Source organism: Lactuca serriola, chromosome 1 (assembly GCF_051521515.1).
Source record: "Lactuca serriola cultivar US96UC23 chromosome 1, Lser_US96UC23_V15, whole genome shotgun sequence".
Lineage (NCBI taxonomy): Eukaryota > Viridiplantae > Streptophyta > Magnoliopsida > Asterales > Asteraceae > Lactuca > Lactuca serriola.
In genome coordinates, this window is record NC_136408.1 from 13,586,548 (window position 1) to 13,658,636 (window position 72,089).

Genomic DNA, 72,089 nt, shown 5'->3' on the forward strand with positions numbered 1-72,089 from the left:
AAGTAAATGCAATGGGAGAGTGATTTCGGAATTGAGATTAGAGAACTACAATGAACCTGATATCGGAATGAAGACTAATGTATTTGCAGATTGTGTTTCGCATTTTGTCTTTGACTAGCAATCGCGACACCGCGTTCGTAGTTGATGTTCACTCACATGTTGATTGCAATGGTCTCGCAAGTGTTATATTGGTCTCGCATCTGTCTTGTGGTCAAAATTAGATTTTGGAATTATGATGTTGGCCGGAATAATTCGGAACAAGCACCATTTTCAGAATTGCTATGTAGACTGCTCGGAATCGGAATTGAACATGTTGCTCATAACCGAAAGGTTGATCGGAACCAATTTGTATTCGGAACTTGTTTAATTTCGTAATCGGAATTCATGTTTCACGTTGTTGTCGTTGTTGTTCATTTAATCATATCAATTGGGGAAGAAGACTACAAAGTTTCATTTTTGACCCCTGCCTCTTCAGCAGTTTGACACTTTTGGTCCCTGTTGTTATCACAGTTTGGTATTTTTGGACCATTTCCAGATTTTATTACAAATAAAGGGGAATATGGCGCAGAATTATTAATTTTTCTCCTGAATTTCTAAAAAGTGACAATTTCAGCCTATTTTTCGAAAAGTTTACAAATTTGAGGGTTGGTGAACAGTTTTGAATTCTTTAATGCACATATTTTTTCGTGAACAGAAAAATAAAGATTCCATCAAGTCTTGGCGGTTCGGAAAGTCGTTTTTCGTGATAACGAAAATTTTTCACGACTTTTTCGGATTTTATACTTCATTATATATATCATCTTGTCGCGGGGTAGCATAGTAATTTTTATCCATTCAAGATCATTCTCATGACCATAAGAAGGCTTTCTAATCACGTTTTCGATTATAAATCAGGGGAGAATTTGGTATGGTCATTCGAAATTGGATTTGTGATTTTTCAAAGTTGAAGACTTTTGATAAAGCTTGTGGTAGAATTATGAAGGTAGCTTTTACAGTGGAAGTTCTTCATCGAGCTCTGCTAAAGCTTTTACAGAGAAGTATCCTTTACAGCGGAAGTTCATCATCGAGCTCTGCTAAGGACTTGTTATATCTCCGACTTCTAGTATTTTCTCGATCAAGTGGCATTACGAATATTAAAGTTTGGGTTGTTACATGATATTTTTTGATGGCTTATACCATTAGCGTATTTGAAGATCATTGTGACTTGGAGGGGGAGCTCTTCAAAGACAAGAAGTGATTCGGTTTCTTTGTTCTGAAATGGGTTTTTATGGCGGCCTTGGTTTTCATGAAGATTTTTTTTGGGATTACATTCGAAAAGAAGTTTAAAGACATTAATTCAGTGCTTGATTTATATATCCTAGAGCCTGTGTTTGAAGACTATTGAAGAATCAAGATTCGTGGATTGTTTCATCTATTCCTCGTTGCAAGATCTTTTTATTCGCTACATGCTTGTTTTGGAAGTTAAAGCATTGTCATTCATTCCATACTTTGAGGGGGAGATTGTAGGGTTTCAAAGTACTCCATGGATGATGGCAATGGGCCCCTTGATGAAGTGTAGGTTAAAAGCTCAAGACTTTTCTTTTCCCTATAAATAGTCATGTATTATTCATTATTAGGGTTAAGAGTGAGGCAAAATATAGCCGCCACGTGAGGTTTCTTATGTAGTGTTAGATTCTTTAGTCTATGCTGAAAGTGTAATTTATTCCTCCTGTTCTCAATAAATCGAGTGATCATTCGACCTAATCTTCATATTTGTGTTTGTTCTTATTTTCCGCATCTTGTTCATCAAATCTCAATTAGGGTTTTATTTTATATATATATATATATATATATATATATATATATATATATATGTATATATATATATATATATAGGGTTAGGTTCATGTGAGACGGCCTAATTTTGTAAGACCGTGAGACGCAATCCTAGCCACTCATTTAGTAGATAAAAAAAACATTTTTAAAATGCAAAATAATTGAAAATTTTTGAAAAAAAATTCAAATATTATTTTCGGAATTTATATTTTCCAAAAAAAATAATAAGATACCAAAAAAAAATACATTTTTTACATATTCTAGTAGAATATTATAATATTCTACATATCTGAAAAATCTTGTAGAATATTCTAATATTCTAAAAATCACATTAAAATATTTACAATGTAATATTATATTAGAATATTTCACGTATTTTAACAAAAACGGTAATTTAGTTTTAGGTAATTAAAGTTCCAAAAATAATAATTAAAAAAAAATTGGATTTTTCATTTTATTTTGCATTTTAAAATTATTTTTATATTTGGTCTCATGGTCTCACAAAATTAACATGATCTCAAATGAACCTGAATGTGTGTGTGTGTGTGTGTGTGTGTGTGTATATATATATATATATATATAAGCTTAGGTTATTTTGTTTTTACTAACTATTGTATGCCAGAATGCACAGATCTGGACCATCGGATGGAATATAATCAAAGGTCTATGATATTAGAATAGGATAACATGTACCATATAATCACACAAATTTCAGCATAAGGGCATTTTAGTCAATTAACCTATATTAAAAAAGAAAATTTTCGAATTTTTAGGGATAACTAATTTCTTTAAAAATCTGAATATTTTAAATCAATTCAAATTTAAAAATCCGGTTTTATTCTGTTAGAATGATAGAATGCTAACCATAAACTAGTAAATATATTTTTCGATTTTATTCTGTCAAAATGACAGAATGTCAACCATAAACTAGTAAATATATTCTGAAAGAATACACAAAATCAAGTCTTGAACTAATAATATACCAAATAATTACATTATATGATTGTGATTCATTGAATAATAACTACATTTTGAAAGAAAAAAAAAACATCAAAATCTAACAAAAACACTAATCTATTTTGAAAGAATATTATTTTTAAGTAACACTTTATACATTGTAGCATAACCAGTGTTCTAAAAAGGCGCGCCATGGTGTGAGGCGTGGCTCCGCCGTTACGAAAAGCCTCATAACGTTGCTGTTAGGCGTGGCGCGTGGCAAGGTGTGATATGGCGCGCCATGACGCGTTATGGCGCCTGTTTTTTTGTTTGAGACACGGTTTTTTGTTCTTTGTTATGTCTTTTCTAATAAGATATACAAGTATTGTGGTTTTTGTTAAATTTTTGTTACTAGTTATTGATCTAACACTTCTAAAAAGTAGTTATATTTAATATAAATTTATATTTATGTGGTAATATAATTTTAAATTAATACAAAATCGCCGTCTTACATCACGCCTTGAAAAATGTCATGGCTCACCATGGCTCGTTAAGCTTGAGGCTTGACCTTGTCGCCACGCTACGCCTCACGCCATTTAGAACCTTGAGCTTAAAACATTCTGGTATAATACACTCTCGTTCTCTATGTTTTCTTCCTTCTCCACATCAATGTTAGCCTCTTCTAAACCTGAATCCACAAAGAAAACATAATCAAGTATCAAAAATTAAAAAATTTAATGCATTCTAATGATGGGTTATTGCCATAAGAACATCATATGTGCTCATACAAACCCTAATGCTTGGATCTAGGTTTCTCTATTGTACATGCAATTCATCCAAGACTTTAAACCCTAGATCTAGCATATGATAATCAATATTAACATAAGAATGGGTTTAAGATATTACCTTGATTGTTATGTAGCAATAACAATCTCAAATCCTCCTTGTAATTTTTTTACAAAGCTTAGAGTCACAAATGTCATTCCTCTAATGGCTCACAAACACCAAGAGCAAGAGGATGAAGAAGAGAAGAGAAGGAGGCTGCCCAAAACGTGTGGAAACCCTAAGGATCTTGTTCACCACGTTTTTGGGGCTTAAGGGTCTTATATATACATGTAGGCTATTAGGGTTTTGAACTAGGAAACCCTAAACTGACTGCTTAAGCCCTAAGCAGCCCATGGACCCTTCTTTAATAATCCTTGGACGATTTCTAATGGGTTTCCCCATAGAATTCGTCCAACCTTATATTATAAGGTAATCCATAGCCCAATTGCAATTATCTTATAATTACTATTCCAGTCCCTTAAGTTTAATTAATCTCTTTTAGCCACAAACTTAATTCTTATTAATTCTTGACTAATATTAATTAAACAATATGATTTCTCCTTTAATATATTATTCTCATAATATATTAATAAATCATAACTAATCCTTTCTCTCCATAATTCATCCTATCAAGTTGCTTTGGTGAAGGCAACCCAAAAGGACCATGCACCATCGGGTCAAGTACATACCAAAATAGTTATGGGCTTAGACACTAATCCAACAGTCTCCCACTTGGATAAGTCTAACAACTATTATGTGTATGACTTCAGATCCTGATATGCAATCGTAGCTTTCTAAAGTCGCTGTCAACTCTGATCTTATCAAATACGCGTGTCCTTTAGATAAGGGATCATATATTCCTCCATTCTAGATATCGTATAGATATGAGACATGAAATATAATCATTCTCTCTATACTGTTTCCCGATTTCCGATTTATGACGACTGACAACAGACTACAATTGAACACATCAATTTAGTCCCGGCTTGGCCAAGCGCTTAGGTGCCATCACTAAATCATTGAGGGGCCCACAGATATCGCTTTTATCCTACTTTGGATAAAAGGAACGGATAAACTTTGATTCAATGCTCGCTTGCACTTACTCACCGAATCACACACAATAATATGTTTTATGACACCAAGTTACTGGTGCGTTTACATATTATCAATGTGCAACCGACTCGCAAGATACAACTCACACATCTCGGTTTCAAAAATATAAAATGTTATCGTCTCACCAATCACTTGTGATTAAATCCAAGAAGTGATCCAAGTGAGCGTGGGTTTAATCCAATGCTCAAATCATATTCATAAGCACTCATGAACGTTGCAGCAAACATTTGCTTATGTCTAATACACCTTAGACAATCCACACACCAATTCATGACAGTCTTCATTCATACCTACTTCCAACATATGAACGACTGTGGCCCGTTCGAATAATTTGACTGTTCTAAACCAATTAAATTATTCAGGAAGTCAAAACATGCAAAGTGAAACACAAGAATAATACTAATCCTATATGGTCCCAAACCCTTGAGCATAAATAAAACACCTTTTATTTATCACCATATTGATTACTCATTATTTGTTGTTTCAGGTAATCAACTTCTTACTTGAATTATTACAACACTTGTCTCATGCTCTTAGCATGCACACAATTTTTACCTATGGTTCTTACTTTGTGAAATAGATCAAATGAACACATTTCCAATCATACCCATTTCACAAATCCTAATCCTTTTCACAAGTGAAAGAATTATCAATTCTTGCCACTTATAGAATATGCTAGATTCTAACATTTTTATGCAATGATCCTTTCGTAATGTCATAGCACAAAAGTCACAATGACTATTGCCAATGAAATTACAAAGCTCTCTATCGGAAATTGTTACAAGACAATTCCATAGATGTGATGTCTTTCACTCAAAGTACATTCCTTTGAACATCCTTTTGCATAAAAGTTTCTAATCTAGATTCTCAATATCCAACTCCCAATATGGAAACATTTCCATATTTTTTTTCATATGACAACTCATTCTTAATAGAATCTTATCTATTCATAATAATATCGATATGGTCCATCCAATATCATACTTCCAACTACTCACAAGCAACCAATCCTCAGCGAGCTTTGGATCGTCCTTTGATAGTTGTTTCATTATCTTAGTCAAAGCCGATTCTTGTCCTTTTTCCTTCTAAATGCGCTAGACATTTGGAAAATTTTAGAATGGTCAAATATTATAGCATTTGCAATCGATCCTATACCCGAAGCGTATGGGACACGATGCATAATGTCTTACATAAAGATTTGATACCGGACCATAGGAAGACGAACACGAGGACGTCAGAGCATACCTCCGTCCACGTACCTGCAATCGCCAGGAGTGATTCCCTCCTCTGCCTCTTCCTCATCAAAAGACATCGCCAAACACAGACCATCACAAACACCACCGGATTCCCTCCCTGTTCGCTCCTCGCTTCTCACTCGCGTTCATGGACCCCATAGCAGCGCCACTGCTCCTCTGCATCCCCTTCTTCAGACTCATTGAACTCCAGAGTCCATCATCGATTGCGAGACGAGAGTATATCATCCCTTTTGGATCCATCGACTATAGAAGAAGATGCAAAAGCTGTGGATCAGATTTAGGGCTAATGTTCTAAATTCATCATTGTCCATTGCGTGATATCAGGAATATTAATTATCTACCATAATTAATTATACAAATATTACTATAATACCCTTTTTATTATATTAGTTATTTAATTATTTGCTAAATTGTGATTGGTGCATTTAGGAACATAATAGTTGCTAGAAACATTTGAACACAAACGCACACACACACACACACACACACACATATATATATATATATATATATATATATATATATATATATATATATATATACCCATGTCAAATCTAAAAATCTTAATCCTTGTGATTAGCTGATTAATAGTTTTTTTGCCATTAAATTAAAAGAATGAATGATTAAGGTGGACAATGACATGACGACAACTAATAAAAATAATTAATGAGTTAGACAATAGTTAAGGGTGAATACGGTAAATTGTACGTTTTGTTTAACAACTAATGAGGCAAATGGTAGATATTTAAATTTACGTCCTTTTCTTTATTTTTTAAGACTTCGATTCATTTATTATTGAATGACATTTTTATTTATTGTTTAAGAGTTTGATTCATTTATTCTTTACGTGGAAGCAAGAAGGATATGAAATAAAATATAATCCTCCATAATAAATGAAAATAATCATGTTACTCTTTTATTAACTTAGACACATGTCATTTTTGGTATTTTTGAATAAATGTTTTTTTCAATTTTCATTCTCATTTTTTTATCATTTCTTAATTAACACATCATATTTACATCTCAATTAATAATTGTCTTAATTTAAAATAACCAATAAATTACAATATTAGTACTCATATAGTATTTAATATGTTTCCGTTAAAATTCAAATTTTAAATTTTAAATTTCAAATCTAAAATTTCAAATTTAAATAAAAAAAATTTTAAACTTTCATATTTAATCTTTTGTTTTATGAAACCCGTATAACATACGGGTCTCACACTTAGTAATAAGCAAACAAAAATCCATTCTCACATACAGCTAATATATATATATATATATATATATATATATATATATATATATATATATATATATATATATATGTGCTTGAAAGAATTACGATAAACAAAAAACATGAATTCATTTCTTAAAGAAATAATAAAAGATGTAGCTGTTAGTTGGGCACCACATCAACTCAAGGAAAATGATTAATGTGGTTATGTAAACGACGATTTTATCGATTTAGTCACTCTTAATGTTTTTATTTTTTAAACGGCTAATTCTATATGTATCTTTAATTATTGGGAAAATGACTCTTGAGGGTAATTAACTTTTGCGTTTGTACTCATTTGGTCCCTTTCCTTTTTTTGTATTCAATATACCATCGAACTTGTTGTTTGTGTTCACCATAACCCTTTTGACCGACTTTTGACATGTGATAGTCGGTCAAAGGGTTATGGTGAACACAAACAACAAGTTCGATAGTATATTGAGTACAAAAAAAAAAGGAAATGGGCCAAATGAGAACAAACTCAACAGTTGGTTACCCTCCTGAGTCGTTTTCCCTTTACTCATTTACAGCAAATCTAACGTCATCTCCTACTGATATTAATGATTTTATGAGATTCATTATTGCTTCTCTTCAAAACATAACCCACGAAAGAACACTATTCATACATGTATAACTTTGTAATGCACTTGAATATTTATTAGGAGAATCTTGAGTAAGCATGTGCATTTCATGACTACATATACATTTCCAATCGAATGATTTATCGTATCATGGATTCTAGACAAGTCTACAAACGAGTGGAATCACAAGTGCTGTGATTTTTGAGTTTACTTAGCTTTAAGATCTAATTCATGGGATGAGATACAACATCAATATGTACAATATTATGTTGCTTTTGCAGACACATCACCATAATATACCTTGAGGTAAACGTTTATGTTGATAAATATACCTCTCATACACAATCATATCCTTTTGAAGAGAGGTGTTGACAGCTAACCACAGTAAGCATAGCATAGACCATGTTTTAACGAAGTTACCCCTCTGAAACGCTCTTCATATACGTTATAACCAAAGAAGGTTGCAGTCTTTTATAATTTTGCAACTTTGATTTCATTTAACTTTTCGGGGAAAATGACTCAGGAGGGTAACCAACTGTTGAGTTTGTTCTCATTTGGTCCCTTTCCTTTTTTTGTACTCAATATACCATCGAACTTGTTGTTTATGTTCACCATAACCCTTTGACCGGGTATCACCGGTCAAAAGGGTTATGGTGAACACAAACAACAAGTTCAATGGTATATTGAATACAAAAAAAGGAAAGGGACCAAATGAATACAAACGCAAAAGTTAATTACCCTCAAGAGTCATTTTCCCTTAATTGTTTTGTGTACCCTCTTGTATGAGTGGGTAAGTGTGTGTATCCAATGATTTCAATATATATGTGCGTAAGAGAGATACATAGTAAGAATATTTTTAAACCCAAAGCCAAATTTAGGAGCGTTCAATTTGATTCTATCATGGCCCATTTGTTCATTTGGATTACGCATAGGACGTGTTTGGCACGAAGTGTTTGAGAGCTTCTAGTTTCTAGCATTTGACAAAACGCTCCGTTTTGAATTGAAAGTTTTGTTTTACACTACAAGCTTCTAGCATTTAATTTAAACAAAACTCTCTAAATTCAAATATTATTTCATGTAGCGTTTAACAAAACACTACAAGCTAAAAGTTATAAGCTACCTGCTACCAGCTAATTTTGTTGAACACGTCCATAGCCACGTAGGTGTCATAGAAAAGATCTTTTAATTGGACCGGATGGCTTAATAATAGTTGTATAAACTTTTATTACTTGTAATTTCGTAGCACCTTGTTACTTTGTTTTTTTTATTAAAGAATTCTTGTGCAACAAGCTTTGAATGAATCGTAATTCGTGTTTTTCTTCTTGGTTAATACAAAAGATGATGTCTTAATTTTATTTAAGCATATTTGAAATTGCTAGGTCAATCTCTAATTTCCAAACTACAATACTCGAAGAATGAATTCATATCATGAAGAATGAGAGTGTATTCCAGCAGAATGAGAGTGTATTCTAGTAGAATACACTATCGTTCTTCATATTCCATGCAACTTTGTTGTATTTTAAGTGAGTGAGTCCTGAAACAAAATACGAATTCATATATAAAAACCTAGATGCGAATTCATTCTGAAAGAATGTTATTGCTGACACTAATGACGAATTTAATTAGTTTTCATAAAAAGAGAATTATAATTGTGGATATCATTTAATATACATATAATTATGGAAATAATTTAATATCTATATTTATTTAATTAAATAACTATTTAATTTACTAAATTTCTATTGGTGCATTTTAACACACAATAAATGTAAGAAACAAAATAACCTAGCCCTATATATATATATATATATATATATATATATATATATATATATATATATATATATATATATATATGTGTGTGTGTGTGTGTGTGTGTGTGTTTTGCAACTTGATGTTCTTTTACTAGATTATTTTGTATTTGATATGATTAGTAAAATCCTAATGGTACTAAATGGATTTAGGTGTTGTTCGATATTCTTCTTGGTGGCTTAGGTAAGATGTTTCAACCGGTTAGATTCAGACCATTTGATACACACTATTTGATACCATAATTAGAAGTTTTGCAGTCTCTTATCGGGCCTGACTCAATCAGAATTTGGCTAAATCAAATCTGATTAAATCAATAACTTCAAGTAAGCTCAATTTTATAAAAAGTTACCAACTTTTTTTTATCTCATTGAGAATGACAATGACATAACACGATGGTACACACATATTTGTGATATGCAAAATGCTTTCTTATCCTTCTCGTCATAATAATTGAAAATCTATCAATAAATGTATGATATGAATTTTCCACTCATTAATGTGATCTTTAATGCCTTTTGTGAAAAGATAAATGTGTAGAAGTTAAGTTTCAAAAACAAAGATGTTTTTATACTAAGAGAATCAAATGCGTTTCAATGTAAAGTATATACATTATACTATAGGGGGTCAACACAGAAAATGTATAGTTGTCAGTTAATCCAGAGTATCAGCACAAGGACAATACCGTCATACAAGGACAATACCGTCAATTTACTCGAACTCGGTGCGATTGGTTGGCTAGTATATAATAGTCCAAGCCAAATCGATTCTCACCCAAATCCTTCCCTAAATTCTTCTTTTGGCGCCATATTCTAATCTTAATGTTCCATGAGAGGAGCATCAATGGTGGCCTCAACAAATGGTTCTACTTCTTCTGGTTTATGGACCCAGTGCAACGCTTTGTTCAGAAAGAATTTGACCTTTCAGGTTTGATTTATATGTTTATGCATTAATCTTGATCTCATGTCGTTAATGAAAACTAGTTGTTTATTCCCTGTTTTTGTTCAAATTAAGCAGAAAAGGAATATAAGGACAAATATGAGGCTCATATTATTCCCAGTCTTCCTCTGTTTGTTACTTGTATTACTACAAGAAAAAGTCAACATGGAACTAAATAAATCCTCCTTAAAATGTGGTTGCATTTGTATTGATCAAGATGGGAATGGTGAATGCGAGAAAGTGTGTGGAATTGAGTACTCAGATATGGAGCAAGTGGGTACCTGTTCCATTCCTAGTCCACCTGAATGGCCTCCATTATTACAAGTACCAGCTCCACAGTATCGAGCAGTGAGAACTGATCGTTTGCTTTCATTTGGAGATTTGCCTAATGACTCCTGCATAAGTACATGTTCATGTCCTATCACTGTACTTATGACCGGGAATAACCAATCTTTTGGAGAGAGTATGTATCTCTTTCGTACCCTTATTTATGTCAATGTTCAATATATACATCCTGATCAACATATATAATTTTCTGCTTGATGTATGTATATTTGACAGGTTTGGCTAGAAATATTTTCTCAAGTTCATTCAATTATAACTCATCCAATGGCCTGGCTGATGTTGTATTGGTTAGTTACTACCTATCTATCATCAGATGATCATGCAAATATACATGTGTATGATGAAAATTAAATATATATTTTTTTGGTTTTCTGGCATGATTCAGGGGACAACTGCTCACACTAAGAAATCAAGCTTTCTTGAGCCATCTTTCTTCTCGGGTCTTCCGGTCTACTATCTTCAATCTCAGTGCCGAGCCAACTCCACTTTTTCTATTTCGGTCCCACTAGCATCCACGACAGTGGAGAAAGGTAAGTTTTTGATTTTTGCTCTCCTTACTTTTATTTATATTCTAGTGTTCAATTTGGTTTTATGGAACCGAAATTGATCCTTTGTGATCACTTAATTTAATTATAAAAGAGATGATTAGTTCTTCTCTATGTACAACAATTTGTGTTTTAAAATATTATATTGAACTATATAAAACATAAATTGTTATATATGAAGATTGTTGTTAACGAATCACTTCGTATACAAAATGATATAGAAGCAAAAATTGTCAATGATGGCCTCATGGAATTAAATTTGCAATTTAACCCAATAATGCATAAATTTAATTGCTAACCTTGAAAATCAAGGCATGTGATGATCAACATATATGGAAGAAGCTATTAGCCAAGGGTATCTTCTTAGTTTATATATGGATATGTAAATATTTAAAATAGAGATAGATTTTATAGATTAATTTAATTGCTCTCCGGTGCTTATCATTAGAGGTATATTAATATATTTGTTAGTAACAATAAGTCCCACGTGCTTTCCACTTTAGACCTTTACTTTAGGGTTATCGACCTAGCCTAGTAACGAACTTTGGTCTTAGTCTACATTTAGGTAAATATATTTTTTTTTGCACACATTTGACCATTAAACTTGTTTGACTTGTTTAAATAGGGTAATATGACGGGTAATTACCGGTGATATTACCTTATTTTGAACATGTCAAACAAGTTTTTACTAGTCAAATGTGTACCAAAAAAAATATGATTACCTAAATGTGGAAAAGTTCCTTACCTATTTTCTTAATATTGAGTTCATTATGATAAATGCAAATAGTCATAAGACACACTGATGTGACATGGAATTGAGCCATCGGGTCTTGGTGTCAAATCTGGATTGTAGATCTAAAGTAGATGTTGTTAGTGAGTTTCCGACTTTATTCCTAGTTGCCATCGGAGAACAAAACAATTAGACCGCGACTATAACCCGGGAGCATGCTCTGACGATCAAGTTGGATCGATGTGTATAAGGAGATGGTCAAGTCTTGGGTCAACCCACTTTAGGCCCAGCTAGCCAGGGGATGGGCTATATGCGTTTTAGAGACCTGGCAGCACAACCTAGCCCACCACTAGTTGGGTCTAAACTGGACTGGCCTAAGCCTAATCTAATTGTCCATTGACCTAGATCTATAAATAGAACACCTCCTCCTCCACGAGGAGGATCTCTCATTTTCAAACATGAGCCTCCACTGTATATATATATATATATATATATATATATATATATATATATATATATATATATACACTCTTCCCACCAATATGGTTTTCCATCCATGAGAAACCATATCCTCATACACATCTATCTAACTTGACTGTCAGAGCGTTCTCCTAGGGCACAGTCCCTCAGACAGTTCTAACGGTTTTGTTCTTAGATGGCAGCTAGGAATCAAGTCAGGAACCCGCTGACGACACCTACTCGAGATCTAACACCAAGACCCGATGGTCCGATTCTATGTCACATCAGTGTATCTAATGTCTATTTGCACTTAGCAGTTAGCATAAAGAATTCAATATTACGAAAACAGATAAGGAACTTTAGTTTTTGTCCATATTTAGGTAACCATGTATGTTTTTTTCGTACATATTTGGCAAGTAAATTTGTTTGACTTGTTCATAATAAGGTAATATCACCGATAATCACCATTCATATTACCCTATTTTGAAAAGGTCAACCAAGTTTAATAGTCAAATATGTACGAAAAAACACATGGTTACCTAAATGTGGACAGAGACCAAAGTTCGTTACCCTTCTATGCCATTAACCCTTTAATTTATAATCACCTTACAATTTGACCCCTTTAATCTTCAAGATATACAGATTACTCCTTTCAAAGTTAGGATTGGCTTAGTAAAATTAACTTATCTATCTATTTATATCTATATCCATCTACATTATATTATCAAAGAAACATTTTTCTTTTTTACCACATGTTGAAACCCTTAACCTTCAACTTTCCATCTAATATATTTAATTTGTTAATTTAAATATAATGTTAAACTGAAACCTAAGTCAAATAAAAATAATTTTTTTTAAAATATTTAAAGATTGTATTTTTTTTAAATGAAAATATACTATAAAATCTCTATATTTTGACCTCATATCCAGTTAAGTCCCTATATTTTTTTCTGGTTATGTCTCGAATACCGTTAATTGTATTCATTTTTGACCCTTTTTACCCGGTCATCAAGTCATCCACTTTCAAATTTTACACATTTTGCCTAGATTTTAAATATTATTAGAAATTTGGTCCAAAATCTATACTTTTGGTCCAGATTTCAAAACTTTCTTACGAAATCATCCTAAATTTAGTATATTTACATTTGATTTCAAAATTTAATTTTGAATATTTTTTTTATTGTTTTATAAAATCATATTTATACAAAAAAATATTTTCACATAATTTTTTTTCTATATAAACATAAAAGCCTTTTTTTTAAAACATGTTTGTTAAAAAAAATGGTTTTTATATGTGAAAAATGTGGTAAAATATTAAAAAGGAAATATAAGTCGCATACTATTTTATTAACATCATTATATTTGTTGATATTTTCGCCAAAACTTATAAAAATCATAACTTTTTCATACAAACTCAATTTCAACGTTTTTTATATATACGTGTTCGTAATGATGACTACTACAACTTTCATGTTGATCATTTGAGCCAAAAAACAATATATTTTCACTTTTGTTTTTATAAACAAAGGTTTATATTTATTAACTTTTATAAGTGAAAATGGGTGTTACAATTTATTGGTTATATTAAAATAAAAAAAAAATAGAAAATCTTGGTTGAACAATAAGAAAAAATGTTGAAGTTGATTATGTTTACTAGAATTTGCTTAAAAACTAAAAAACATATTTCCGAATAAAAAACCAAGATAAAATAAAAACATATGTTCACGTAAAAACCGAAGATACACACACACACAAAAAAAAAAAAAAAACATGTTATTGTTTTTGGAATTATATATGTCTCCATCTAACCTTCTAACGAATGTCTCGGAGTATAAATACTATACGGTCATAATTCACAATTTCACATGTAGGTGCATCCGCTCAATTCAAATCCGAAACCTTTGAAAAATCCAACTAATTCTATAAATATGTTCATATTCGATTTGATAGATCCAGACTCTAAAATTACCATATTATCCTAAAATATATCAAAATTTTCATTAATTATTTCTATTTCTTGAGTATAAAACTTAAAGTATATATATCCTTATTAATAACTTTATTAAAAAAATAATAACTTTTTAATAACTTTATTAAAAAAGAGGCCACCTCTATCATAGTCTAGATTTGTTTCTTTTCAATTGCTATTCGTGAATTTTAAAAAGAAAAAATTAAAGAAAAGTTAAGATTGGATGCGGAATAGATGATCATCACTCATCACCAATGAGAATGAGATATAAGTGTATGGAAAGGGAGCTTGCATTTAAAAAGTAATATAAAAAATTTGTGAGGATAAAATATTACCAGAGGACGAGGTGACGTGTAATAAACAAAGAAAAATCACAATGACGAAAGTGGAAGAAAACAGAACTAGATTTGAATCTTCAATATTTGATTGGCATTTCATAGTGTGTAAAATGCAGCACCTTTACATTTAAACTAGAATAAACAGTGATGATTGACCAAAACAATTTGGAGACGTTTAAGGCTTAATCTCATTTATACAGGAGTCGTTATGGTTTCCATCCGGTCATTTGTTGTCCACATCGTAACGACAGCTAAAATCAGCCAACCAAGCCTTTGGTTTGCGTCCTTAGTTTAGGACTAGAAAGTGTTTCATTTTAAATTTTATATTAAACGTTTTAACAAAGAATAACCGGAACAAGTTTACGCACACACTTTCATGGAACGATTTTCTTGCTATTGCATGTCTAATTGAATTGTATTCTAATATAGAAATTGGATGCATTCAATGTCGACATTTATGGCGCAATAGCTCTTCTGATATTAACAATGAGCTATATGCGGGATACAAGAAGGGAAACTCTGTGAAGAAAATAAATGAAATATTAGCAGGTTGGTTGATCTAAACATAATTTGATTGAGTTTTTCACACACACACATTTATATATATATATATATATATATATATATATATATATATATATATATATATATAAGCTTTGATTTTACATTTTTATATTAACATTTCCACAGGTTATGATTTCTTGAATTCAAATATCAGTAATTATAATGTGACGATATTGTACAACTCTACATACAAGAAAGATGCAGGAAATGGTCCTATTAGACTGGTCCGGGTTCCTCGGTCAATAAATTTGGTACACATAATATATTTGAGGCATGCATATACTTCGTGAATTACACATGAACTTTTGCATCTTGAAAGTCATGATTCTAATGTGTTTATCTTTATAGAGTTTAATAGATTGTAATATCATCATTCTACTTTTCATACAACTTTACCATTTTTTTTCTGCAATGCATTTAACTCTATGAAAAAGTTAGGGACAACTTATTGGATTTCAATGCCCGATGCGAGATACTAAATTAATGCCCTTATATATAGAAATTTTTATATAGCAAAAGTGAATAAAATTTTATAATTAAACTAATCAAAGATTATACAAACAAAAACATACAAAAGTTCATTTAAAACAATGTTTTTATGCATTTTTAAAGCAAAAACATCTCTTATTTTATGATAAGACTTGGCCCACAAAATACCCCCCCCCCCCCCCCCCCAAATCCGGGTTGCTGGCCCGGGACATCAAGTACTTGGAACACCCATGTGGCCTTCTATTATGATTGAATTTTATCCATTGAATGCGAACTAATCATTCCACCTCATTCACTATTCATTTAACTATGCAATATGGGTTTTATTAGTGTTTATCCAGTAATATCTTTTAGTAAGCCTGTATTTACAACTAAACCTTATTCTAGATCAAAGAGAAATTTACTTTTACTTTTCCGTGGAACGTAAACCATAATGCAAATTATAACAATTCCAACTCATATGCATATACAGGTCTCAAATGCTTTTCTACAACTTTTAGTTGGGCCAACCACACAAATGTTGTTTGATTTCATAAAAGAGATGCCCAAACCTGAAACTGAACGCAAGCTGGACTTTTCTTCTCTCCTTGGGCCATTATTCTTTACATGGGTCATTTTGCAACTATTCCCTGTAAGTTAAATTTCAAAAATTTTAAAAGGTTTATATTTAGTTAATTGTATGTAGTAGTGTCTACTGATACTTCTATGTTCTATAATAGTAGGATGGGTTTCCTATTCAATTTTTCAAAATTTGGTCGATGAAGCTTATTTTTTGCTTTTATATTATATTATATCACAATTTTCTTTTCTAGCCTACCTGATTAATTTGCGACCCATCCACCTACACAGACCTCTTAAACTGTGTTTGGTTCACAAGACTAGAGTGGACTAGACAAGCTTTCTATTTTTTATGATATAGATGAGGAGGGTATTCACATTTTTTGTATATTTTTTGCACGGACAAAATATTGACAGCTGGGTACCAGACTTTTCTTTTGGGTAGGACAAAAGTTATTGACATCAGCCCAATGCACAACAAAGGCAGTATATAACCTGACATGTCCAGTCCTGTCTTTTCATGTGTAGGACACAAGTTGTAAGAATAAATTACCATACTTGTTTCAGATTGTACTAACAGCTCTGGTGTATGAGAAGCAACAAAACTTAAGGATCATGATGAAAATGCATGGGCTTGGAGATGGCCCATATTGGATGATTTCTTATACATACTTCCTTGCCATATCTTTGGTTTACATGTTATGTTTTGTGGTCTTTGGCTCATTTGTAGGTACAAATCAGCAAAAAAAAGTTGAATTGTACTTTTTATATGACTATTTTAATCTGTTTACCTAATTCACTTCGATTCATTTTACATCATTACAGGGTTAAAGTTTTTCACATTGAATGACTACAGCATCCAGTTTGTGTTCTATTTCATCTACATAAACTTACAAATTTCTCTGGCGTTTCTAGTAGCTGCTTTTTTCTCTAATGTGAAGACTGTTGCAGGTTTGTTTTCCATGTCTGTTGGAGGAGTTGCTTAGGATGTGTTTGTTACACGGAATAACACTCGACTGGACTGGACACACGGCGTATGCAAATACAAGTGTGTGTGTGTGTGTGTGAGAGAGAGAGAGAGTCCATGTCCCACATTTGTTCCACCTTTTTGCATAGGACAAAAATTTATATTTTCCATTAACATCAATCGACCAAGTTTAATTCAAGCCAACGCAGTACAACGTATCACATCTTGCATAACAAATGAGGCCTTAATGTTCCTTGTAAGAATGATAGAGATATATGTGGATTATGACTTTTATGGATATGATTATGACAGTTGTAGGGTACATTACTGTCTTTGCAACTGGTATCTTAGGAGGATTCTTTTTCCAGTTCTTCCTTCAAGATACATCACTCCCAAGTAAGTATATATAGATAATGCAGTCCTCATCAGATCATGACATCATGTTGCACATATGTTTCTGCAAAAAGGGTTATTTTTCAAAAAACCCTGAGTTGGCCCACAGATTATGTTCCAAAAATTAATGTTATTGAAAGTATATATATATATATATATATATATATATATATATATATATAATGGCATTGAAATTTGAACTGTTTAGTGGTATGTATAATATGTTATTGTCTTTATTTTTTTACATTTTTGTAGGAGTTTGGATTGTGGTGATGGAGTTATATCCAGGGTTTTCTCTATATGGTGGATTATACGAGTTTTCACAATACGCATTTACTGGAAACTATATGGGGACTCATGGAATGCGTTGGGGAGATTTAAGTGACAACAATAATGGGATGGGTCATGTCCTAATAATTATGATAGTGGAATGGGTGGTGGTTTTCTTAATTGCCTACTATATTGACCAGGTTTTAACATCGGGAAGTGGTGCCCGAAAAAGTCCACTTTTTTTCTTGCATAACCTCAAAAGTAATCCCTCAAAATCATTCAGAAATCCCTTGTCATCATTTAGGCTACCAAGTTTACAAATGAAGGGCTCAAAAGTATATGTAGAGCTGGAGAAACCTGATATTGTCCAAGAGGCAAGTAGTACTTCTTTACTCGGTTATAATTAGTGCCCATAGTTGGTTTAGGGTTGTATCTTTGTAAAAAAGAAGGCTACAGTTTCTGTAGCAGTAATGGTGACTTTTCGTTCCAATGTGGATTGTGTTCCTTCTGGGCACTAGGCTCTTATTTACATCTCATGTGATCTTCCCGAGGCAGCACGATGTGGGCCCGATTAGGGGGTTGGTGGAAGAAAAACTTTTTTTGCAGAAAATAGTGCCCATAGTATATGATATGGTATATTTTGTTAATTGGACTAGTTGTATATTACACCAGTTCGGTATTATAAAATTATAGGTATAGATTTTTCAACAAACCTTCTATCTAGTTTTTTAAATGGTTAACTTCTGTCTAATCTCCTAGATTATTGTATTCTCTAACTTTTAGTAATACCAGTTGTCTCCATTCCCACCTTCTATCAGAAAGAAAGGGTCGAGTTGTCACTACTTAAACAAGACAAAAGCCATGCTATTGTATGTGATAACCTCAAAAAGGTGTATCCTGGAAGGGATGGAAACCCTGAGAAGATTGCAGTTAGAGGGTTGTCACTTGCATTATCTACAGGAGAGTGCTTTGGTATGCTTGGTCCAAATGGTGCTGGCAAAACTTCCTTCATAAATATGGTTAGTGTAAACGCATCTTTTATTCTTAATTCACAGTTTGTTCTTGTTTATTTGTATATATACAAAATAGAAAGGTGCATACTCTGTTATTAGGGAGTCATGCATGCTTGCCTTAGCAATAATAAGAATGTGGGAATCTGTAAATGAGATCTTGGGATAGGATAAGCCTGAGCAGAACCTTTTTGCTCTAACATTCATAGACATTTTTACACCTGTTCCCGAGTTCAATTTAACGAGAGAAAAAAAAATGGGTGGAAATGAGAAGAAAATAAAAAAATGGTGTTTCCAAATTTCATTAAAGAAAGGAAGTGGAAGGAAAGGGAATGATCAATTTCCCTCCTAACTTTCCTTCCGATTTGGAAGGATTTTCAGAGAAAGAAGAAAATGTTTAATTTTTCTTCCACTTCTCTCCAACTCGGGAACACAAAAGACAAATTTCTTTTCATTTCCTTTCTCTTCTCTTCTCTCTTAACTTTCTTTTCTCTTCTTTTCCTTATGGAATGTGCTATTTTGGTTTGATCTCTTTCCTGAAATATCTTAAACTAATAAAAGTGAGGTGGTACTCACAGATGATTGGACTTGTTAAGCCAAGCTCTGGCACAGCATATGTTCATGGTCTGGATATAAGAAGTGACATGGATGGGATTTATGCCAACATGGGTGTATGCCCTCAGCATGAGTAAGGACTTGTTTCTTTTTTTTCTTTTTTCCTTGATAAATGATCTTTAAAATATATTTGCGAAAATGACCACTTACTTGAGGAAATGGAAGGAAAATATAAAAAGTTAGGGTTAAATTAATGGGGAAAACCTCCTTTTCATGAGTTTCGTAAGTAGTTCTTTATGCACTATTTCAAAAATAAACACCCATATATCAAAAACCTTCTAGAAGTAACATCAGAAGTTGTTGGTTTTACTAATTACGTTGGTTAGATAAATTTGTATGCTTTCTTAATACCAAGTCTGTTATACAGCCTGTTGTGGGAAACCCTAACAGGGAGGGAGCATCTTCTTTTTTATGGAAGGCTTAAGAACCTTAAATGTACCGTCTTGACACAAGTAAGTTGTCATTAACTTTGTTTATGTTTGTTACAATTAAGGACACCATGAGAGTAGGTTGACCAAGCTTTCTAAGAATATTTTTAATACAAGGATGAGGAGGTCATTCACACATCTGTTACAAAGAAAAGAGATAAAGAACAAGTCTTTAACCTACCTCCCTCCACCTTTTTGGGTGGGATAAAAAAAATTGCAATTTGTCCTATCGACTCCAGCCCAATTCAATGCATGTCAAAGGAACACCCGTCATGTTTTGCGTAACAGATGGGACCTTTAAGACAACTTTCTTGCTGAGACTTGAAACTTATTTTGTAAATGGTGTTGTTTCAGGCGGTTGAAGAATCTCTTAGAAGCGTGAATTTATTGAATGGTGGGATTGCAGACAAGCAAGTCAGGAAGTATAGTGGAGGCATGAAGAGGAGGCTCAGTGTTGCCATTTCATTGATTGGAGATCCAAAGGTTGTGTACATGGATGAGCCCAGTACTGGGCTCGACCCAGCTTCAAGAAAAAATCTATGGAATATGGTGAAACGGGCTAAACAAAATTGCGCAATTATTCTCACCAGTAATCCTCTGATATTGTTTTGTCGTGTCCAATGTTGCATAACAAACATGACCTTAGTACTTTTGTCCTAAAAATAATTCATTTACACTAACATACGACTTTCCCTTATGTTTTTTCCTGAAACAAAAGATGCACTATTTGAACTTGTTTTATTGCAATTAAGGTAAAGATAATTGAAACGTAATTGATATGGACTAAAATGTTTCAGCGCATTCTATGGAGGAAGCGGAGAATCTATGTGACCGCTTAGGGATTTTTGTAGATGGCAGGTTGCAGTGTGTCGGAAACCCTAAAGAGGTATTGTGATCAATACATGCATACCCTAACAAATCGTTATAACCATAATGTTGTTTGGATTAACAATTAAAAAAATTAAGGTAGGAAAATGGAAAGTAAAACTAAATGAGAGGAAATTCACGAAATTAAAGTTAGGACTTAAGGAGGAAGCTTCATTTCCATGACTTTCTCTATAGCCATTTATAGCTTAAAGTTTTAAGTGTTGTCCCCACAAAATCCATTAAGTAAAAAATAAACAGCAGTATCAACAACATTACCGTAATCCATGGAAAGTTCTTTAATCAATGTGTCTTACTATCTTTGTTTTTGAACTAGGACAGTTAAAGGGTAGGTATGGAGGTTCATACGTGTTCACAATGACAACATCTTCAAATCATGAGGCCGATGTAGAAAACATAGTAAAGGGTCTCTCGCCCTACGCTAAAAAGATATATAACATATCAGGGACACAGAAGTTTGAGTTGCCAAAAGAAGCCATCAAAATAGCAGATGTTTTCCGTGCTGTTGAAAATGCTAAAAGCAGGTTTGTCGTTCAAGCATGGGGAATTTCAGACACTACTCTAGAGGATGTGTTCATCAAAGTGGCTCGAGAGGCTCAACCATTCGATGTTCTCTCATGATAACTTCCGTTGAAGATCATAAGTTTGAATCTTTATGTTCTCTTATGTATCCCGACATAAGTGTTTCGATTTGTAATAAACTGGATTTTCATCAATCATTGTAGCTGTATCTCTCCCTATTTTCTCTCAAGGCAGACAAGGAATTGTGGGTACTTTGTGACCTAAGGTTTCCCCTGGCCTTGGGGGATTACAAACCCTAAAAACCACACAAAGGAGGTCACCCACCATCTAGGGTGGATAATAAACCAAAAAAAAAAACTTTGAACAAAGATGTTGAACATTAAGGTGTTAAATGAGGAAAATTAATGTGTTAAATGAGGTGGATGTGTTGAGTACAGTGGCCACGAAGAAATCATGGAAGCGAGGACTGAGGAACACCCTGTCACATAATTAACTTTTTATTACTTTCTGAAAATACCATCAACTTTTTAATTTTTTCTGAAAAACCCTCGCATTTTACAAAAAAAATGGAAAAAAAAAAATAAAATGGCCAAATCAAAAAAAGTAGGAAAATACAGGGTTAGGGAAAAAAATAAAATTGAGGTTTAATCCAAAAAAAAAACACAAAATATAAAGGCTTTTACGAGATTACCCATTTAATTAATCCATGTCAAAATTATATTTTTGAGCACCGTAACTTTATATTTGTCGATCATCTACTTGTACCCTGTTCTTTCAAATTGATCACGAATGATCAATTTGACAGTTATTGTTTTATGGAATCCATAAAAATACTATTTAATTGTTTATAAAATTCAATGAAAGAAAAAGTCCAATTACAAAAGTACAAGCATGATATACATACACAGAAATTTAAAACAAAAACCTGTATGTTTTTGAGATACAAAATACTATACAATATACCACCTGTGGCACATTTTGGCAATATAAATTTGATGCAAACTAAAAAATCAGTAGAAACTAAAATTCTTCTATAGAGATACGTATAGTTTTGTTTTAATCTACTAACAAGAAAATGAAGATTTAATCATGAGAGAACATCGAATGGTTGAGCCTCTCGAGCAACTTTAATGAAAACATCTTCAAGAGTTGTGTCTGCAAGCCCCCATGCCTGAACATCAAACCTACTTTTAGCATTCTCAACAGCACGAAAAACATCTGCTATTTTGATTCCTTCTTTTGGCAATTCAAACTTTTGTGTCCCTGATATTTCGTATATCTTTTTTGCATCTGGCGAGAGACCTTTTACCAGGTTTTCTACATCTGCCTCGTGATTTGAGGATGTTGTCATTGTGAACACATATGAACCTCCATATCTACCCTTCAACTGTCCCCATACAAGTAAAATAAAGATAGTAAGATTCACTCGTGATTTGAGGATGTTATCCATTATGACCGTTTTAACCCCGGATTTATATTAATGTGCAAAATACCTCTTTAGGGTTTCCGACACACTGCAAGCTTCCATCTACAAAAATCCCTAACCGATCACATAGATGCTCAGCTTCCTCCATTGAATGTGCTGAAACATTTGTATTATCCATATCAGTTGCATTTAATGACATGACATGACAGAACAAGTTGTATTGTTTTTGGCATATGGCATCAGACTGGGACAAAATTTGCAATTTTTTGTCACATTTGTTCTCGATCTATTATGTAGAAAAGAGGTGAATGCCCTTTGGAAAGTGTATTAGAGGATTACTAGTGAGAATAATAGCACGGTTTTGTTTGGCTTGCTTGACCACATTCCATAGATTGTTTCTTGAAGCTGGGTCGAGTCCGGTACTGGGCTCATCCATGTACACCACCTTTGGATCCCCGATCAATGAAATGGCAACACTAAGCCTCCTCTTCATGCCTCCACTGTACTTTCCGGATTGCTTGTCTGCAACCCCACCATTGAATAGATTCACACTTCTTAGAGATTCTTCAACTGCCTAAAACAACCACATTTACACAACCAAATAAGTTTTACAGATTGTATCGCATTTGGTGTCGATCGATTTTAAAAAAATAGTTAAAGTTTTCAGTCCCAACTCCCACCCAAAAGGGCGGAACAAGGTGGGACAGGGACTCGCACTTGATCTCTTGTATGTGTGAAAGACGAGAATGCCCTTCCTTCTTGTGCGTATCATCACATAATAATATCCCTTGTCATGTAAGAAAGGTAGCAAAAGAGAATGTCAACTTACTTGTGTCAAGGCGGTACCTTTAAGGTTCTTAAGCCTTCCATAGAAAAGAAGATGCTCCCTACCTGTTAGGCTTTCCCACAGCAGGCTATATAACAAAAATGGTAGAAGGAAGAAGCCAACATAATTAGTAAAACTCCCTCCCAATAATTAAATGATGCTTAAAAAGTAATTTAGAATGCTTGGAACTTGTAAAAGGGGAAAACCCACATTTTCCTTGCTTTCTCTATCAAGTCAAAAAGAAAACACTCATATATATATAGTTTATTGGATTAAGTCCAAAAAACTTGGGATTTTGATGCTTACTCATGCTGAGGACAGACACCCATGTTGGCATAAATCCCATCCATGTCACTTCTTATATCCAGGCCACGAACATATGCTGTGCCAGAGCTTGGCTTAACCAGCCCAATCATCTGTCAACACCTTAGTTGGGTTAAAAGCAAGAAATAGCAACGTATTTTAGTTTTTTATTACTTTCATTTCCTCCTGTTACAACATTATACTTTAAAAAATCTACCAAATATGAAGCAATTTACACTGCTATGATTGGGTGCATTTTTCAAACTATAATGTCCTAATAAGAAAAAAAAACTGTAAGTATAATGCATGTCGGGAATCCATGTACAACACAGTATGTACTTATTTGTTTGTTATTCAAATACAAAGGAACAATTTGTGAATTAAGAATTAAGAGATGTTTTTACACTAACCATATTAATGAAGGAGGTTTTGCCAGCACCATTTGGACCAAGCATACCAAAGCACTCTCCTGTAGATAATGCAAGTGACAACCCTCTAACTGCAATCTTCTCTGGGTTTCCATCCCTTCCTGGATACACTTTTTTGAGGTTATCACAGACAATATCATGGCTCCTGTCTTGTTCAACTACCAACTGCTCAACCCTCTCCCTCTGATACAATGTGGTATTTACCAAAGGTTAGAGAACATAATAATAGAAAACTCAGGACTTAATACACATACGCTGACAAATCAATATCCTATTATCCATTTTGTTACTTAAAATATTACTAAAACTAATTATGACTACTACTTGCCTCTTGGGCAACATCAGGTTTCTCCAACTGCACGTATACTTTTGAACCCTGCCTTTGTAAACTAGGCTTCCTGAAGGACGACAAGGGCTTCTTTTTAAACTTTTCCAAGAAAAAAAGTGGACTTTTTCGGGCCCCACTTCCAGCTGTTACAACCTGGTCAATATAGTATGCCAAAAAGAAAACCACCACCCATTCCACAATCATGATTATTAGGACATGACTCATCTCATTATTGCTGCCACTTAAATCCCCCCAACGCATTCCATCTGTCCCCATATAGTTTCCATTAAAAGCATACTGTGAAAACTCGTATAATCCAGCATAAAGAGAAAACCCTGGATATAACTCCATCACAACAATCCAAGCTCCTACAGAAGAAAAAAAAAATACACAAACATTTAGACAAATAACATGAAATCAGTAATAATATTATCTGATCAAAACTACATTATTTATATCTTTACTTACTTGGAAATGATGTATCTTGAAGGAAGAACTGGAAGAAGAATCCTCCCAAGAGACCGGTTGCAAAGACAGTAATGTACCCCACAACTGTCATAATCATATCAATACAAGTCATAACCCACATGTATCTCTATCATTCTTAAAAGAAACCTTATGGCCCCATGTGTCACACATGACACAACAAGACATATTGTGTTTCACATGCATTAGACGGAGACTCAGACTGATGTCAATGGAACAAAAATTGCAATTTTGTGCCACACTCAAAAAAGCAAAGGTGGGATAGGGACTCTCTTATGTGCAAAAGACGTGAATGCCCTTCTCATCCTCATCATCGAGAATAGCCCTGGAAAGTTTCTCCAATCCAATCATGTCCCTGTCTAATAAACGCGACCTAAGCAATGCATGGAAAAATATGACAACAAACCTGCAGCAGTCTTCACATTGGAGAAGAGAGCAGCTACCAGAAATGCAAGAGAAATTTGTAAGTTTACATAGATGGTATAGAACACAAACTGGATGCTGTAGTCATTCAATGTGAAAAACTTTAACCCTGAAATGAATTGAAGAGCATTAGTTAAGAAAATTTTAGTAGTACAAAGAAAATATTAGTACAATTCAGTTTTTGCAAGGAAGTATACCTACAACTGAGCCAAAGGCCACAAAACAGAACATGTAAACCAAGGATATGGCAAGGAAGTATGCATAAGAAATCATCCAATAAGGACCATCCCCAAGCCCATGCATTTTCATCATGATCCTTAAGTTTTGTTGCTTCTCATACACCAAAGCTGTTAGGACAATCTGCAACAAGAATAGTAATTTATTCTTAAAACCCTGTTTACTGGGTTTTGGCATGCATTAACCGGGACTCAGACTGGTGTCAATGGGACAAAATTTCAATTTTATGTCCCACCCAAAATTAAAAGGAGGGATGGGGACTCGTTCTCAATCTCTTGTCTGTGCAAAAGACGTGAATGCCCTCCCCATCCTCATCATCAAAAATAACCCTAGAAATCTTGTCTAGTCTTGTCCTGTGTAACAAAACACAGCCTAAGAGGGAATAGTTGCTAATATGAACTTCAGAGAAAGACTCTGTTTGTTGGCATTAAATCTAAACAATTTTTAATTTTAAAAACTAACTTACAGGGAATAGTTGCAAAATGACCCATGTAAAGAATAATGGTCCAAGGAGAGAAGAGAAATCCAGTCTGATTTCTGTTTCAGGTTTGGGCGTCTCTTTTATGAAATCAAACAGCATTTGTGTAGAAGGTCCAAGCAGAAGTTGTAGGAAAGCATTTGAGACCTGTATGCATATAAATTGGAAATCTTATAATTTGCATTATGGTTTTCATGAAAATATGTTCTATTAACTCCTATTTGGGAAAGGCAATAATATGAGTCCACTATTACATGCCATCTGATAATGGGAAAGAAATAATATTTTTATAATTCATGCTGCAAATATAGAGTGTGTGTGTGTGTGTATGTACCAAATTTATTGAGCGAGGAACCCGGACTGTTCCAATGGGACCATTTCCTGTATCGTTCTTGTAGGTAGAGTTGTACCAAACTGTCACATTATAATTGTTGGCATTTGAATTCAAGAAATCATAGCCTGTGAAAATGTTAAAATAAAAAATTAAAATCAAAGCTTAGACATTTACTTAGTAAGAAATCAAACTATTTTTGGATCAACCAACCTGCTAATATCTCATTTATTTTCTCTTCAGAATTTCCCTTCCTGTATCCCGCATACAATTCGTTGTTAATATCAGTAGAGCTGTTGCGCCATAAATGTTGGCCTTGAACACATCTAATATCTACATTAAAAATACAAGATCAGTTGGACAATAACAAGAAAAACTTGCCATCAGTCTATATGATGTAGGGGCATCCATGTCATTTTCAGCTAATACAAGACCTGCCCATCTCATGTGTCTAGATCACCTTGGGCTTGATTTAGATTCTTATTTTGGGTTCGAAACACTTAAAGGGAGGAGTATAAATTTTTGGCAGCCCTAGATCTCTAAATGAAACGAGGAAGAACTATAGTACATAAGACAAGGAGTTCTATCCTATTGTATGTGCCCTGGATCAGTGGAGTCAAGATTTGCAGCCAAAACAGTTTGTTCTACATTCTGATCATCAATCTTTAAAGCATATAAATGGCCAAAACAAGTTGAATTCAAGACACGCAAAATGTGTAGAATTTCTCCAATCATTCGCCTTTGTTTCAAAGTATAAAACAGGAAGTTCTAGCAAGGTTGTCATAATTCCTTATCAATCTTTAAAGCATATAAATGGCCAAAACAAGTTGAATTCAAGACACGCAAAATGTGTAGAATTTCTCCAATCATTCGCCTTTGTTTCAAAGTATAAAACAGGAAGTTCTAGCATTGTTGTTGATATATTTCTTAAAGGAATTATGATAACCTTGCTAAGAAGCACTGTGAGCAAGTCCTTGAAAGGTTGGGACATTAAACTTTCTTTTATTGAGTTTGCTTATAACCAATCTCCAACTTATGCTATTATGCACACCATTTTAAGTGAATTATGGAGTGAATCCTCGCACCCCTACTAATCTAATACTACTGCCTAAGGGTAGAGAATTCCACTTTGAGGCAACGAATTAAGCCAAAGAAATGAAGAAGATTCATGAACAAGTCAAAGACGCAAAGCAAAGATTGAGCATGTCAATGACTTGTACAAGAACAAGGCCAACAAGCATTGCATGAAAGCTCTCTTTGAACCTAGAGATCTCGTATGGTTGCACTTAAGTAATCTTGGTGGTGTTTAGGTACTTTATCCTTGATCTAATCATATTGTTAACTTTACCCAATTCATATCACTCTTAGTTATAATATACCCACTCTCTACACATCACTACATCTACACTTGCAAGATATGATGTTACAAGTACTTTGTGTTGCATCATTTGCATCAAGCTATTAGCAATAAATCATCTTTGTCTTTTGCTGATATCCAAGCTACTAGAAATACAAGTATGGCTAGCAAAAGTCTTGAAAATAGTTCATACCTTTCTCCACTATCGTGGACGCCAGTGGGATCGAAATAGAAAAAGTGGAGTTGGCTCTGCACTGAGATTGAACATGGTAGAGTGGAAGACTCGAGAAGAAAGCAGGCTCAAGAAAGTTGAATATCTGAGTCTCCGAAGCTGACCCCTGATATGTTCCAAAGAATCATGCCCCAAAGGCCAAAACAAAGATGTTAATAATTCCCATCACATAAATCTGAATGATCACACTTGCAAGATGTGATGACAGGCAGTAACTAACCAATACAACATTAGCCAGGCCATTGGATGAGTTAAAATTGGATGAAATTGGGAATATATTTCTAGCCAGACCTATCAAAATATACATCAAACAGAAAATTATGTTGATCAGGATGTGAATATATACTGAATATGGACTGACATAAATTAGGGTAAGAAAGGAATAGAGTTGACATACTCTCTCCAAGAGATTGGTTATTCCCAGTCATAAGTACAGTGATAGGACAGGAACCTGTACTTCTGCAAGAGTCATTAGGCAAGTCTCCAAATGAAAGAAAATCAGTTCTCACTGCTCGAAACTGTGAATCAGGTACTTGCAACAATGGAGGCCATTCAGGTGGACTAGGAATGGAACACGTAGCCACTTGATCCAAATCTGAGTACTGAATCCCGCATACTCTCTCGCATTGACCATCCCCATTTTGATCAATACAAGTGCAACCACATTTGTTGGAGGGTTTATCTAATTCAGTGTTGACTATTGTTTGCAGTAATACAAGTAGCAGACAGAGGACGAGTGGGAATAATATGAGCCTCAGATTTGTTCTGATATTCCTTCTCTGATTTGAAGGGAAATGGTGAAAACCAAAATTAAAAGCAACTTTTTATAACGGCATGAGATCAAAATGCATAAACACAAAAAAAACGAACCTGAAAGGTCAAATTCTTTCTGAACAAAGCGTTAGCCTGAGTCCAAAAACTAGAAGAACCGTTTGTTGAATCCGCCATTGACACACCTCTCCCCCTCTCTGCTTTTTCTCTCTCACACACTAGCACACACAACCGTTGAAATCGTGACCGTTAAAATTGGAATCTGGCGCCAAAAGTAGAACTTCTGGGAAGAATTTAATGAAGAATGAGAATCGATCTTTTGCTTCGACTATTCTACAGATGCCTTTCGTATGTATTATAGCAAACTTACGAACTGCGAGTAAATTGACGGTATTGTCCTTGTGCTGACGCTCTGTTTAATTGACAACCATACCCTTTTATCATTTCACCCCCTATAGTATCCCGTATTTACATTACGTCAAAAGTTTTGCTTTGACTTTATAATAACGCGCTTTTGATTAGTAAAGGGTCGGAACGTCACATTTAATGAGTTTGAAAGTTTAATCATACATGGTATTGGAAAAAAAAAGTTACGAATGGTAGTTGAATATATTTATTGATACATTTTCGGTACTTTGTTAGAATTTAACTTTTGCAAATAACAAATTGTGTCTAAGCCGTGTGAAACGAAAGTTAAGATTTTTGTTCTAGTTGAGACTCATGACACACCAAACTACAATAATTTTCGTTTTTGGGATTCATATTATAAATGTTTTGTTTAATTTGAAAAAATCATCTCCGTAATTCGTTGTAAGAAAAAAATAAATAAATAAATAATTTTGAAACTTCTGTTTTTCATCTTAGCCATGAGGCCGATTAGTAGGAAACTAGGAATACTCGTGGATGACGATCATGAAGTTTACCTTTTTATTGTTGGTCAACAAAGAGTTGCATATATATTTTCGGTGAAGTAAGATTGTTTAATTGTTTTAATCATAGAAATAACCATGTCAATTCCAAACATGAGTTGATTTTTTGTAACTTCTACATAATTTCACTTGCAAGCTCGAGTATTGTGGTTAGGAAGATCGGGTGCACATTGACCTACCAACTATTAAATTTATTTTAGTTAAGAGACATCAAGACATTACCTTTTGCATTAAGCCATTAACCACGAAGAAAAGCATCAAAATATAAAATATGTTTTTGACTCAGTTAAATAAAATAATCAAAATATAAAATATGTTTTTGACTCGGTTAAATCAAATAATACAACATTGATTAAAACCCAAATAATTGGTTTGCAATTAACATGTTAATTTGTAAATATTGATTTCTTTCAGGTGGGGTCAAGGGTCCCACACATCGAAAATGGTGTTGATGAATAATATAAATATCATTCATTCAATATGCAAGTTCTAATGGTTAATATTCAGGGTTATAATAGCGGTTAATAGTTCATTGGGAATACAAGACTTACATCTGAATGTATTCGCAATTTAATCCTATGAATGGATTCGCAATTTAATCCTATGAGAGGATATTCATAGGAATAACATAAGTGAGTGTTGATTTTTTTTGTTGAGTACGGAAGAGATATATAGAAATTCTGATAGAGGTGTGGGTAATGATGGAGGATTGAGGAATAAGAAAAGTAAGAAAAATAGGCATGTATAAGGACAAGAAACATATTACTTTGTTGTAATTGCAAAAAGAGTTGACATTTCGGGAATAGATATCGGATTAATTCATATAGAGTGAGCATTCAAAGTGTGTGGTTAATTACTTTGGTTACAACATAAAATCCTTATCAATTTGATAGAGAGGGAAAGACGTTGTATAAACTAGAAGTGTTTAAAGCTTGATAAACTAAACTAAAGGGGTCAAACAGAAACGATAAGGAAAACCTTGAGGTGGTCCTTGTAATTATTTGTCATAAAATCAAGCTTTTCATATTAATTTAATTTCATCTCTCTTAATTAATTGTAACATTGAACAAATGTTGTAAATATTTAAGCTTTCATAAATTTCTCAACATATGTTGAAATCATGTTTTAGTTTTTTTTTTAACTTTTTTTAAAATTATAAGATTTTAAGATTAACTAAACTATACACATTATTACAATATGATAATAATATTAATTTGTTTTAAAAAAAAGAAAAAAAAACTGTTTTATTTGTGTGGATTGTTATAAACGAGGTAGTCAACTTGCATGCAACTTCTTGGAAAATCACAGCAGGCGACCTTTGCTTTCGTTACGTCTTTCATGACGCATTTTGCCAAGCAAAAACCATGAAACTTCACACTTAGAAGTTGGCACACTTCTCACCCTCTCATTATTTATTCTATTATTTGTTTATGCATTGTTTAAACAGTTTCTCATACAACAAATTATAAAAACCGAAAACTATCTATGTATGGAGGTTTAACCGTAAACGACATCGATCTTTTATGGAAGTGATAAATTTAATATTTATATTATCAAAAGAAAAATAAAATAAAATAATGTTCATACTTAAACAGAAAAACTTTAATTATAAGTTTTAATATATTTATCTTTAAAACAATGGAAAATTGTATTAAAAAAAAACATTAAGTTTATACAAAAAAAATCAATTTTTACATTATGTTTTATTTTCTCTCAATAAGTTCACTAAGTTTACATTTTTATTGCAAATTTAAACAATCAACCAATTTGCTTAAGGTGTTTCATGTTTTTCACTTGCTAACTAGGCAAAAAGCCGATATGACTTTCACATATGATTTGAGTTGACAAACATTTTAGTTAAATCGAACCATTACGTAGACTTGTATTTGTTTTCCCTTATTTATTCTTTTTTTTTTTCGCTCGGAGCATCACGATTTTGTGTAATAGTTACCCAATGTCGCTCAAATGGTTCATCATCTAAGAGTGGTGTAAGCAAGACAAAGAATGTTTCATTTAGAAGATGTTATTATGGACAACCTTTCTTGCATTGTGTATAACAATTTGGGATGAGGGGGAAGGCAAGTAGAGTGAAGGTGGATCCTAGGACCCACCTAATCAAAAATGTTAAAATCAAATTTTTATATAAATCTAATGTCTTTTATATAATTTACCCTTAAAAAACATGCAAAAACAACTTTCCATATAAAGTAAAAGCAATATTATTCATTCATATTATACATTGTATACATGAAATTTCATGCTTCAATTTATAATATATATCAAATCATACCATTAAAGAACAATATTTATTAACTTTTATAACATAAATAACTTATGATTCATTTTAAATGGAAAGTGATGTTTGCCTCTTGAAAGTGTATGTTAAAATCTATTTTAATAAATAAAAGTTTTTTTTATCATTTGTCACACTCTCATTCAATTTGTCAAATGTCATTTTCTGATTATTTTGAATTAATTTTTATTCCACATAGTATTTAAATGCAACAATAAATGCATATGAATTTCCTTAATGAACTTTCCTTTTAATTCAAAATTACTAAATTAAAGATTTATTAATTTTCTTTATTTATTTATGTAAAAAAATTTGTTTAAGTTTTGAGAAAAAAAAACACTTTAATTTTTATAATTCAATATTTTTCTTATAAATTCAAACTTTTCAAATTTTTAGAATTTTATATTTAGTTTTTTCTTTTAAATAAACTCATATGATACATAAGTCCCGTACCTAATTAAATAATAATGTAATTTTACCGTCTTTCTCAATGTTTTAAAAACCGGTTTTTTAGTTGAACCGGTATGGTGAGCGGTTCCCGGTTAAACCGGTTCGACCACCGAGTCAACCGGTTTCTATACTTTTCATGTTTTTTCTAATTTTCTTACACATACATACATATATAATTCATGAATTTGATGTTTACAAGTTCAAACATTAAAAATACACATACAAATAAGTTGTAGATGATTTCAAATACATTAAAAATAACACATAATTATAAGTTTTAGTGTTTTACACCAATCCATATACGTCAAAAAGAAAATAAAGTATAATACTGAAACAAGATATAATTTTAAATGAATACAAACACATCAAAAAACTTTATAACATTTACCCTATGTTTTTATTTATAGAAAACTAAATAGATTTGGAAAAAAAAATCACCAAAGTTTATTGTGTAAATGGTTCTTTTTCATGTGTTTTTTTTTCGGTTTAACCGGTTCAACCGGTTTATTTTGACCGGTTCAACCGGGTTTTTTAAAAAACCGGTCGGTTCAATCTGGTTCAAAAATCGACATAAAACCGGTGATAATTGAACCGCTCTTACCACCGATTCCCGGTCCAACCGGTTCGACCGGCCGATTCAAACCGGTTTTTAAAACATTGGTCTTTCTATTTGTTTAACGTGACTTATCATCAATTTTCCAATTGTCATAACACAACAACTGATGCGTGCAAATAATATTTTATAATTTCATATTTAAACTATTTTCAACATAGAATTACGATCGAGTTTACCGATAAATAATCATATATTACATACAAATAATATTTTATATATGCACACTTCAATGGTGAAAAATCTCTTGGAAATCTCATGCCACATGCATTGTAAGATTCCTATGATAAATTGCATTTAAATAGATTGTAGAGTAAGGGCAAGGAATGTGGTATAACTTTTGTCACAGATAAAAGGGCGTGATATAAGCGTCGCCTAAGTTTTTATAGTTTTTATATTTTTTTACCTACGAGGTAGGACGTGGTGATGTTTTTACCTATTAAAAAAAATTATTTAAAAATCTAAATATTTACATAAACATAAAAATAAATACTAATTAAAATAACATAAGATTTCAAAAATTGAAAATATTATATTTGATTTAACAATCACAAGACGAATTAAATTAGCTAACTTAAAAATATATATATTTTAGTCTCAATATTCACCGATATCATTGTCAATTGGCTCATTTAAATCAATTTCATTAACCCGATATATGTGTTCCACCAAATCATTGTGAAACTCATGGTGTTTTCGGTTGTCATGTATTGCCCTTCTTCTTGCAAGTCATGGAATGGAACCAGACGGTATTAGCGCACTTAAGGATGCATCGTCATCTAGTTGAAACTCACAAATTATTTTGTGCTTGTTTTCCAAAATCATATTATGTAAAATGATACACGTATACATAATACAAGCGAGCTTTTCCACACTTCGAGGACGAGCCGAATGTTGTAGTATGCGTCAACACTTCTTGAGGACTCCAAATGCTCGTTCGACATCATTCCTAGCTTTTTCTTGGTACGTTTTGGGATCATCTGGACATGCTAACATTTTCACAAAAACAACAAATTCAAGGTATATATCATCAACAAGATAATACTCATAACCGTACATCGTTCCATTTACTTGAAATGGACAGTTAGGTGTGGACCTGTAACGTCTGCATTTCTGGCTAAGCATTAATATTATGATGTAATAGTTAGGGTCGACAATTGTAACCCATTTTGAAGTAATGAAGAGGAATTATTTTAGTATTATGTGATTTATGTGTTACATATATGCCTATAACGATGTAATAAAATAATAATAAAAATATGCATCAAAAATAAAATAATAGATAGACCAAATATCTATGAATAAAGTTGAAGTGGTCGTGACAAGGATTTCGTAGATATAAAGAACGTTGAAATCCGACTTATAACGAAGAAGTTATGACTCGTCGAACTTTTACAACTAAACCGGCACAGCACCGTGTATCGTAAAAAGTAAAATTTTGATAAACTATTTTTTAGCCTTACCAATCAAAACGAAAGTCGTAGTATACATTAAACCAAGAATGTACATAAAAAGAACGTTCAAATCTGACTTCGTTTGAGGAAGTTATGATTTTTTTAAGATTTAGCCTACCAATGCACATCGTGGAAATCGAATTTTAGATCGATCGATTTTTAGGAGACACAACCTAAACGAGAATTGAAGATCTCATTAATAGGAGCTCAACGATATAAAGACAGCCGAAAACGGACGTCGGATGACAAAGTTATGAATTTTTAACGGACTTTAATTGTCTAATCCTGTTAAAATATAACTTTAAAAATAAAGTCAAAACTAGCCGACGAAGTCTAAACGAAAGTTATAGATCCCGTCGCTACCTACGCGTGGATATAAAAAGCGTCAAAAACGGAGCTCATATAGGAAAGTTACGGAATTTAGAGGATAATTAATTTTGGGGTTAAGTTTCGTAGGTGACACGTGGCACCATCTCAGCCACAGCTTCCTCCCCACACCTTGCCACCAGATGGTAACACTTGGCACCCCAACACGTCGTGTAGGGCTGAGAACACACCGTGTTGTTCAGTTTCCCAACCTATAAATAGAGGCACAAATCTCTCATTTCTTCACACCTTTTCTTACCAATCTCTCCCACTACCCCCAAACCCTCTTTTCCATTCCCTAGCACTTCCTAAGTGTTAGAGGCAAGTCCCGAAGCACCAAAAGGCTCCGAGAAGAAGAGCTTTTGGCTCAGAAGTTCAGCCCGAGCAGAGCCCGATTCCTCGCTAAACCCCCTTATAAGTGAATTATGCTTACCCTACTTTAAGTATAAATTATGTTTAAGTTCATTATCGTTATTATGAACCTATAAACAAGATTTATCAGTGATTCAAAGTCGTTATACTGATTGATCTACTTATTGGGATGATGTCTAGGTTGTGATTTAGTGAGGTGTTTAAAGTGGGCATTCCAAACAGTATACTACGTATACCAAACGGATCCTACCTCCAATATGATCCTACATGGTTGCTCCTTACTTGATAGATCATGAAAGTAAACTTTGAGTTAATGATGAATATAGACTAATAGTTAGCCGCAATAAATATTAGAATAAAATCTAGTAATAGTGATACTAGGTTTCGTCGAAGGAAAAGAAAATTATTAGAAGCAAAACGCTGCTCAAATTTCGTGTCATCACTTTAACAATTGAGTGCATAGTTACTTTCATCTTACACACACACACACACACACACACACACACACACACATATATATATATATATATATATATATATATATATATATATATATATATATATATATATGAAGTATTTAAGAAAATTACGTGCTATGTGTGCATATTACTTGTGTTCCTGATATACATGTTGGATGAACAAAATATACATGTTTTACTTGATTTAAACTGTATATATATTTTATACCTATAATTATGATGGGTAAAGAGGGGTAGATGATATAGATGATGAAATAAATGATGAGATGCCTCGATCTTTAAGCTGATTTAGTCATCTAGTAGAGTATAGATGACGACCACGGGCTATTCTAGACAGTCTAGTGGAACGCTGACAGGCTCACAACCTATAGGTGTTTTTGAACTACATGTTCACCAGGTGTACTCCATCCCCCTCATTGTTGCCTTTTTGACATATATTGTTGAGGAATCCCCTAAGAAGTGTTGTCCATCCCGATGATAATCCTTAGACCAGGTCCCTTGAATTAGATGCTTTAGGGACAAAAAGTGAGGATAACGGGAACGGGTAATCGGGTTGAATGATTTGATGAAATTAATGAACTTAATTATTGTGCGTTGAAAACCATATATGATCACCAGGCTCCCAAGCCTGGCCCACTCAGTTTCTTGTATTACAGGTAGTGGCAATATATTGTAAGGCTCGTATTATTTGTGTGTATGCTTATGTATTGTATTGACAATGACATCCCAGCGTTTTTAATATAATTAAAATACATTTCTTCGGAAATGCTTTGATAATATCTTTATCATATATTTGGGAACAAATGCAGCAACATATTTCTTTAAAAGGAGACTCTGGTTTTCAAATAAAGCATAAATAAATTAGTCTTTTCTAACCATGAAATTAGGGATGTCACCGGACCCATCACAAAACCCATCGAATATGGGCGACATGTCTAAAACATTAATATCGTTATTTGAGCCAGGAGCACCAAAAAAAGCATGACAAATCCAAAGATCCTGTAACGCAACAGCTTCAAGTATGACAGGCTCGCAACCTATAGGTGTTTTTGAACTACGTTTTCACTAGGTGTACTCCATCCCCCTCATTGTTGCCTTTTTGACATATATTGTTGAGAAATCCCCGAAGAAGTGTTGTCCATCCCGGTGGTAATCCTTAGACTAGGTCCCTTGAATTAGATGCTTTAGGGACAGAAAGTGAGGATAACGGGAACGGGTAATCAGGTTGAATGATTTGATGTGCGTTGAAAACCATATATGATCACCAGGAACCCAAGTCTGGCCCACTCAGTTTCTTGTATTACAGGTAGTGGCAATATATTGTAAGGCTCATATTATTTGTGTGTATGCTTATGTATTGTATTGACAATGACATCCCAACGTTTTTAATATAATTAAAATACATTTCTTCGGAAATGCTTTGATAATATCTTTATCATATTTTTGGGAACAAATGCAGAAACATATTTCTTTAAAATGATACTCTGATTTTCAAATAAAGCATAAACAAATTAGTCTTTTCTAACCATGAAATTAGGGATGTCACCGGACCCATCGAATATGGGCGACATGTCTAAAACATTAATATCGTTATTTGAGCCAGGAGCACCAAAAAAAGCATGACAAATCCAAAGATCCTGTAATGCAACAGCTTCAAGTATGACTGTGGGGTGACCCTTATCACCCCGTATAAATTGTCTTTTTCATGCATTAGGACAACTACCCCAAGACCAATGAAGATAATCCAAACTTCCAAGCATACCAGGAAAACCATTAACACTAGCATGATGAGCATATAATGATTGAACGTCAGTAAAAGTGGGTTTACGCAAATACCTTAGACCGTAAATAGTGATAAAGCACCTGCAAAACTCATCGAAACTGTCTCTAGCTACTCTCTCAAACATTTGAAAATATTCGTCCCATGAATCAGAATAGAACCGTAAGCTAACTGAAAAACCGCAACTGCTAGGCATTTTGGACGCTGCTATTGAAATAGCCCTTCTGGCTATATTTTCTGTTACTCCACCCATTTCATAAAGTATTCGACCTGGTTTAACAACAGCTACCCAATATTCGGGAGAGCCTTTACCTGAACCCATACGTGTTTCTGCGGGTCTTACTGTAACTGGTTTATCTGGAAATATACGGACCCATATTTTTCCACCGCGACGTGCATTTCGTGTCATTGCTCGTCGACCTGCTTCTATTTGTCTAGAGGTGATCCAAGCGGGTTCAAGTGCCTGAAGAGCGTATTTACCAAAACAAATAGCATTACCTCGATAAGATATTCCCTTCATTCTTCCTCTATGTTGTTTACGGAATCTGGTTCTTTTGGGGTTATAGTTGATGGTTTATTTTGAATTCCATCTCTACTACAGAACTGGACGTAAGAGTTTCTTCTCATCCAGCTCCTCGCGAATAAAATGAATTCAAATTAAACATTTTGAATTCAATTCAGATAGAATATAATTTGAATGAAATCTGAAAACCCATCCATACCTCTTGCATCTCGGCGTTCTCTAATATATTCAGAAATGTTAGTAACGTCACCAACTATACGAAGAAATAAATGTTTTGCCATTCGGAATCGATGTCGAAACTGGTGTTCCATGTAAACATAATTTTCATCGAAGTAGTGTGTCATTAGACAGATGTTTGCATCCCAACGATCTCTGAGAAGCATCTTTCGTATCCTAGGTTGGATTTCCTCTTCCTCTTCTTCTTCTTGTACCGTATCCATAATCACTTCCCATGATTTTACAACAATTTGACCAACAGTTATCAACAACTTACAACTTTCTAATGGATTTGTCATTTGTTGAGATGATTTTTTAGAAAATGTATGTAAATGTGTAATATAGGTTTGAGTAAAAGTGTTTTGGTTTAGTTTTGAGTGAATATGTTTTGGTTGATGTTTGTATATATAGTGGTAAGGAAGGAAAAATGAAAATAATAATAATAATAATAATAATAATAATAAGGTAGCAACGGTCACAAATGGGCAGAAAAAATATCCAACGTTCAATTTTCAAACTTTTACCACCGGTGGTATCTTACCACTGGTACTTCACCGGCAGTAAATATATGGGAGAGGGGCGGTGTTCACCGTCGGTAAAGCAGTCCATGTCGGACTATCGACGATGATATCCGCACGATACCGTGTAGCCTAAAGAGTTATTAGGTTTCAAATACCGATATGATTTGATTATGGATGTTCTTTTTGACATATTTAGTTGTGTCAAAGTTTCTACCAAAAAAATAATCACATATGAACTTTTTGACTTACCCATTGGAAGGACGATCAATATTTAGATCAACCGATATTTTACTTTTTGGATGAGTATGGGAAATACACATGTGTGGATCTAAGAGAGATTTCCTCTCTTCTGGATTGGGGAGTGGATTTTCATTGTGGGGTAGACTGTTTTCTACATGCAAAATGACAAAACATGAGAAAACGTGCACGAAAAATCAACACACGTTTATATCTTTCATGTTTCATATTTTTGGTTTATTTGCATCAAATAATATCGAAGTCTTCAATATAGTCTAACGGGTAATACATAATAATATTATGATCTCCTAAATTTATAGATCTAGTTTTTAAAATAATTAGTTTTGTTATCCAAAAAAAAGAGTTAGTGGCATAAATTATTGGTTGTTTACTTGTTCTATGTAAAACTTTTATTATGTATAATATTTTTCAACATTGATGCATTGCCTTTTTCTTTTTCTTTTTTTCTTTAAAAAAATTGCATAGAAATTTAAATATTTCAATGTCGTAATTTGATTTTTAATTTTAAAAAAAATCAAAACTAGGATTTGGTATTGTGATACGTGCGTTCACATAAATAACGAAATATTTTAAATAAGAAACTACTATAAAAACATAGACTTTACCTTTGCTTTATGTACAAGTAATTATTTCATTATTCATTTTTCCCAAATTTGAATCATACCAAGTATGGACGCATTATTTTATCAGCCCTGAAAGGGCTTTGAAGTTTTCTGACTATATTAGTATTTCTTTATCAATACTTCAACTAACACTCGTGAACAATTTAAATTACATATACGGTAATTGTCATCTTGAACATTTCTTACAAACTAGTCCCTATCCCAAAGCCTATAGACAACGACATAAAATGTTCTTAGACTAAAGGCAACATGTTATCACATTCAAAAAGTCCACATCATCATAGTCATAGTTTTGGTGTTATATGAGAAATGTTGGCTAAATTAGTCCTTTGTAACATTTGAGGAAAATGATTGATCTGGAGGAACGTTATGCGTTCATTGTGAACGAATGACGTTCTGGACGCTATACGTCCATCATGAATGCTATGTGTTCTCAGTCTAGACTAAAACCCTAATTTTTAGGGTTTGGACCATATTTAAGCATCCTTAAGTCCCAAGTCTTCTTCCTCCCATCAGCCTCCAGCCCCATTTTGTCCCCAAGCAAACCCTAATCCACCTTAGAGCATTTTTGAGCATTTTGTGTGTGTGTGTTTTGGTAACCTTGAAGGATGGGGAAGGAGAGAAGATCATCTTAGAGGAGTGGAACCCTTTGGATCCAGAATCACATCACCTTTCGGCATCATTTGGATGTATAAAGCTCTAAACTTGATGAAGTTGATTAGATCTTGTTTAGCCATGAAATGGTGTTCTTTTGGTCCTATAAGCTTGTTATTATGAGTATGGATTACTCTAATTCATATAAGTTGTCCTTTAAGACATTTTGGAACATATAGAAGCATAAAAATGTAATATTGATTGTTAGTTTCCTTCCATGCACGAGTTACAAGGTCTTAATGGGTTAAATAGTGAGGGTTTTTGTGTTCGGACACTTTTGGTCATGCAAGACCATAAAGTTGGAAACTTTATGGTTAAGGACGTTAGTTTAGGGCTAGATCTGGGATTTGAGCAAAAGAGCTTAAAGATTAAGCTTTTAATGGAAGAAAAAGGGAACGGTTGGAGAACACTATGCGTTCCCCAGGAACATCATGCGTCTGAGAGCGTTATGCCTCTATTATGGACGTTATGCGTTCTCAAGCTGAGTTGGCTCGATCGAATTTTTGACTTTGACCAAGTTTGACCTAAGGGTATTTTGGGTATTTTGAGTTGTATTTGAGATTGGACACTATTTGATGAATAGGTGACGGGTAGAGGTGATAGTCGAAGCTGAGACCTATTCAACTATTAGTTCAGACTGGGAGGAGAGTTTTCCTCACTGTTCTTATGGGTCAATGACACCTATGTCGGCCCATTAGTTTATGTATCCTAGTATATAGGATGTTCTTATACGGGATGGATCTGTATATCTGTCTGTTAGTCTATTGACTTGTTATATGATTGTTTGTTCTAGAAATATGTTAATTGTTATATATATATATATATATATATATATATATATATATATATATATATATATATATGTCGACATAGTATGTATGGTTGATATCGTGTTGCTTTGTACTGCCAGTCAACAGACCGAGGTATTCCAACCAGGAGGTTGTAGGTTAAGGGTAATCCAACCACGAGGTTGTGTACCCGTTACGTATTGGGCAAGCCAGCCGAAAGGTTGTGGGTCGGAGCATTCCAACCATAAGGTTGTGGGTCAGGGGTAATCCAACCAGGAGGTTGTGGACCCGACATCTGTTTGGTTATATGTTTGTGTGTTGGTACTTTGGGGGAACTCACTAAGGTCTCGTTTGATAGTTGCTGACTGAGAAAGTGCTGACTGTGAAAGGTGTGTTTGGGTAAGAAATCCTGACTGAGTAAGAAACCATGTTGTTTGATTGTACATCTGACTGAATGTTCTGACTAACGAAAAATAACCATTTTACCCTTTAAATGTAAATTACACAAAAAATCCTTTAAAAATCCAAATAAAATAAAAGGAATCATTGTTTTTATAAAGTTATAAATAAATTCATTGTTTTTCAATAATTCAAACAACTCATTCATTATTATCAATCAATTTAAAGGATTGATAATCAGTCATTAAAGGATTGATAACTAGTCATAACACTTGGAGCAAAAACATCTAATATTAAAAGGAAAACAAATGACAAACTCATATGAATACAGGCACATGTAATCTGAATAACATTCAACAGCAAAAGAACAATCAACAATAAAAAAAATATTCAACCATTCTCTTTTTCCATTTTTATTCCAAACGGACCATTTCATGAGCATAAAACTTTGAAAAATCTTGTTTTCCTTGAAATTGAAAAAGAAAAAGACTGAATTGCCCTTTAGAAAAAACTGTATGGCTCCATCTCTTGTAAAAAACAGATTCTCTCATCCATAAAAACCTTCAAATTCTTTTTCCCCTCTAACTTCATTATCCAAAAACTCAGCAAAGCAAAAAATAAACTAAAAGAGTTGCAAAAAAAATAATTCATCAAATTAACCATTATCTTTTTCAATGGGAATTCCCTTTCTTAACTTCAAAGGGAATATGATGACAAGTTTACATTATTTTAACAACAAAATCTTATATAAAACAGAGAAATTTCAACAGAAAGCTGGAAATTTACAAACTAGTTTGCAAAAACAGAGAAAAGATAGAAACAACTCACATTATAACTTGAATCACCAATCTAACAGAAAAAAATCAAAAAAACAAAACACCTTTGAGCCCAAATGAAAGCAGTAAGGGCAATTCTGTCTAAACTACCAAACAAAGAATTTTCAAGTGTGCATAACAAATTAGATTACAATCGAAACTAATGTGGTACAATTGAAATTAGATTACAACCGAAACTATTCTGGTACAAAAAGAAAAATGAATCTAAAAAGAAGGGCAAGGGTACAATTGAAACCCATATATTATCAAAAAATTAGAACCGGTGAGAAGAGGAAAAAGAAAGAAGTGTGTACATCTGCCTTGAATCACAATTGCAAACCCTTACAGCAAAATTAGAAGTCGATGTTGAAGGAGGAGAAGAAACGATGGATGCGTTGATTTCTTCCTTCGGTAGGGCAAGGGTACCATTGGAAACTTTTCTCCCTTCCCCAGTCAGCCAATTTCTTCCTTTTTTCTCGATCAGACAATTCTTTCCGAGTTAGTCGCCCAATTTTAGTTCATCAAACACCTTAGCTGACCGAGTCAGCCAAAAATGTCTGACCTGACTCGGTCAGATAGATATCAAACAGGGTCTAAGCTTTTATAACACCCGCAGATTCATGCTAGCCAATTAAGATATATTGAGCGTTAAAAATGAATTTTTTTGATAGAAGATTATCTAGGGTAAATAATTGTAAGCTAATTGACGTAATAAAGAATAATTATACGAATATTATGTGTTTCATGGTTATTTTAATATAATAAAATAGAAAAAAATCAGTTGAATCGCTCGTAAATCGTAAAAATAAGTGTGCCGAATATTATATATATATATATATATATATATATATATATATATATATATATATATAAAGTACACGTCTTCCGGGTCCCGAAAATATAAATTTCGTAGAAATCTGATTCCGTATGAATTAGATATGATTTTTATAAAATATAAAAGTCAGTCGCGCACAAGTAATATGTGACGTAAAAAGTTACGAAGAAAATGATTGAATTTTAGCTAAAGCCATCAAAAATAAAATCGTGGTACTCTTTAAAATAAGAATTTTGAGAAAATGAATGTCAAAAACGGAGTCCGTAGAAGAGAGTTATGATTTTAGCAAAATCATTTAATTTTATAAAAATATGGACAAAAAATAAAGTCAAAATTAGCTGACGGAGTCTAAACGAAAGTTGTAGATCTCGTCTATAGCTATGCGTGGATATAAAGAATGTCAAAATCGGAGTTCGTATGAACGAGTTAAAATTTATAATAGCATATTTACGTATTAAAATTAAGTATAAATCATATATACGTATTAAAATTTGTTTCTTTTCCGCTCTAATAACAATTATATCTGTAAAACATAAATTTAAACATTATAAGTACCTTTTAGTTCTAAATAACAATAATTAAGGCTAAAATATTAAGATATGATATATAAAAATATATATAGAAATACACGTATCACCCAATATGACTCAAATTCCTAAATGATACCTAAATCCATTATGGGCCCAAATCCAAAATGACCCAAATTCCTAAATGATATCACCCATTATGGGCCCAAATCCAAGAAGGCCTAAAGCCTAACAATGACCCAAAGTCAGAAAGACTAGTGGCCCAACAAGGCCCAAAACCATAATAGTCCAAATATGGCCCAAATGACCAAAAGTCAACTAAAGTCAACAGCTGCTGAGTACGCCCAACGTACTTAGATTTACGCCCAACGTACGCCTCCTTTGGCTAGTACGCTACGTACGACCTGGGTACGCTCAACATACTCCACAACAAGCCCAACTTGCCATTAAGTGCTTAATTGGTCAAGCCACTAAGTCTACTTCTCATATCTGATCCTAAATGTTATCTTAACACGTAAAGTTGGCAACTTTACTCCTTTGCATGTCTTAATGGACTCAATACTTTGATTTTGACCAATAAAACCCATAATAAGAACCCTAATTGATGCATGGTTCAATATAACACACCAAGATTGCATTTTTATGCACAAGAAACCTCTAAAATGCTAAGATCTACCATCCTTAGCTTCTATATTAGCTCATACTCTCAAGTATGACTTAAGGGACCATAAAATGCACAAAAAAACAATCCCTAAGTAGATCAAACATAATGAACCATCAAGTTAACAGCTTTATACCTCCAAACGCTTTCCAAACTGGTGATGATTCTGGATCCACAAGTTCTAACCACACCAATGCAACTTCCAAGAGCTCCTCTCCATTCAAGGTCACCAAAAACACTCTCAAAGATCACTTACAAGCTCAAAACACTCAGATGGAAATTAGGGTTTCGTTCTCAGGTTTTGGAGAGGTGGAGACTGGTCATAAGAATGTCCAAGAGCAACTTAAGGTGTTTAAATAAGGCACAAACCCTAAAAATTAGGGTTTGTCCCTGATGGTCGTAAGCCCTACGTACTTCCACGTACGTCCCACGTATGTGGGTGCCTCCGCGATCATGATATTGAGCCAGTATATAACATCCCCTGGCACGTATCACAATATTGTCCGCTTTGGGCTCCCGACACGAAAAATTCCCAGGGGGTCACCCATCCATGGATTGCTCTCGTCCGAACACGCTTAATTGCAGAGTGCTTATGGGATCTGATGCCCCTATGACTTTAAAATGTGTTGTGACATGGAAGGTATCCACATCCTTTATAAGGAATGCTTAGTTCTCCTTCCGGCAATCCAAGGATGGGTGACCCCCTGGGAAGTTTTCGCGTCGGGACCCTAAAACGGACAATATTATGATACGTGTCAGAGGGGGATGTTACACAGTACGCCCAGCGTACTCGGATAGGGACCAAAATGCAAGAGTTTTAAGGTTAAGGGAAAAAAGGAAAAATACCTGAATGTAGATGTTACCGTTAGTATGTTGACTGGTTATATGATTATATGTGCTAGATATATGTTAATGGTTATGTATATGGCGACATAGTATGTGGGGTTGAGATTGTGCTGCTTTGTGTTGCTAGTCAATAGAATGGGGCATTCCAACAAGGAGGTTGTGGGTCAGGGGTAATCCAACCAGGAGGTTGTGGATCCATTATGTATTGGGCAAGCCAACCGAAAGGTTGTGGGCCGGGGCATTCCAACCGTAAGGTTGTGGGCCAGGGGTAATCTAACCAGGAGGTTGTAGACCTAATATTTGTTTGATTATATGTTTATGTGGTAGTACTTTGGGGGAACTCACTAAGTTTTGACTTACATTTTCATTTTATTGTTTCAGGTGCTTCATATGATCGTGGCAAGGTGAATACATGATCATGCACATCCTTCGGTTTTATGTTGTTTGGATTTTGGGATACTCTGATTTCTGAAATGCACTTTTGAAACAATGGTTTTATAAACATTTATGGTTTTGGGTTGTTTTTGAAAAGTCAAAAATTTATTGAGATTTTTGGGATGTTACATACAAACTTTCTCGTGCAGTTCGCTCCGACATTCTCATATATTCATCAATGGAATCGGGCGACTTCCCCATAGCCATAAGCTTGATTGCAGCAACACATTTTTGCAACACTGTAAAACCTTGTTTACCTCTCACATAATACCTTATTTGGAAAATTCATACCTAAACATATATTTAATTTGTAAAAAATGTGTACTTATTTTATCTAAAAAACAATTATCTAAAAAGTATATTTGTGTTATCTAAAAAACAATTATCTAAAAAGTGTATTTACGATACCGGTTTTCCAATGCATTGGCTATCCGTTGAAACACATTTTTTCGCAAACAAAATCTTCTTTTGAAATTGCTAGGTTGGTAGACACGGTTATTCGCAAAATAATCGAGTACTATACGTCTATACCCTTTTTCACAATCTCTGTTTGACTCCGCACGTCTTGTTCGTAGTGGAACTGGCTCTAACGGTAGCATGACTGTAGAATATCAGTACATCAAACTCACGAATATATCATCGTCATCATTATCATCGTTGTATGGATGGATGTAACAACCAAAAATTTCAACCTAATTTAAAACATTTTCTTTCGTTCAAAAACCATTAAGCTCATACATTTCGTTTTCAAAATAGTTTAAACATCAGAGCATCCCCAAAACCATATCACATAAATCATAAAACATGAGGAGCGGTACGATCACGCCTTCACCTTGCACGATCTCCTGAAGTACCTGAAACATAACACTACAACTGTAAGCCCGAAAGCTTAGTGAGTTACCCCCAAAGTACCAACCGCACATAACATACGCATATCATATCACAAATAGAACAGCCATTCTCATCGGGTTTGTTGTGTGACTGGTCCGCCCGCACCGGGCCTTCAGTCCACCTGGTCCACCCTCCGATTCTAGTCATGTACATCGAGTCTACAATGTGATTGGTCCGCCCACATCGGGCCTTCAATCCACCTGGTCCACTCTCTGAGCCTCGGCATGTCTGGTCCGCCCTCTTGGGGCCTTCAGCCTATCCGGACCACTCACTGGGCCTTCGGAATACCCGGTCCGCCCTGGGTATGTTGGCCTACAACACTAAGCAGGACCCCCCTCAACCCAACCCCCGTCAAACAACCATGTGCACATAAATCAATTAATCACATAACAAATCCTTAACCAGACAAACAGTCTAACAGATCACATAGCATATCAACATCCTAACCAGGATTCCGACCTAACCGGTAACTAGCATAGTATTACCCTATATACCGGGTACCGACCTTAACCAAGTCACTAACATAACACCATCCTAAATACCAAGATGCAGATCTAGCATATCAGTAACATAACAAACAATACCCGGATTCCATCCGATAAAGGGGCGGCCTTGGTGCCGTAGACCCTGTCGATATAATGAGAATAACTCACCTTGCAACGGACGAAATCCTGCAAATCTCCAACCGCTGACTCACCGGGACTCCCAACTATCACATGATAATCACCAAGTTAGAGTCCAATCATGACTTTCTAGACCAAGGGCCGACAACACTCATTAAATCCATCATCCTCTTATTAGGCCAAGACCCAAAACCAAATCCTCATACAAAACCCATTATTGGCCCAATTTACTAAATTGGGCCCACCTTTACAAACGGGCCTAGATCCAAGGTCCATAATAATTATTGGGTCTAAATTACTCCATCCATAATGTTCAGTCACGGCCCAAGCCCCACTAGCCTATAAACACCCCAATCACTTAAGGCCCAAAATCAAAACCCAACAGAGGGAGTACGCTGGGTGTACCCCTCTTGGTACGCTGGGCGTACATCGATGCTCGCAGACTGGAATCGGGACACATACCCACTACGCTGGGCGTACATCCATTTACGCGGGGCGTACTCTCGCTGAACTAAAATCCCACATAAGTTCTTAATGGCTTAAGCTCTTAAGCCCAAACTTCAGATCCATAGATCAGATATGCCTAGGATTCATAAAGTCTCAAACTTTATTACTTGGGACGTCCATAAAGCTCTTAACCTAAGGTCTTAATCCATTAAGACCTACTTATATCACACATGAGACAACCAAAGCCATTGGGACCTCATTTTTCTCACTCAAGACCTCTCCTAAAGTCTGAAAGGACAGGTAATCTCAACCAACTCGCATCATGCATCACTTTGGGGTTTTTGGGACAAGAAATGGTGTCAAGACCTCATAACACCAAGATCTACACAAAATAAATACCAAGCAAGAGACTTTATACCTCAAAAGGGCTCCTGAAGATGATGTTATTCCATATCTATAAGCTCCAACTTCCTAAGTCCTTCTTTGACAACTTCCTCTTTTCCTCTTCCAAGCTTAAACCACCAAAATGAGCTTCCCAAGGTCAAGATCTCACAAGAAGGAAGGATGAGGCATTCTAGGGTTTCTCTGAGGTTGGGGAGGATGATAATGAGGCTATGGTTTGAGCCATTATGTTATTTATATAGTGGCACACCCTCAAATTAGGGTTTAAGGACTCTGAGCGTACGCGTCCTTGCACCCGCGACCATTCGCTCTACAACGCTGGGTGTAACCCAGCCTACGCTGGGCGTACCCATGCGTGTCCCAATTGCATGCATGGCCTACTTCGACAACTTTGTCCATTAAGGGCCATAAATGTCACTTTCTTTAAAATGTCATAACTCCTTCATCCTAAGTCCGTTTCCGGCGAACTTTATATCCACAAAAAGGTGGCAAGAAGCCCTGTGCTTCTAACGACACACCCCGGTCCGAAACCTTCTCGAATGAAACCCAATGCCCACACAAGACTGGAACGCCCTTACTCTTGATCTCGAAAATTCATAAATAAGTACTTTTAGAACGGGGCGTTACAATGGACGGATCAAAATAATCCATTTTTTTGTAAATAGAAAGATCATTAAATATAAGGAAATTGAAAAATATGTGTAATCGAGAGAAACTGATGAATTCTATAGGTAAAATTGAGATAAAATATGTGTATTATTAATAGATATATATGAGATTTTTTTGTGACCGTTTTTAAATGGTCTAAAATTTGATCGGTTGAGAAAATTGGAGCTGTTCATTCCCGTTACCCCTAAACACGGCTAATGTCGTAACACTGCCACCCAAGGGCGGTGTTTCGGGCGTTCTAACATTGTTTTTCGTTGGCCGTGTTGGAATAACGTCGAATGACGTTGCCCGTAACGAGTCTTCTTAAAGTAAGAGATGCGATCTCCATTCTTGAATCAAGACCACCTTTATGAATTTTTATCTTCTTACCAACAACGTAAAGGTTAAAAAAAACATTTAATTATCATGTTACAGAAAATGTTATCTTAGGCGCTATTATATGTAACTTTTTCCATTCATATAATTCATCACATTACGAGGATACACAGACATTATTGTTTTACTTTTTGTGTTTGGATTGTGCTATAAGTACTCCCTTAACCAAATTTACCCACCCCTAAACTCAATCTAATCAATTTTTTGACATTTGATTTGACATCATTGTTTTGTTTATTTTTTTTTTGGTTTTTTTTTTGACATTGTTAGATAATAATAATAATAATAATAAAATATAAAATAAAAAAGAACTAAAAACCGATTTTATATAGTCGTTCGAATTTATAATGTCGTCTGATTTATAAAATGTTTTTCGAAATTTATAATAATAGTAATAATATTAATATTAAAATATAAAATAAAAAAATAATTAAAAACCGATTTCATATAGCCGCTCGAATTTTATAACGTCAACCGAATTTATAATGTTGTCCGAATTATAAAATTTTGTACGAAATTTGTAATAATAATATTATTATTATCATTATTATTGTTATTATTATTATTATTATTAAAATATAAAATAAAAAATAATTAAAAATCGATTTTATATAGTCATTCGAATTTTATAATGTCAACCGAAGTTATAATGTCGTCCGAATTATAAAATTTTATTCGAAATTTTTAATAATAATAATAATAATAATAACAACAACAACAACAACAATAATAATAATAATAAGAGAAAATTGCAAATTTAGCCAAATACACTAATTACTTTGCAGAAAATAGCCAAAAAAACTCAAATTACAAAATTAGCCCTTAAAATCACAGATGGATTAAGCCCGTTTGCGATTTCGCATTTCCATATGCGAACGTACAAGTGCCTAAAGCACATCTATGCTTTAGGCACTTGTACGTTCGCAGATGGAACAGTCCATCAGTGATTTTGTACATTCCTTATGTGATTTCGTAGCTAATTTGTATAAAAACGTTTTTTTTCCTTCATTTTTCATTATCTTTTTTAGAGAAACTCTCTCTCTTTCCACCTCCCGCTAGTTACAACGCAAACCAAATATTCATTCATTTTTTAGAGACGTTTTAAACAAATTTTCCAAAGAAATAATAACAAAAAATGATATTTTTTTTAAAGTTCATATATAATAAGGTTGTTTCGTAGTCAAACCTATCAATTTCGTAGTCAAAATAATAAAACAAAAAAATCACAAAACCGCAGGTGAATAGAGAGGAAATCGCAGATGAACATAGTTCATTTGCGATTTTAGGTTGGAAAAGGGGGTATATATACAACGAAAAAAAAAGCCACCTGCGAACGTACAAGTGACTAAAACACGTCTGTGCTTTAGCCACTTGTACGTTCGCAGATTGCATGACGAAATCACAGATGGATTATACCAATCTGTAATTTTAGTGGCTAAAAATGCAATTTGTTTTTTTTGGCTATTTTCAACAAAATAATTAGTGTATTTGGCTAAATTTGGAATTTTCATATAATAATAATAATAATAATAATAATAATAATAATAATAATAATAATAATAATAATAGTAATAATAACTAGAGGGAATGTCCTCGCTTCGCTACGGGTCGATAAAATTGCAAAACATGTTGATTTAGCATCCTGTTATGCTCAACGCTATTCAAAATGAGTAAATTGAAAGTAGATTGGTATTTAGGGCATCATTGTAATTGATTGTTAAGTCACATGGGGCCAGATCTTGAAACCATGAAACATGTGTAATTCTTCTACCCTTCTCCAAACTAATATAAGCGAAAGAAAAACAACTAAATGTCTGTCGATCCATCGTTGTAATCTGCAAAAAACAACAAATTTCACACAAAATAAGTAAGCCAACAGGGGAGCCAATCAGCATTGACTTGAAACACATAATGATAAAAGCAATATGTGGATCTTTAGTGAGTTACCTTTCATATTATTCACCTTAACATGAATTTCCAATAAAAGAACCTCTATATTGGTTCATCAAAATATCACTCAGATTTTGAGGTTTTTCATGTGTTTGACCATTTTTTGCCACTCGAGATATGAGGTTTTTCATATGTTGGAATTTCCATCACCCTGCATTTAACCTCGAGAAATTATAACCTTGTCTTCTGGTAACACAACACATACATATCATTTATGATTAAAATAGGAATATACTTAAAACAGGGAGAATGCAAGATACTTTCAAGAAAAAGCATTTAAAATAAGTAGACATAGACAAAAGAATATTCAAGATATTTTCTTCAATCACACACACAAACACAAACACATAGATAAAACAGCACACCCATTGTGTGATGTGTGTGGCTGCGTGTAAGTGGTTGTGTGTCGCTAAGTGTCTGACTATAAAATCACAATTGGATTATATTTTCAAAGTACAATGCTAAAATTAGAAATACAATAAAATTATATAATTGGATTACCTTTTCAAAGTACAATACTCTTGATAGGTAATGCTAAAAAAGAGCCATAATGCTACAAAACACACAAAAAAAAGTTACAATGTTGAGTCAAAGTTATAGGCTTTATGTATGAAACAATGAATTCTAAAAACATTTTTTTAAATCCAACTTTCATTCACCACTTAAACTCTATACATATGAAAATGTATACTTTCTTCCCTTGTAATACACAACCCCCTTCAAATGCATCCTTTAAGATCAAAAAAAAGCATTTGAAGCTTGGTTAGTTCTATTTGTAACAAATTCCTGCATTTATTTTCTTATTCCCATTGCAATAAAACTTCGAGCATACAAATAACATATCACCATGAACTACAACTTAAATCACTTCAAGATTTGAGAAATTCCATTTTTATTCAAAAAGCAAGTCGAGCGGGTGTCACTGTCAGGAAAATATAAAACCCTATGAGTATGAATTTTGTGGGTTTTTGGAGACTTTCATCCGATATCTAGGTTGAATTCTAAGACCCTCTTTGTACTACTAGTTACCAATCTAAAATAATGAATACAGAAAACAGCACATCAAAATCACAATAAGAATAAAAATAGGATGTGATAATAAACAAATCACTGAAAGTACATTGCTTAACAATCCTAAAAAGTTGTGGGTCATTAATATACAAATAATGATTTTTAAACCTCACCACAATACATGTATATTGGTAAAATTACGTTTTCGTCCCTTAATCTATAAGGTTTTTATAGATTTGATTGGTATTTGAAGTAGTTGTGTAAAGTTTTTGGCCCCTAATGTAGGTAAAGTGAATCCAACTTTTGGTCCCCAAGATCGCTAATTTTCCAAAAATATTCATTTTACATCGGACAAATGACCATAAATGTGACAAAAACTTCAAATTAAGGATTATAACTGAAATACCATCTTACGGACCACAAATACAACTTAAACTAATAAAAATCTAAAAACTCATCTCGACGTTTTGTACCTTTTGAGCATTTCCTCTTCAGCACTTACAATAGTACAGCATTTCCTTTTTTTTTCTTCCTTTCCTCTTTTCTTCAAAATCCCTTGTCAATCACTTCAAAATCTCTCTACAGAAGTTGCATAAGTTTAAAAAAAATAGTATTAAAAAAACAAAAATAAAAACAAAATAAAAAAGTGAGTTTCTAGCAACAAACTATAAGAAATAGTTAATCCCTGGCATCTTTGAAAAACTCCAATTATGCGAATAATAAATAACAATAGAAATAGAACGCACATTTGGTCCTTCGTTTATATGTAGCAATGTACTTTCAAAGTACAATGACGCCTGATAAGAAACAAATTAAAATAAATAAAATATTAAATTACAGTTTATGTCTGTGTCATGTATTTTTGGATTAAGTCCATAAAAAACCTATTTTGCAAATTTGGTCCTCATTTCAATTTTTTTTAATGTTTTTGGTCCTTCTCACAACCACTATTGTGACAACCCAAAGTTTATTCCATTACATTACCCCGTTACCGTTAACGAAATATTCCATTTTATAAAAGTTCCGTTAATTAGAGGTCGCCAAATAAATAAATGTTTTATTTATTTATATTATATGTCGTTAACGTCGTGATAAAAGAAATAAAAACACTTAAATTACATTTCCATATCAATTTGGGGAAAAGTAAAATTTTATTACGACCACTAAATTGGGTGCGACCAAAAGCCTCGTATAACGACAGTATCGGGTAGAATCCCACTGAGCTCCAACTCCAACCCATATATAAGGGGGAATGGACTTCATTCCACCCCTTTACTCTCCCTCTCTCTAAACTCTCTCTCATACAAGCCCGATTTTGCCTCAAATCCGCAACCAAACGCCTCCCAATCGTAATTCCCCTTACCCTAGTTTGTTCTAAACATTATGGATTGTGGTTTAACCCCAAAAATCGACCTTAGAAGCTGTTAGAATGGAGTTTACGGCCTAAGAGCCTCCTTAGGCCGTAAAACCCTTAAATGAGGCCAAAATGAGCCAAATTTGTCCCTTTGAGCCTAGGAACCAATTAAGGATTTAGCCTAGGAGTGTTTGAAGCATAAAACAATCAGTTTTAGGGCATAAAAGAGAGTTTATGGCCCAAGCACATGCTTAGGCCGTAAACACCTCAAACCCTTGCAAAAATGCCCCAAAACACTCCCAAACCACCCTTAGGCTTAAGACATAAATTAGGGACATGCTATTTCGGGTTTAGAACAATTAAACACTAAGAATTGAGGGGTAAAAAGGAGTTTACGACCCAAGCATATGCTTAGGCCGTAAACACCCCCAAACCTCACCAAATGAGAGTTTAAACCCCCTAATTGGCCTTATACCTTCACTAGAAAATGCTAGGGTTGAATCAAGGGCTTAAAATCAAAGCTTAAGGGGGTATATGAGAGTTCACGGCCAATCCAAGAGCTTATGGCCGTAAACTCCCAAGGGGTGGTCATTTGGACCATAAACTCCAAAGAAGTGCACTCTTGGAACCCCAAACACCCCTATAGCCTTAAATAATAACTAGGATTGAAATAAGGGCCTTAAACTTCCATGAAACCAAGAGGGTAGGAGTTCACGACCGTGAACTCCCATAGGGGTGGTTCATGGGCCGTAAACTCCCATATGGTCCCTTTAGAAGCCCTAAACCCACTCATGCAATTTAGTTTTGGAGCTAGCAAAATTCCACGATCAAGATAAAGCTTTTAAACACCCTAGAACACCCTCACCATGAGTTTACAGCCGTAAACTCATGGGGAGTAGTCTCGGGGCCGTAAACACCCTATGATGAGTTTACTCTTGGAGAGTAAACTCCATTCCTAAGTCATTCAAGCCCTTAAATGTTACCCGGGACACCCCAAACACTTAACCAAAGAGTTTTCCGCTCCTTAGAGTGCGTATACATGTTTAATTAGTATTAAATGTACTAATTGTATGTGAACATATGTTATCATATGTTAAATAGGTCATTAAGTGTGTTCAAGTCCTTACTTGACACCGAGCACCCAACCGGCACCTTCGTCGGATCCACTTACACCAGGTGAGTTCATACCCCTGAATGAACCTTTTAAATGTTTTTACATGTTTTATGGGGGGGGGGGGAATACAAGTTAAACATGCCAGTTATCATATCAATCACATGTGATTGATAACCCGCATGCACAAAGATTTACCACACTGTAAACTGTATTACCGAGTAGGATACTATAAATGGTTTTCTAAAATGTTTTCACTTGTTCAAGCTCTTACTTATACTGTTTTATCAAAGTTCATTTTTAAACTGGTTTAGGAAAGGTTTCCAAAGAAATTCTAAAGGTTTACAAACTTATTTTACCGAAGAATACCAGGTTGTAATTTTCTTAAGGATAAAGGTTTTTCCAAGGTTTTCATCAAAGTTCTCTTTCATGTCGTATACTTTTACTTTTACTTGTTAGATACCGCTGCTTCGTTTTTACCTAGTTTAAACTCCTACTCGATAACGCTTCCACACTGTACGCTTATACTTCACGACTCGGATATTCCACACTGTACGCTTATACTTCACGACTCGGATATTCCACACTGTACGCTTATACTTCACGACTCGGATATTCCACACTGTACGCTTATACTTCACAAGTCGGCTATTCCACACTGTACACTTATACTTCACGATTCAGTTATTCTACACGATTTGGTTATACTTCACGATATGCTTCCACTGTTACACACTCAGACGTAGTTAGATGTATGCCTGTGCTTGTATAGATGCATATAAATAATGATTGAAGGACTTAGGAAGGCTTGTCCGCCCTATTTCCTTTTCTTCGCTGAGATGTGGTCTGGTGGGATCAGATGTCCGTCCGAAGGTCATTTGATCATTAGTTATATATTATGTACACAAGCATAGACATATAGGTTTACATTAGTCAGTTCAGTTAAGAGTCTCTACCACCAGTTCAGCACTCATATTGGAAACCCACTACCCACTATTTGGGATGCATCTTCGGGACACGGCCTTCTCCGTCGTCTAGTTGGTAACCAGAGTCTCCTGTAGGGAGAGTGGACATTGTGTGTATAGATCTATACAGGATTGACACCCCCACACCCTGACTGCTAGCTACAGTCCGCGGCCTACCAAGCCAATGGGTGACAAATGTCATATTCTCTAGACGCTTGTAGAGCGTCAGGTACTTTAGTGTCGGTTAGTATGGTTACGAGTATCCCAGGTTACCTTATAATTCATGGCCTTAAGGTAATGGTAATTCACCAGCAATTTACACTGTATGCTGGGAACCCACTCTTAGAGTCACACTGTTTTTAGACCTTGTTAGCTGTATCTTTCATTTGATACTGTCTGGGGTCTGTATTCACTGTTTTAGACCTTACTAGCTGTACCTTTCATTTGGTACCATCTGGGGTCTGTGTCTCTTTTGTTAGATTGAGCCAGGCATGTCGTTCATTCGATACCCTCCTGGTGTCTATGATTCTTTGCCTTAGTCAGCAGTCCTCACTGCTGAGGCATATGTTATCTTCCCTGATATTCTCCGACTTTCTTAAAAAGCAAATCCCGTATTTTGATAATGAAAGTGTTTAAGGGAAAACTACTTTTTACCACATAACTCTGACCAGTCTCGGTAGAAGACTGCTTTTTAATTAGAAAATATAGGATTTTCTGGAAAGGACTCTATTTCACTGTATTCCTGAAAACTACCACTTATATAAAGTATTTGATTAAAATGTCACTAAACGCTTATGAACTCACCAGCATTTGTAAAAATGCTGATACTCGCTTTTCAAATAACTTGTATTCTCAGGTAAGCTTTAGACAGGTACATCCCCAGAGCTGTTGATGAAGATAGCTTAGTACCAAAATGTATTTATTCTATTACTTATATTACTTTAATGCATTGTAATGTGAACCATGTAAAACTATTACTATTAATGCAATGTTTTGTTGTACTTTGATTACTATAATGCATGTGTTGTGATACTTGACATGACGTCATCCACCCCAGGACGTTTCCGCCGTTTCGGTTTTGGGGTGTGACAACTATTAATAAAACAACATTAAATACACTTAAAACGACCATATTACCCCTGTATATAACTCTTGCACCTTGAATCATACAAAGGTCACAAAGTGAAAGTTAATTCCACCGGTAATTGAAGAACCCATAGCAACACCAGTTTCATCCTCCTTACTGCACCGAACCTATATAGAGCTTCATCAAACAATTCAACCTTTTGATTAAGGGAACCATTTTGGTCCATATGTAATGCAAAATCAACTCATTTCCATTTTTTGGTAATTAAAAAGGGTATTTTTTATTTAATTATAAAATTAGTTGAAATATAACCTATTTGTCCATAAAACTCAGAATTTGCCTTCTATGTCCATTCCATTAGTTAAAAAAGTAACATATAACATTAAAGTTTGCAGACCATGTACCTTAAGTTACTTGATGTCAAGTAGCAGACCTGGATACTACTAACAATTGAATATTTATCACAAAAAATGCAAATCTGTTAAATAAACCATAAAAAAGAAGGAAAAAAGATGATAAACCCGATCAAACATTGATAAAAAAAAAACCATACCCTTTACCTACAACAGACAGTAGATTTCGATCATGATTCATACACCTCCATTTGATTCATCTTCCCCAAATCGTGAAAATCGATGATTCTGTTTAGCAGAAAACCAAAACATCATCTAAATTTTCCGAGAGAACATTTGTTTTCCATGAGAGTTTAATGGATTTCATCACCAAAAACTTGAGAATTTGTAGTAATTTCATCACCAAAAATAGTAAAGAAATTAAAAGTTGAAGGTTTACCTGACAAAACCAATTGAAGCAGCCATTGAAAATTGCAACAATCTGAAGTCAAAATAAATCCCAAATGTGGAAAAAGACCTAGAAATCCGAAAGTGAAGCAGAAGCACCACCAAAAGATCGACAATTAAACATTAGAAGCACGTCGAGTTAGGAAAACCAATCGATTTGAAGATCAACAGGTACTAATTATTTGACCTCCGATTTAAAGAAATTAATAGTCAGGGCTTTCTTTCACCATATACGATTTAAGATGGTGAAAAGTCTGCAGATGGTGGCGGGTCTTTGCAGCTCTAAAACCCACTCTTCATCTTCCAACTCCGAAGAACATCACCGGACAACGACGACGTCGACCTCCTAAATAAAGCGGTGGAGATGAGGATTAAAGGTATCCAACAGTTGAGGCGGTGTGTAACGCCCGTAAATCCGGGCTAGTCAATTTAAAGATAATAAGCGTCAAAAACGAATTTTTGACAAAATATTATTTAGAATAAATAATCTTAACCAAGTTGTAGAATACGTCTCAAGGGTTCCGTACATATAAAGAACGTTGAAATCCGAGTTATAACGAAAAAGTTATGGTCTGTCGAAGTTTTACGGCAAAACCGACACGACACCGGGAGAAGTAAATAGTGAATTTACGAAGGAGGACTTTTTAGCCTTAGAAATCTAAACAAAAGTTTTAGTATACGTTAAACCGAGAACATACAAAAAAAGAACGCCCAAATCTGACTTCGTATGAGGAAGTTATGAATTTTCTAAGATTTGGCTTAACAGTGCACAACCCGAAACTCGAATTTTAGATCGAGCGGTTTTTGGTCTATGAGACCTAAATGAGAAATGAAGATCTCATTAATAGGAACTCAACGGTAAAAAGACAGACAAAAACAGAGTCCGTATGTAAAAGTTATGAATTTTATGCGGACATTTAATAGTATAATCTCCTCGTACTATTAAATTTAAGATCGGTCGAGAATTAGCCAAAGGAGTCAAAATGAAAGTTGTAGATATTATTGTTACCTACGCGTGGATATAAAGAACGTCAAAAACGGAGTTCGTATGTGAAAGTTACAGATTTTAGAAGTCGGAAGTGTGTTGTGCAAAAATGGGTGATGTGGCACAATCTTGACCATTGCTTTCTCCCCAAGTCTTGCCACTAGATGGTGACATGTGGCACCAAGTTCAGCCATTTTTCACCCTATAAATAGAACCTCTCCCAATCTCATTTTCTTCACACATTTTCCATTTTTTCTTTTCTTTATTCTCTCTCTAGAACCTCTCTCTAGCCCCGAAAACCCCCCGAAAAGCCTAGGGAACCTCCCTAGCACGAGGCGGAAGCCCCGGAGTGCTCGATGGCTCCGAGAAGAAGAGCTTTTTGGCTCGGGAACGCTGCTCCAAGCAAAGCCCGGTTTTCTATAAAACTCGTTGTAAGTGAGCTACGCCTACGCTATTTTTAATATATCGTTTATTTAATAATAGTAACGTTATTAGAAACTTATAATAAGTACTTGAGCTATTATTATGGGTTATATAAGTATTGTTTAACGCTTATATAATAGTAATAATAGCTAGACTATTAATTAGTCTCGGTGAATAATAGACTATACTCTAGTGGTAATAATACCAGGTTTCGTCGAAGGAAATTATTTTTAAGAAGCGAAGCGCTGTCTGAGTTCAGATTCACCACCTTTTAAAGTGAGTGCATGGTCTCTTTCATCTTACACATAGATATGAAGTATTTTGAATAGATTACGTGTTATGTATGCATATTATCTGGATACTTGTTGTCTATGTTGGATGAATGATTTTATACATGTTTTAAATGATTTAAACTATATATTTATTTTATATCTACAAATATGTTGGGATAAAACATGGGTAGATGAAATAGTTGGTGTGTGATGAAATAAAACGATGAGAGATGGTGATGATAGGAAGGTGATGATAATTAGGTGAGGATAGATAGGTGATGATGAATCAGTGATGTAGGATGAAAGATATTATAACCTTGTCCAGCAATTTGGAGATGTAGTCATCTACCGGAGTATAGACGGCGACCACAAACTATTATAAACAACCCCGTGGAAACACCAGCAGGCTCATAACCTGTAGGTGATGAATTACGAGTTCAGGCGATGTTGTAACTACGTATTCATGTGATGATACTCTATCCCTTACTATGAATTACGAATTCAAGCGATGTTGTAACTACGCATTCATGTGATGATACTCTAACCCTTACTATTAATTACGAGTTCAGGCGATGTTGTAACTACGTATTGAGGGAATAATCCCCAAACCATTATTGTATGTGTGATGTAGGCGATGATCCTTAGGAAAAGTCCTTAGGAACGAACCTATAAGGAAATGCGATGTAAAGAGATGAGAGGTAAATACAATATAGGAGATGAACCTTATGTAACATCCCAAAATTCAAGACTAAAAATTTCTTTTAATAAAACATTACTTAAAGTGAGATCATCAAACCAAGACATAATCAGAGTATTAATTTCCAAAACACATGTTTGTTATCAGAGTAAAACATTCCCAGGCTGTCTAATCTATGGTGTGTGCCATGCGATCACCCCAAACTCTTCCCTCCGCTACCGGAAGTACCTGAAACCAAAACTGAAAACCGTAAGCACGAAGCTTAGTGAGTTCCCCACCCTACCACATACCATGCATAACCACATACTGCACATACTGGGCCTCTCCCGCTACAACGGCCCCACCGCTCCAGGCCCCGTCTGGCTTCGAGCCCCGCATGGATACAGATCTGTTTCACTTAGGCCTCGCCCGCTAACATATAATAGCACATAAACATATCACAACACATAAGCTAAACACATACTAACAGATCTTGTCCAAAGGCCTCGCCTATCCTGGGCCTCGCCCTTATCTTGCTACTGATGAGTCATGGAACCCTATCCATGCTCCTACTGATAGTGAGATACGGGCCCAGCCCACACTCACTCTTTCCCTAACTTGGGCCTCGCCCCTGATCTGCTGCTAATGAGCTGTGGAACACCATCCACACTCTGCTATTGGTGAGATGCGGGACCTCGCCCACACTCAACCCCTACCAGGCACATAAAAGTATCACACAGACAACAAGTATAAACTATCACATAAACCATTCCTTGGGCATCCGCAGCTATCACTGGACCTCGTCCTGAATATCATACTAGCATACTGTGCCTATGGCTAACCCCCGGGTCTTCTACTCATAACTACATGGGCCGACATTGTGGTCGTAGACCCATTCACACAAAAGGGAAACTCACATGTACTGGCTGAACTCGCTGATGATCCCACTAGCTGTTGTCCGGCAACTCTTTGAACTCCTGCTCCACTAGCTCCCCGAGCTACCAATATCAATGCAACACTTAGTCTAACTGACCCCCGAAAGACAACCAAGTCAACTCTGGTCAAAGTCAAAGTCCTGGTCAAAGTCAACCTCCCAGGTCAACCCTACTCGCTGAGTCAACCTACTGACTCGCCGAGTTCATAAGTTCAGAGTCCTTTCATTCGCGACTCGACTCGCCGAGTCTACCGATTTTCGAGTCCTGACTTGTCCGACTCACCGAGTCTCCACTCGACTCACTGATTCGAGTCTCAGCTCGAAGGGTTGGGGTTTCGCGACCTGAATCGCCGAGTCCAAGACAACCTTCAACAGACTCGCCGAGTTGTTCTTCAAACTCGTCGAGTTCCTGCCCAACTTCATGCGACTCGACGAGTTGTTCATCCCACTCGTCGAGTTCCTCCTAATCTTCATGCTACTCGCCGAGTCCACTCAAAGGACTCGCCGAGTCCACTCAAAGGACTCGCCGAGTCCATTAAGATCTTCATACATGCAGAGGACTTTTGAGTCATGCATGGACTCCAAACTGTAGATCTACCCTTCCCAAGCCTATTCCTCACGTAAAGTTGCAAACTTTACGTGTAGAGAAGGAGATCTAGGCTAAATACACCATAAACTAGGGTTTAAGGCAAAGAGGCTCCATAATCAACTCAAGGGCAGATACTTTATGCTTCACAAGTCCAAAATATGCTTAGATCCGAAGTAGCAACTTCAGATCTGGCTTCTAACTCAAATGGATAACTAATCATGGCTAAAAAGCCCCCAAAACTCACAACTATAATAGATCTAAAGGAGGGAAACGACTTAATACCTTCAATAACTCACAAAGGTTCCCCAAACTTCAGATATAAGGCCAATCCTTGAAGCTTCATTGATTCCCCTCTTTCTTCTTCCTTCAAATCACCCAAAAATGACTTGGAAGCTTGAATGAGCAACAATGGGGCTTAGGGTTTGTCGTTCAGGGTGAGAGAGGCAGTAAAGGAACCCTAGGGAAGAGAATGAGACGTTTAAATAGGCTCCAAGTCCCGGATTTAGGGTTTTCCTCGTTCAGACCAGACTCGTCGAGTCTCCTTGGCCGACTCGCCGAGTCGGTCACTTACTCCTCGACTCGGATCCCGCTCGGACTCGCCGAGTTCCTCCTTGGGCTCGACGAGTCGTCCCTTAAACTTAGGGTTTCCTTTCCTTTCTTGACCTTCCTGACTCTAGGTGTTACACCTTAAGGTAATACTTTAGGGAATATCAAATGAAGAAAACGAGGATGGGTAATCGGGTTAATTGTTTGATATGTATTATGTGAAGAAACAAATTAATTATATTATTGTGGGTTGAAAACCCTATGTCTTCACCAGGTTTCCCAACCTGACCCACTCAATTTATTTGTATCACTAGTGTCGATATGAAGTTACATTACACTGAGAGATTAAGGAGATGTAAATCACTAGTGATAATGAATGTAAGTTCTGTTTATGTTTATGCTTCTGTATTGACGATGAAATCCCAAATGTTTTAAAATGAATAAAAATACTTTTCTATGGAAATGCTTTGATAACGTATTTATAATGTTTTACTGGGAACAAATTCCGCAACATTTTTATTAAAAAGGTACTCTGATTTTTATAAAGCATAAACAAAATCGGTCTTTTTTTGGTCGTGAAAATGAGGATGTCACACGGTGGACTAACCACGCCATAATTAAAGTAACCAGATGAAAAGAACTGAGCACATACCTGTAAGTTAATATTAGTAGGTGTAGTTATTCGACAACAATTCTTTAAGTTGGCGGTCGTTAGGTGGCAGAATTCCACCAAAAACCGTGGTCAACAGACAGTTCAGAAAAGGGAGGTGGCAATTAAAATTGGGGATCAGATAGTCAAACCACAATCGTCGCACATTTTTTCCTTCTTTTTGGCGACGCTGGAGGTGCGAACAGTGGTGGCCGGACTCCGGACTTAGGGACGATGGAGAAAAGAAGTAGAGGCTTCGATGGAGTTAATGAAAATGTAAGGACCACCACCGACAGAGGATGAAGAATACGTGGGATTGAAAGACGAAAGCGAGTGTAACACATTCAAGAAACTGGAATCTATAAAGAGAGATACAAAAGAAAATCGACTAATGACACTGATCCTAATCTGATTGGATTATACGGGCGGTGAAGTACATATAGAGCTATTACGTGTGTAGTTCCAATTTTAAAAATGGCCTATAAGGACCACTGAAAAAGAAGGCAAAATATTAATAAGTAGAAGAATCGAAATTTTTAATATACTTAAGTAGAAGGGCCGAAATTGACCAAAAAGGTTACTGTTTACTATTCCTAATATATATACTAGTTTAAAACCCGTGAGAACCACGGTTATAAAATTAATTAAACTCTTGTAGTAAAAACTCAAAATTATTAATCAGTTATTTTAAATAAATTATTAATTTAAGAGGTATTTTTAGTAGTTACGTGAAATTATAATCGTTGATTCAAATAAATATGTAAAATTAATTTTTAATATATGTTAGACATTTTTTATCTGTGAATTAATGAAAACTATAATAGAAATTTTAAATTTTAAAATAGAGAATAAATATATTGACAAATAACATCATATTAATAAGGAGTCAAATAAATTTAAAATGGAGAACTAATAGATTGACAAGTGGCAACATATTAATTAAGATGTATAATATGGTGACATATGACAAAAGAACTATTATTTTATTAAGATATATATATATATATATATATATATATATATATATATATATAATAATAATAATAATTAAAAATGAATAAAAACAACAAAAAAAACAACATAGAAAAAAAAAACAAAAAAAAAATCAAATGTGGAATTGAAAAAAAAAAAAAAAAAGAAGATACTTATAGAAAACCCTTTTGTGTTATTATTACTTTGTGATTTTACTAGTCATCATGGTTTATTTATCTATCAAGTTGTGTAAATGAACGACAAAATAAAAATAATAAATATGACAAGATGTATGGTTCGGGTTCTGGTGGCTATTAAGATAGTTGGTGGGGGTAAGTTGTAATTGCTGTAAACTATAATCAGACTTCCCGTTGACAATGGCACATATGGTAATTTCTATATAAACCAGTGGCATTCATTTTTCACATGTTACACCCTATTCACTCTTTAAAAAAAAAAGTAAAAAACTGCTCTGAGATTATAACAAAACCCCGCGCTTCTCTTCTACATCTAACATCTCACAATTCTCCAACATAGATACACACATACATATACGATAGATTAGTATACACACAATAACATACACAGCAAGAGTGAAAATGGAATTGCAGAAGGGATTTAAGCTATTGCTTCAACAATACAAAGCTTTGTTCACGAAGAACTTGCTGCTCGCATGGCGGAACAAGAGAGCCACATTCCTTCAGTTATTTTCATCAATATTCTTCATTTTTTTGCTTTTCATTATACAAAAAGCAATTGAAGCTCGATTCGGCTCTTCCACTGCCTTCAAGGCTGTACGAGATCCTGAGCCGCTAATCGATCCCCCGATCCCTCCGTGTGAGGATAAGTATTACACTAAGCTTCCGTGTTTTGACTTTGTTTGGAGCGGCAGTGATAGTGACAGGATAGGATCGATTGTTGATCAAATTAGGGCTAATAATCCTGGTAGGCCTATTCCTTCTACCAAGGTAATCATCATTGATTTTCAAAATTTTACTTTGTTTCAAGTAATTATTTGGTCAGAGTTATTCTGTACAGGTTTTCAGTAAGAAACTTTCTAGGATTTAAAGATCGTCACTACAACATAGGCATTTTTATCTTCAACAAAGATAGAATCATAGAATAGAATGGCATTTGTTCTCATTGAAATGGCATTCATGATCTTGTGAATAGGTCAAATCTTTTCGATCAAAAAATGACGTGGATGCATGGTTCGTTGCTAATCCTATGAAATGTCCCGGAGCTCTGCATTTTCTAGAGAGAAATGCTACTGTAATTAGTTACGGTTTACAGACAAACTCTACACCCGCTGGAAAACGAGGTGATTTTGAAGATCCAACATTCAAATTCCAAATACCACTCCAAATTGCTGTTGAACGCGAAATTGCAAGGTCATTAATAGGAGGTATAGAACATTATTTTTTGTTAATCCCTTTCTTGTACTTATGGACTGTCATCTCTTCTTCACTTTTGCAAATAACTGAGCGAACATTTCAAAAAATGTTGCAGATCCTGGTTTCAGTTGGGTTGTCAATTTGAAGGAATTTGCACATCCGGTAGTGGAAACATTCTCTTCTGTGGGCACAGTAGGACCAAGTTTCTTCTTGGCCATTGCCATGTTTGGTTTTGTGCTACAGATTAGTTCTTTGATCGTTGAGAAAGAACTCAAGCTTCGCCAGGTATTTAGATTTTCTATTTTTTTATGTTCAGTTCTGTTTACATATATGAAGTTATATCTCAAATTCTGGGTGTTTACCTTACAGGCAATGTCTATGATGGGCCTTTATGACACGGCTTATTGGTTATCATGGCTTACATGGGAGGGAATCATCACCCTATTTTCCTCTCTTTTCACAGTTCTCTTTGGAATGATGTTTCGGTTTGATTTCTTCATGAACAACAGCTTTGAAGTTGTGTTTCTTGTGTTCTTTCTCTTCCAATTAAACATGGTAAAAGTCTTTCCTTTTCCAAGTTATATAAAACAAATTCCATTCCATATGTTGGTGGATTAACATTTTCTAGCTTTTGCTGACAGATCGGTTTTGCGTTCATGTTTTCATCATTCATCACAAAATCAACTTCATCTACAACTGTTGGTTTCTCCGTGTATATAGTTGGCTTTCTGACACAGGTAACTTCATTATTAATTTCATTTACCAAACACTACTCCCTCTATCATTTTTCGGATTTAAGATTTAACTTTTTTCTTTATGCAGGTGGTTACCGTATTTGGATTTCCCTATAGTGACAGCTTCTCTAACACATACAGGACCATCTGGTCTTTCTTCCCACCTAATCTTCTTGCTAAAGCCCTTCAATTGCTTTCTGATGCAACTTCCACTCCTGAAGACCCTGGTATCAGCTGGAGCCATATAGGGGAGTGTGCACCAAATGACAATGACTGTCTAATAAATATGGTATCTACTTATTTGATAATCACTACTCTTTCACTCTCGATATCTCCACTGTGCAAAAGACGAGAATGCCCTCCTCATCCTCATCATAAAAAATAACCCTTGAAAGTTTGTTTAGTCCCATCCTGTCCCGTGTAACAAACTCATCCATACTCTTTCCATTTGAAGTTGACCCATTTCATATTTTGTATGTTTTGCAGAGTGATATCTATATTTGGCTTGTATTAACATTTATTCTGTGGGTTGCCCTTGCAATATACTTTGATAATATCTTCCCCAACTCATCGGGTGTAAGAAAACCAACTTTCTACTTTCTGAACCCTGGATACTGGTCAGGGAAAGGTGGAGACAGGGTGAGAGGTAAATGAATGAACCTGTAACTATATATTCTTTCTACACTTGCAATGTCTATTAATTTTACTAAAAGTATTTAATCTGTGTTTTTTCTTAAGAGGGATCGATTTGTAGTTGCATGCGGTCTGTTCCAACATCAGAACATACGACTCCAGATGATGAAGATGTACTCCAAGAGGAAAACACTGTGAAGCAACAACATAGAGAAGGTGCTGTTGATCCAAATCTTGCAGTTCAGATACATGGGCTTGTGAAAATATATCCTGGAAGAACTAACATTGGTTGCTTTAAATGCAAGAGAAGTGCACCTTATCATGCACTCAAGGTACAAACCTAACTGTTTAGGCTCTGTTTGATATGCACTGAGACTGGAACTCATGTCAATGGGACACCAACAAGGTGGGACATGACTTGTTTTCGATCTCTTGTATGTGAAAAGACTTGAATGCCCTTCTCATTTTCATCATCGAAAATAGCCTTCAAAAGCTTGTCCGCTGTCCTGTATAAGAAACACAGTCTTAATGGTCGCCATGCTCTTGTACAAGTGTTTTGTCTGTGAATAAGGTGCTTTAAGTATTAAGTTATTTTCAGGGGTTATGGGTGAACTTTCCAAAGGATCAGCTTTTTTGTCTTCTAGGACCAAATGGAGCTGGAAAAACTACTGCAATCAATTGCTTAACAGGAATTACACCAGTCACTGAAGGAGATGGTATTCTGTTCTTTTTGTGTTGATGTTTACCTGTTGCAGTTTTTCTTTTTAATGAGATTACATTAGTTATAATGTCTTATGATTAACAGCTCTCATATATGGACATTCCATCCGAAGCTCTGTTGGCATGTCAAATATCCAGAAAATGATAGGTGTTTGCCCCCAGGTGACTACTTTCTTTTTAATTTTTATATCGGTATTTTCATTTGAAGTAATTAATTATTATTAAGGCTGAGAATGGAGAAAGTAAGAATTTGTGTGTGTATGGATCTGTTTTGCAGTTTGATATTCTTTGGGATGCACTGTCTGGTCAAGAACACCTCTATCTTTTTGCCAGTATCAAGGGTCTCCCCCCTGCTTCACTTAAAACGGTGCGCCCTAAAAAACTACACATCGTTTACTAAGACAGCACTTCCATGATATTATGGTTAAATATTATATTCATTCAAGTCCATGTTAAATTCAGTCAAAGGGTAAAATGGTCATTTTCCACTGGTATACAGGTTGTGCAAAAATCATTGGCAGAAGTGAGACTCACGGAGGCAGCCAGAGTAAGATCTCGAAGCTACAGTGGAGGAATGAAACGTCGCCTCAGTGTTGCAATAGCTCTAATTGGTGAACCAAAATTGGTCATCTTAGACGAACCGGTAAACAAATTTTTATTTTATTTTATTTTTTTTCCACAATCGTTAACCATCTTTTCATTTTGGTCTGAACTTTATTTATTTCTTCAGACTACTGGTATGGACCCCATAACTCGAAGACACGTTTGGGACATTATTGAGAATGCAAAAAAAGGGAGAGCCGTTATTCTAACAACACATTCAATGGAAGAAGCTGATATTTTAAGTGATCGAATTGGAATCATGACAAAAGGTAAGCTTCGTTGCATTGGAAATTCAATCAGGTTGAAGTCAAGATTTGGTACTGGTTACATTGCTAATGTAAGCTTCTTGGCGACCAATGATAACGTGACACATCATGAGGACGTGAAGCTGTTCTTTAAAGATGTACGTTACATCATGCAACTTTTCTCAAGTTTAATTGTTTTATATAGTGTTAAATGCAAGAAATAACTACTGATTTGTTTATTATAGCATCATACTTACATTTCTTCCTATTAAAGCATTGTACTTTTGAAAATTTTACCCAATTATAACAATATCATCCAAATACAAAGCAATTTTCATTTTGATAAAATTTGTCAATGTATAATGTGCAAATAAGAAAAAATAATTGGGTAGGTTTTTTAAAATACAATGCCTTTATAAGAAAAGTTTGAAAATACAATGTTGTAATAGAAAGAATGTTACAAATAAATCAAAGTATGTTGCTATTTGCTTGCATTAAACCCCAAATGCTATGGTAGAAAACAAATACAATGCCTTAAATGTGAAAATAGAATGTTGTAATAGAACACAAATAAATAAAAACATGTTGCTATTTCTTGCATCTAACCCTTATTGCCATTATTGAGTAGCTTTTTCCAAGTGCAATGCTTTAAAAAAATTGAAAGTAGAATGATGTTGGGATTGTTTTTACAGCGTTTAGACGTGGTTCCAAAAGAGGAAAACAAGTCGTTCCTGACTTTTGTTATCCCACATCACAAGGAGGGCTTATTAACTGTAAGACTTTTCATTTTAGTGATTAGTTTTTTATAACTTAATAACATATGTGAAGAAATTATGTTCTAATTGAGAATATGTGCATGGTTTTTTTTTTATTAGAAATTCTTCGAGGAACTAGAAAATAGAGAGGAGGAATTTGGTATATCGGACATACAACTGAGTCTTGCGACTCTTGAAGAAGTGTTCCTCAACATCGCAAAACAGGCAGAATTCGAAAGTGCTGCAGCTGAAGGTAGATTCACCACATTGACTTTGACCTCAGGAACCTCTCTTCAAGTAAGTGTCTTCGACATATATATTAAATTTAAATATTAATCCCATGTAATCCCTGAATAGAGTAAATATCATGATGATCTCTTATATAGATACCGGTTGGAGCAAGATACATAGGAATTCCAGAAACTGTTTCAACAGAGAATCCACATGGAGTTATGGTGGAAGTTTATTGGGGGCAAGACGATGCGGGTGCACTCTGCATTTCAGGGCACTCAAATGAAACATCGATACCATCTCATGTCCAATTACCCGATGCCCTTTCTTCTTCACATTCACATACCTCTCGAAGAAACTTTTTGGGCCGATCTGGGCCGGTCCATGGAATCGTTATTAATCCTAATGAAATTGGTACAACATCTTGATGTTATTTATGTTAAAGGATCATATAGGGGAGGAGGGGGTTCGACAACTTTTGTTTATTTGTTCAATATAGTATGTATAAATTGTTTTACATGTATTTACATATTATCACACCATATCTTTCATACAAAATATATTTTCCTTTACCAACATTACTTACATAATCACATTATCGCAAAAGGAGTTCTATTATGTGCTTCTTTATAAGATACATTCGTCTTCTTTGCCTTGGATGATCCCCGATGTTTTAAAAATCGGTTTTTTAGTGGAGCCGGTATGGTGACCGGTTTTCGGTTCAACCGTCGGGTTAACCGGTTTCTATAATTTTCATCTTTTTTTCCGATTTCTCTTTACATACATATATAAATCATGAATTTGATGTTTGTAGTTCAAACATTAAAAATACATATAAAAATAAGTTGGAGATCAATCCAAATATATTAAAATAACACATAACCATAAGTTTTAGATGAATACAAACACATCAAAAAACTTTATAACATTTATCATATGTTTTTATTTAGTAAAAACTAAATAGATTTGAAAAAAATTAACAAAGTTTATTATGTAAATAGTTTTTTTCCATGTATTTTTATTTGGTTTAACCGGTTCAACTGGTTTATTTTGACCGGTTCAACCGGGTTTTTCTAAAAACCGGCCGGTTCAATCCAGTTCAGAAATCAACATAAACCGGTGATAGTTGAACCGTTTCCTCTCCCGATTCACAGTCCAACCGGTTCGATCGTCCGGATCAAACCGGTTTTTTAAAACATTGGATGATCCTATTTTTTATTTCCAAAAATTGCATTTTTGCCATGAGTGCAAAGCTCGCTTCAATTAGTTTTATATTTAAATTTTATTTTAAAAATATATGCATATCAGCGAAATATCACACGATATGTCATATATGATATGAACCTATGCCAACTCGGAAAGAATCAACTTGCAAGTTAATTTTTTCCTAAGATATAATATTTCAATAAGTTAAATCACCTGATTGCCATAAAAAACATGATCACCAAATTTTTAGAAAAATATATAAAAAGGTTTGTTATTAAGGGTGATGTTTGGTTGGTTTTATTGATTGTCGGGTTACCGGTTTGTTCGGTTCGCTATCGTTTTTTGACATAGCAAAATATTAAGTGAAACCAAACCAAATAAGGTTCGATTTAAATGGTTTGGTTTATTTGGCTCAGTTCTTGGTTAAATTCAAACAATAGATATCAACATTTCAAATGTATTAAAATAAATATGAATATAATTTAAAAAAAAAAAAAAAAAAAAACTTAAAGCATACGACATAAATAGTTTGCTCTAGGGTATCATTCGGTCCATTCTAATCGATATAAACACAAAAAATAATTATAATAATAATCATTATTATATTACTATTATCTCTAAATATTATTAAAAGAGAACCTTTAATTCATCAATAAAGCAATCAGAGCCCTTGATTATGTTTTAATCATATGTTTTCCACCCTTAGATCAAATTGTTGACACCATTTTCCACAAATAAAATTTAAAATATAATTACATTTAATTATAAAATCTATAATAATTATAGAATCTTTAAATTTGGTAATTATTTTATCAATTGAAACATATCATTTTATTTATATACATGATATCAGTTTCTCTAATTAATATTGTTCTAATTTAACTACCTTATTTATAGCTTTTGATTTCAAAATTCAAACCCGTTTATATTTTATTTTTTATTTTTTTTTAAAAACTTATTAAACATGCATATCAATAATTAAGTTATTAACCTATAAAATCTAATCTAATCCCACTAAATCAACAAAGTATTAAAGAGTAAAATTTAAAATCAATATTATTTTCATAATTTATCTCCCAATATATCTCACATAAAACGAATCAATTTGAGATAATTGTTTGAATTTTAAAACTGATTAAATAAGAAAATCAATTAACTTGAAGTTTTGAATTAATATAGCTAATATCTTTCTTTTTTTCCAGATGAATAGCTGAAAATCTCTAAGATGATATCTTAGGGTCCCAAAATTTTTAGAAGATAATGATTTCCTTATTAAAAAACACTTTATATATACGATTACACTGAAGTGGTTATTCTTACGATTTTGGATTGGGTTCAATGATTTACAGTGTTCTTCTTGAACAATCTTCTTCTCAAATTCTTTTTTCCTATCTCTTACTTTACTCTGTTTTCCTTATTCTTCTTCAATTTCTTGCATTTACTATGTTCTTATTATTTGTTATTACTGTTCTTGTTGAGAGGTCATGAAAAAAATTAATCAATCTACTTTAAATATATTAGTTTTATTCATTTAGTTACAGAATCAAAATTATACCCTTTATATCGATTTTTTAATGTGTTGACCTATGTTTGTCAATAAAAAGCCATAAAAGTCATTTTAATACATGATGACAAAGCTAGTGGCACAGACCAAAAGCAGGATAAAGAAGTTTTATATTCAATAATGATAATTTCTTGATGAAATATCATTATTTTTTACTAAAATATATTTGTTTT

At 34.3% G+C, this 72,089-nt stretch overlaps 3 protein-coding genes across 5 annotated transcripts; 2 read left to right on the forward strand and 1 right to left on the reverse strand.

Annotated features, from left to right (window-relative positions):
* The first annotated feature begins 10,454 nt into the window (after positions 1-10,454).
* LOC145050445 (ABC transporter A family member 7-like) lies at positions 10,455-21,831 on the forward strand. Its single transcript, XM_078998710.1, has 17 exons — positions 10,455-10,538; positions 10,629-11,013; positions 11,112-11,182; positions 11,281-11,425; positions 15,366-15,485; positions 15,627-15,751; positions 16,462-16,620; positions 17,115-17,277; positions 17,373-17,498; positions 17,827-17,910; positions 18,163-18,551; positions 18,996-19,196; positions 19,766-19,875; positions 20,170-20,254; positions 20,585-20,819; positions 21,028-21,116; positions 21,437-21,831. The coding sequence occupies exons 1-17, from the start codon at positions 10,455-10,457 to the stop codon at positions 21,734-21,736; spliced, it is 2,871 nt and encodes a 956-aa protein (XP_078854836.1). The 3' UTR covers positions 21,737-21,831.
* Positions 21,832-22,512: 681 nt separating this feature from the next.
* On the reverse strand, positions 22,513-29,598 carry LOC145050383 (ABC transporter A family member 7-like). Its single transcript, XM_078998658.1, has 17 exons — positions 29,363-29,598; positions 28,890-29,271; positions 28,713-28,783; positions 28,454-28,598; positions 27,117-27,236; positions 26,907-27,031; positions 26,561-26,719; positions 26,055-26,217; positions 25,841-25,966; positions 25,417-25,500; positions 24,949-25,316; positions 24,603-24,803; positions 24,196-24,305; positions 23,893-23,977; positions 23,403-23,637; positions 23,131-23,219; positions 22,513-23,024 (listed from the first exon to the last, which is right to left on the reverse strand). The coding sequence occupies exons 1-17, from the start codon at positions 29,438-29,440 to the stop codon at positions 22,725-22,727; spliced, it is 2,841 nt and encodes a 946-aa protein (XP_078854784.1). The 5' UTR covers positions 29,441-29,598; the 3' UTR covers positions 22,513-22,724.
* A 34,676-nt stretch (positions 29,599-64,274) lies between these two features.
* LOC145050508 (ABC transporter A family member 2-like) lies at positions 64,275-69,722 on the forward strand. 3 transcript variants are annotated; one of them, XM_078998842.1, is made up of 16 exons: positions 64,275-64,799; positions 65,005-65,236; positions 65,341-65,510; positions 65,595-65,780; positions 65,867-65,962; positions 66,048-66,248; positions 66,446-66,605; positions 66,698-66,924; positions 67,191-67,308; positions 67,398-67,474; positions 67,590-67,679; positions 67,812-67,955; positions 68,043-68,318; positions 68,853-68,933; positions 69,036-69,212; positions 69,302-69,722. In XM_078998842.1, exons 1-16 carry the CDS (start codon positions 64,431-64,433, stop codon positions 69,572-69,574), a joined length of 2,877 nt encoding a protein of 958 aa, XP_078854968.1. In that variant the 5' UTR covers positions 64,275-64,430; the 3' UTR covers positions 69,575-69,722. The 3 variants fall into 3 exon arrangements, with proteins under 3 accessions (XP_078854968.1, XP_078854928.1, XP_078854890.1); XM_078998802.1 differs by having other exon boundaries at positions 65,341-65,780; XM_078998764.1 differs by having other exon boundaries at positions 67,812-68,318.
* The last annotated feature ends 2,367 nt before the right edge of the window (positions 69,723-72,089 follow it).

Excerpts from the sequence above, each read along its gene's own strand:
- LOC145050445 (XM_078998710.1), top strand. The coding sequence starts at position 10,455 with ATGGTGGCCTCAACAAATGGTTCTACTTCTTCTGGTTTATGGACCCAG. Across the intron at positions 11,426-15,365 it reads ATCCACGACAGTGGAGAAAG|AAATTGGATGCATTCAATGT; the intron begins GTAAGTTTTTGA and ends ATTCTAATATAG. Across the intron at positions 17,499-17,826 it reads TAATGTGAAGACTGTTGCAG|TTGTAGGGTACATTACTGTC; the intron begins GTTTGTTTTCCA and ends TGATTATGACAG.
- LOC145050508 (XM_078998764.1), top strand. The coding sequence starts at position 64,431 with ATGGAATTGCAGAAGGGATTTAAGCTATTGCTTCAACAATACAAAGCT. Across the intron at positions 65,237-65,340 it reads TGCAAGGTCATTAATAGGAG|ATCCTGGTTTCAGTTGGGTT; the intron begins GTATAGAACATT and ends AAAATGTTGCAG. Across the intron at positions 67,309-67,397 it reads ACCAGTCACTGAAGGAGATG|CTCTCATATATGGACATTCC; the intron begins GTATTCTGTTCT and ends TATGATTAACAG.
- LOC145050383 (XM_078998658.1), bottom strand. The coding sequence starts at position 29,440 with ATGGCGGATTCAACAAACGGTTCTTCTAGTTTTTGGACTCAGGCTAAC. Across the intron at positions 27,032-27,116 it reads AATAAATGAGATATTAGCAG|GCTATGATTTCTTGAATTCA; the intron begins GTTGGTTGATCC and ends ACATTTTCACAG. Across the intron at positions 23,220-23,402 it reads CCGTGCTATTATTCTCACTA|CACATTCAATGGAGGAAGCT; the intron begins GTAATCCTCTAA and ends CAAATGTTTCAG.